Source organism: Pelobates fuscus, chromosome 11 (genome assembly GCF_036172605.1).
Source record: "Pelobates fuscus isolate aPelFus1 chromosome 11, aPelFus1.pri, whole genome shotgun sequence".
NCBI classification, from domain to species: domain Eukaryota; kingdom Metazoa; phylum Chordata; class Amphibia; order Anura; family Pelobatidae; genus Pelobates; species Pelobates fuscus.
The window spans coordinates 23,469,019-23,541,107 of NC_086327.1; the positions used below are offsets into that span (position 1 = coordinate 23,469,019).

General features: G+C 39.0%; 1 protein-coding gene across 1 annotated transcript; it reads right to left on the reverse strand.

The window, feature by feature from the left end:
- Window positions 1-2,920: 2,920 nt before the first annotated feature.
- On the reverse strand, window positions 2,921-60,113 carry ATP1A3 (ATPase Na+/K+ transporting subunit alpha 3). The gene is made up of 23 exons (XM_063436257.1): window positions 59,875-60,113; window positions 35,180-35,302; window positions 34,756-34,815; window positions 33,922-34,125; window positions 31,356-31,469; window positions 30,538-30,672; window positions 29,060-29,177; window positions 27,663-27,931; window positions 21,710-21,908; window positions 20,142-20,251; window positions 19,774-19,908; window positions 16,840-17,032; window positions 15,566-15,741; window positions 14,358-14,494; window positions 12,825-12,975; window positions 10,093-10,261; window positions 9,831-9,985; window positions 9,083-9,206; window positions 6,949-7,094; window positions 6,687-6,817; window positions 6,242-6,343; window positions 5,618-5,709; window positions 2,921-5,072 (listed from the first exon to the last, which is right to left on the reverse strand). The coding sequence occupies exons 1-23, from the start codon at window positions 59,878-59,880 to the stop codon at window positions 5,044-5,046; spliced, it is 3,078 nt and encodes a 1,025-aa protein (XP_063292327.1). The 5' UTR covers window positions 59,881-60,113; the 3' UTR covers window positions 2,921-5,043.
- Between the last annotated feature and the right edge of the window lie 11,976 nt (window positions 60,114-72,089).

Genomic DNA, 72,089 nt, shown 5'->3' on the forward strand with positions numbered 1-72,089 from the left:
ACCCAGCAGCCCATCCCCTCCATGTTGCTTGGGCTAGTGAGGAAGCATTAGTCTGAGAAGCAATGATCTGTGCTTGGTCAGCTGACTGCTTTCAGCCAATAACAGCACCCTTTGCTTGTATGAATTGGTATGGCTACAAGGAAGTGTGTAATCACTATCTTAGCCACAGCTCAAGTGGGGGCCAGGCACCTTCATTCAGTGATGAACTGCTTGAAAATGCTATAGTGCTGTAAACAATTCACTGAGATTAAATGGTTATAGTGCCTGTAGTGTGCCTTTAATCCCAAATTATGATAACATCAGAGATAAAATTGATACATCCTTTGCAGGAGGATGTTTGCATAGATATAACTATATATAAGGAGGCTGAACCAGAGATTCCAGGTAAGCAAACTATTCATAGAGTTTTGCTTCCTTTCCATGAGATGACACTAGGGGGTATCTGGTACCATAACCACTACAGCACACTATAGTGGTTATAATGCCTGGACTTACTCTTTACTTGTTTAAAATGCTTAATGAGGAAACATTAAAGGACAAATTAGATTTCACTTATGGTGGTCCAGTAAGGATATTAAAACATATTGGGGGGAAGTCCAGACTCTGATCCAGGAAGTAGTGGGCTCAAGATTAGAACTGGAACATTTCTTTTTCACAACACTGATGCAACACACCGTGACTATAAGGCTTCTATTACTTACTTTATACTAACAGCAGCCAACATGTTAACGAGCATGTGGAGGTCGACTGCTCCCCCACAGTCAAGTCACAAGTCACCAAAATTGGACACTTCTGTACATAAGAACTCAGGTGGCCCGCCCTAGGCAACTTCAGGTACCAATGCATCTGGCTCTAGTCAGAGGACACTAAACCTCTTACCGGGCAACACAAATAAAAACTCCATAAATCAGAATCATAATCTCTATACTAATATAGGATTTACACATACAGACACACTACAATTAATCTCCAGGGCATTTCATTTGTTTGACTTGTTTTATTTAATGGTTAAACAGGTTTTGTTAACTTAGAATAGAATTCCCATCTCCCTCAACTTCATCCCCAAAGTATCAGTACAATGAACACCCAGGCTCACAGCAGCCACCACATATTAGGATCATTATGGCTACTATGGTCACCACTTTTACCCTACTTGATACATTGCCTACTATATCGGGAATAGACATTGCTAACAAATACTCACTATTATATGTTGCATACATTGGAACTACCGCGGTCACAGGGGTCGCAGCTGCGACCAGGCCCATCACTCCGCTGGCCATGTGATGCGGCCCCGGAATGCGTGATAGAACTGCCGGGGCCACGCATTCAGGGGCCCATCGGGTGCTCCATTCTGTCAGGGCCACCCGATGGCAAATTATTTCCAGGAGGCCCGGTCAGCACTGCGGCACTTTAACAGCACGACCAGGACCCCTCTGCTGAGGTCAGATGCTGGGTGGAAGTGACAACCCAGGTCACTACTCCCAGCTTACACAGAGCACCGTGCGGCAGTGGGAACTCTGACTCCCATCAGCCTGAGCCACTAGACCCCATGGAAGTCACCCTCCTGCACCTAAAAAAGCTAGGAAACAGGAGGGTGACTAAACTATTTTGCATGTGTGTGTCTGTATGTCTACGTATCTGTATGTCAGTGTGTGCCCTGTGTATCTGAATGTGTGTCTGTTTGTATTTGTATGAATGTCTGTGTATTTGAATGTTAGTCCTTAAGTGTTTGTGTATCTGTCTGTATGTGTCTGTGTATCCGCATGTGTGTGTCGGTATATCTGTATATCTGTATTTGTGTCAGTGTTTGTATCTATAGGAGTGTCATTTTGTGTATCTGCTTGTGTGTTTGTGTGTATATATGTGTCTGTGTTGGTTTGTGTGTCTGCATTTGCGTGTGTGTCTGTGTATAAGCATATGTCCGTGTAGGTATCTGTATGTGTTATATGGTGTGTATCTGCATGTATGTCAGTGTGTGAATGAGTCACATTGAGGGGCGTGTATGTGACACATGGAGAGGCTGGGGGGGTGAGAAGTATGGGGGGCCCCAGGGTAATTTTTGCACTGGGGCCCCGTGATTTCTAGTAACACCTCTGGTTGCATACTTACAATGTACTGTATAATTCCTGTATCTCATTTATGACCATTACCTCTGTAACAAGATACAATTGTGAACCATTTATAAATCGTTCTGTATACTTTTTGAGTGCATACTGCAAAAAATTAAAAAATCTAAAATAAAAAATAAAGGACAAATAAGAAGTGTAAATACAATGAAAATAATTTAAAAATACCTAACGCATCCATCTGAACACCAGAGACACACACTGCAAAATTCACTGGAAATGTGCCAACTGAACACCTGTCAGTGATTCGCATCAATGCACTTGGCTCTGTGTAAACAGCAACTTGTGTTGTAGTCGAAAACCCTGCAAAGGTGCCGTAGTTTATTATTTAGTTTGTTTTGGCATTAATCTTGCAATGTCAACGTATTGAACTTGACATCACAAGATTAATACCCAACTCATGAGTTAAGCCTGGTTTTACAATGTGTTTCTGACTTCAGCGGTAGAAAAATTATTTGTGAATATTGAATTTTGACCATTTGACAACTGACGCTCGATATTTGCCCCCCAAAAATCAGAATACATTATTGATCGGTTCTGGATGCTGGATTGCAATTTACCCTGTTGTTTGAGACAGATATAAGAGAAAATGTAAGCAGCAAAATCACATTAAAGTCTCCAGTGATAAATGGACGGACAATGACTTCGGATAAGGCATTTCCCATTCATTGTGCGATGGTGTAATGCAATTATGCTGATAGGACTACCAATATAAATCTTCACTGCTCCAATAATCACGTTTAGACGAGAATGCACGCGCACGCCGAGATCAGAAAACAACCCGTTTGCAGTTTTTTGGGGTATTTTTTATTATTCATTTATTTTTGTAAATCACAGAAAATGGCAGGAAAACACAAGTTTAAAAAAACAAACAAACAAAAAAAAAATTCTGACAACCTGACAAAAACTAATGTTAAGAGGGGGGTGGAGACACAGAACAGACACTGATGGCAATCACCCCTCCACCTTTAACAGCAGTGAATCCTTTCAACCCTTGCCAACATGATAACATATAGATCTTTCACCTATTGCAAACACTTGCCCTTCTAATATAGCATTCCCTGCCATTACATCTCTCTCGCCCCCGTCCTACTAAACAGACCCTTATTTCACCCCCCTCCTAATATAAAACCAACCACCTCGCACGCTCTATTAATACACAGAGAATCACCCACCTCTCATGCTTTTTCTAGTACACAGACAGCAGGAATACGTACCTCTCACCCCTGCCTAGTACAAAGACAAGAGGGACATGTAAGCATCACCCCCTTCTAAAACAGAGACATAAGGACACCTACCTCTCACCCCCTGCTAATAAACGCACACATACCAAAGACACATAACCTCTCACTCCCATAGACTCTGAATAAAGCAGATATGGAGAAATAGGAAGTGGCAAGGTGGGTGCGGGGGGGGGGGGGCTTGGGGGGATCGGGAGGGGGAGAATATTATTACAGTAACAAGACTCCGATATGAGAGATGCTCTGTGGGTCTCTCTCTGGAAATTGAAGGGTTAACAGGAGAGATCGATCAACACTTTTGAGTTCCTGGCCGGGATGAATTATTTTATTTTAGCAATGTATTGCTTCGCAGTGGGTAACTCACCCCCTTCTGGCACTCAAAGGCTTAATGCCCATTAAAAATAAATAAAATCTACACTGTACACCAGTCAGATTGTTCATAAAGCATAATATTACTGGTGCCCTAGAATATCCCTGGATTAACCCCTTACGCTGCGGGGATACAGTGAGCAGCGTTTTCGCACTCCTTTGGCAGCAAATAGGTTATTTGGAAGAGAGTTCTCTTGCAGCCTTACATTGATCTAACCATATTTCCTTTTTTTTCCCCCTATTCTCTCATATTTTATCTCTTTTCTCTCTTTATTTTTTTTTATTTTTTTTTTATATTTTATACACTTTTTTGTTTTTACATATTTTCTGCACTAGAGGGGGCTGTTAAAGTAAAGTATCGCCACGTTGGCCTATCTAGCACTGCAAGCCTTAAATGGACTCTGTCACTTAAACAGCTTAAATATTTTACATGTAGACTAAATGGAGAAAACTATATGTTGCTCTAGCAGCATAGCATGCAAAAGCAGAGATCGAGAGAACTAACGGTTTAAACTCGCTCATCTCATAATTTGGACTCTGGTAAAATATATGCAAACGTGTGATTCCCATTTTTGGGGATGAGGCCAAAATAATATCCTGTTTGCTCTTGATTTGTACATTTGCTTGAAAGTCTGCTAGCATAGAGTTTTTTACCATATTTTATATTCTAAATTTCTACTGTGTCTGTGACAGAGTTTGACCATTTATATTTATTCTCAGAGACAGTCGACGTTTGACGCAACAGTTGCTGCAGACTGTGTCTGCCAAAAGACTGGACTAGAATCAAGACAGTGCCATTGCAAAGTTTGTCCATCCCTAATTTATCCCCCAAGTGTTATATACCTTTCCTCCTAATCCATATTCCCCTTTTAATCCCACTTCTGCCACCATCCGTTATCTCTTTTTATCTCTCTCTCTCTCCCCCTCCTTTTATATCATAACATTAAAATCAAAACAAAATGGAAAACAAAGAAAAAAAAATCCTGGTACTATTTATATTTATATATAATATATATATATATATATTTATAATTTTACAGAAAAAGGAGAGGAGAGAAATGAGTTGAAAAGAACCAAAATAAACCTGGAACAGAAAGTTTGGGAGTGGGTTTTACAGCTGACATTGCATTACTTTAAATCCAGTGGTATTTGCTGTTTTTTTTTCCAAGGGAATCTGTTGGTGGGGGTTGTTGTTTTTTTTTTTGTTTTTTTTGTTTTTTATGTTTTGATTTTATTTTCTTTCGGGTAGGGGGAAATTCAGAGGTTGGAGAGGGTCCAGGTCTGGGAGACTCTTCTCTGGGAATTTAATAATAAGATTCTTTTTCTACCCAACCTGTAAAAAAAAAAATTGAAATTAAACAGTATTCTAACAGTGTATTTTAATTGTACTTCGTTACTAACACTTATCTCACAAGTACTATGGTTCTAGAGGTAAAATCCTTTTAGGACTGCTCCATTCTAGATTATTCCTCTTGTGTTCCTCCTATTGGTGACGCCAAAAGAATCCCCCCAAAAGCACAGAACAAGCACTTCTGTAGCGCTCTGAGAATAGCAAGTGTGCAAGCTTAGCTGTCAACTTACACAAGCCACATGACCACAGTCGCTGTGGTGTGTCCATTTTACTCAAAGATTTAATGGGTTATTTTAGATTATTTTAAAACCACAGTCATTCTGTCTCTCTATCTTCATAAAGGTTGACATTGACAATGTCACACAACCTATTGTACCACCTTCTGGAATTATATATCATGTTATCCCAATTGCAGTACAAACATTAACGTGACTGATACAACCAATTAAACCTAAATATGAAGTCACCGGGTCTTTACTATCAATAGGAAAAAATATCTTATATTCTCATGACATTTCTGCTCTTACCTCCTGGGTGTCTCCTAAGGATGAGTTTTCGAATCTCATCATATACAAAGATGAGGAAGCTGTATGGGAAGGCACAGAACCACCAGCTGGGTCTATAGGAAACAAAGCAATAGATCGATTATTTGCCTCTTTGCCTGGGCACAAAAAAGATCCAAAAACAATCAATAGATATGCAAGCCTTGAAGAACATAGTCCACATTAAAGTATAGGACACAGCGTGTTGATGCACCTTCTCAGCCAAGTTACAGGACATTCACATGTTGCGCTTATAGTAACCCTACACTTTGTTGACAAATTCAAGTTTTTAATGTAAGGTAAACATCAAGTTGGAATATAGTTGAGTTAGAGAGTTTTTTTTTCTGTTTTCATTTCACTCCAAGCCACTAATACCTGGACTCTTTGTCTTTCTAACAGGTCTAATACATGTCTCATTATAATATGTAATTTTTCAAACTATTTTACCACTGCAAAATTGCCTCATTGTCGATATTTTTTGTACTATAAACTGTTGTGTGTGGATGTATGCTTTCTGCATAATGTGTTGATGTAGTTTCTAGGAGGAAAAGGACACACTATGCAACGACAATCATTGAGAACCCTCAGGGATACCACAACATCTCTTACTTTAGCGGGTACATTCTAAGTGCAATGTCCATTCCAGGGCAGTACGACAAGAAAGCAGCCAGAGCGGTTTCTTCGAACAGACCAAAGATGAGGATCTTGTTCCTGGAAGAGAGGAAGAGATATTCTGATAAGAATAGAAAAAAAGACGACATAGGAAAGAGATACAGCTCATGTAAGACTGGAGTCTGTGTGTTGTGAAGAAATGTTTTTACCCACTGGGTACGAATAAGAGATGATTTTTCCAGCCACTTCAAGCTAATGGATTGGTCAACTGAAATCTAGGCAAGGTTAGAATGTAGCCACCTTAAACAATTAGCTAGAGGGTATTTTGTGGACATCTGGTCCCGGTCAATTGGATATATGGTATGGGTGTTTGGCTGTAATATTCTGGCTGTAATATTTATGTTGTTTAGAGTTGCCTTATTTTGGGTTGTTTGTATCTTACTTCATGCCCTGCTGGAACACTGAATTCCTCCTAGTTTTGCAAATGATGACATCTGCCCACTGTACGACCACAATACTGACGAAGAAGGATGTGTGACACGTGAACTCCACAATTTTTCGCTGTTCATATGTCTAGAGGGAAGAGTAAAGAGTCAGGGATGCATATCTGCAACAGTCACCTCCACCATCGGATTTATACTAGGTAAATATATCAAATTAGATTAGGGATTACATGAACATCGACACATAGGGGTAGAACTAACCCATTGCTGCCCGTAGCTATCTTCCAGGTCATTGCACGTCCTGTCATCCCAGTTTAACCGGATTCCGACCAAATGAGATGGGAGGAAGCCATTCTCTGCCAGAATTACGAAATAGGCAAAGAATCCACCCAGGGCTTGGATCATACCTAATGTGGGAATGAGAGGAAGGAGACATGAGGGAAAAAGTAGAGAGAGACAAGACATACAGGGTTATTCACTAAAGTGTCAATTCAAAGTAATTATCAAACTTAAGGCTAAAGTAGCCAAACGGAAAGCATCGCTGACTTGGAGAATTTATTTTACTTCAGTTAGGTTGACCTTAAATTTTTAATTCTCTTTGAATGCTGTAGAATTTTACTATGTTCCTATTTATATTTACGGTAGGCATGGATGTCTAATGGGTTAAAGAGAACAGATGGTACTTTGCTATGCTGTACCATGAGAACTCTGGAATGTGGTAATTGGGGGCCTTGTCCTTATATGGCCATGGGTATATTTAAAAGGTCTGACGTCATAATGGTCATACCTATACAGAATAGGGGACAAAGGACCACGAGGTCTTGTTCTTCTTGTCCAGCTGTCCTCTAACTATGTAGACTAACTCTCACTTCAGGAGTCCAGCAATTACCATCTCCTGTTTAACATCTAATCTCCTGTAACATCCTTTGTTGTTTTTTTATGTATCAGTAACTGCAAGAATAAACCTGAAGAAACAATAATTCAGAATGTGTTTTAGTATTTTTGGTTAATATAGACTTATATCAACCTGGCGAGCCTTTTACCCAAGCAGACATATACATAAATCAACTGGAAAAAGACACAGAGGAGAAACTATTTTATTACAAATTCTCTTTGGATTCACGTTGAATTCTCACTTTAGTGAATAACCTAGACAGTGTACCTGTTTATGGTATTTCAACCGAACCCCGTGCCACGGCCATCTAGCATGCTCATGGGCACTCTTATAGTGACCTGTTTCCCATATAAGTAACACGTAATTTTCATTCAACAAGAGACACTAGCACCCAACCTACTATTAATAAACAACAAGATTATGACCAAGGCCGGATTTTCTTATAGGCTAACTAGGCTTCAGCCTAGGGCCTCAAGATCAAGAGGGGCCTACATTCAAATTGTTAGCAAAATTAAAATTACGCTATTCTAAAAACAGTGAACACTAAAACACTGAACCGAAAATAAGGAGAAATTCTACGCATATGATATGACCAGTGGCGTACTAAGGGGGGGGCGGTCCGCCCCGGGTGCCACTTACTAGGGGGGTGCCCGGGGCAGACTGCAATGCCCCTCCTGCAGCTCCGCAATGTGCAAATACAAAAAGAGAAGTCCTGCGCTTTCTCCCATTACTAATGGGCCAGCAGCAATGTGCAAAGCTGCATACCATGGATCTCACGTGCACTGCCCAATCAGAGCGTTGCCGCGGGTTACCATGGCAACGCTCTGATTGGGTCTCGCGAGATCCATGAGAGCTGCAGACCAGAAATGAGGGCCACCGGACCACCAGGGACCCCACCGGACCACCAGGGATTTAAGGTAATATTTTACTCACCCCCATCACCATCCCACCTCTCCTCATCACCCCCCCTCTCCTCACCACCACCCCATCACCCCCCTCACCCCCTCTCTCCTCATCACCCCCCCTCGCCCCCCCTCCTTCTCCTCATCACCCCCCTCTCCTCATCACCCCCCCTCCTCATCACCCCCCTCACAATCACCCCCCTCACAATCACCCCCTCTCACAATCACCCCCTCTCACAATCACCCCCCTCTCCTCATTTCAACTTTTTTTAATTTCTTATCCGTGCCACATTTTTTACAAAGGTTAGTACCAATCACAACATGTTTCATTTAACATATTGATATATATCACAGTAATGATGTATTTTATTGTCTCTCATGTAATTTACAAACTTAAAAATGGGAGGTGAAAGGGCCTCATAAGTGGAATAGCCCAGGGCCTCTTCTTATCTAAATTCGGCCCTGATTATGACTATACTGCCTCTCTGTGGTTACTTAAGTGCACTGCCTCACATGATGATAATAATAATAATAATAATAATACATGTTGGAGAAATGAAAGATTGAGATGACCCTGTCATAAACAGAGTGTACCTACCAATCTGTCCGTACGCCATGCTGATCAGTCTTTCGTTGACCAGTTTGTCTGTACGAGGGTTCCTAGGCTGTCTCTTCATGATGTCACTCTCAGCGGCCTCGTAGGCGAGGGAGATGGCAGGAACCTGGAGATGGAGTGCAACATTATATCTGTAATTCTTTAAACTGTGAACCATACTGATCTGACAACTCCATTTGCTAGATTTAGGTCAAACCAGCGGAGTCAATTATTCTTGCCTTAATTTAGCAAGATACTTTTTCATTTCACCACAACAATTCACTTCTCCTGGGTTTATTTACCAAACTTTATCCAAAAGACTTTAATGAAGTGAACGTAAAACTAAATTACAAAAATAGCTGATTTGGGAAAATTCGCCAACTTAAAGTTATTGTAAGAGCACAGCTATTTTAGCTTTAACTGTTTGCAATTTGCATTTCAATTCGCTACATTTTGGAGTTAAGTGAAAATAATAACAATCCTAACCCTATTCTCGTCACTAGTTATAGCTTAATCACACTGCTCAATATTTCAAACGGACAAAAAGGAATGCTTTAATTTCAGGGGTGTGAGTGGAAGGGTGATGGCCATGGGTAGGGCTGTCCTGAGAAATTTTAGGTGACTTACTAATAACAATTTATGCAGCTAAAATGTAAGTTAAAACAAAAAACACATTACTGTGAGGATAATTACTGTGGAGCTCTTGGGGTGTATGGATTAATTCTGTGTTGCTAGCCTGTCGTCTACTCACCATGTCAGTGCCCAGATCAATGCACAGGATAGTGATGGTACCCAAGGGCAGTGGAATGTTGGCCATGATGAAAAGCAGGAAGGGTGTGATCTCAGGAATGTTACTTGTCAGTGTGTAGGCGATGGACTTCTTCAGATTATCAAAGATAAGGCGACCTACATATTGGTGGCAGAAATATAAGCATTGAAATTCCCTACAGATTTAATCAAATCACTCAGGTACCCCTCCGATATCACACACAAATGCCCTGGTATCTTCTTACCTTCCTCAACACCAGTGACAATTGAAGCAAAATTATCGTCCAGGAGAATCATGTCAGCAGCCTGTTTTGAAACATCCGAGCCAGCAATGCCCATGGCAACCCCAATGTCAGCCTTCTTTAGAGCAGGGGAGTCATTTACACCATCGCCTGTCACGGCCACAATTGCACCCTGCAGAGGCGAGAAGTTAAGAAGGAAGCATGAAGAACGAAGGCGTGTTGTTACAGATCTGTGTTTTGGGCTTGGTGCTAGAGCAGTGATGGTCAACTTTGGCACTGCAGATGGTTATAGTACTGAGCAGCATGGGAATTATATATATATATATATATATATATATATATATATGGGTCAGTAAAACAAAAAGATAAATATGACTTTTAAATAATAGGCTGGAAGAAGTTCATAATATCAATTGCAAAACCTTTTACTTTAAAAAAACACTGATGGGAGTGGGGTGCATCAACACAGTTAAAGCTTGAGGGCTGTTTGTAAAAAAACGATTTACTCGACCCTTTAAACATTGGTGCATTAGCAAAGTAGTCCTATAGTATTATATTATCTTTACCTATACCCTGTGTTACTAATGTGGATTTGTAAGGTATAAAAAACAATAATCTTTATAATGTAGATAGGCGGCTCCATCTTAGCTTTGTTGTCAGATGTTCCACATACATGTAGTTGATTCACTAAACACTGAATTGTATTGAATTGAAAACTGAATTGCAAAACTTAAGCAACAATAGGTGATTTGGCAAAAATCCCCAATTCAAGGGACACTCCAGGCACCCAGACCACTTCTGCCCATTGGAGTGGTCTGGGTGCCAACTCCCACCACCCTTAACCCTGCAAGTGTAATTATTGCAGTGTTTTTTATAAACTGCAATAATTACCTTGCAGGTTAATGCCTCCTCTAGTGGCTGTCTATCAGACAGCCACTAGAGGGACTTCCATGTTCTTAGAACACGCTGGACGTCCTAACGCTATGCATGAGGACCTCCAGCGTCACCGTAATCCCCATAGGAAAGCATTATTCAATGTTAATGTTTTAATAGGTTTAATATGCGCGAGCAGCCATTGCCGCACACGCGCATTAGCTCTCCCCCGCCGGCTGATATCGGCGGGGGAGGAGCGTGGGCAGAGCCTGACCCAGCGCCGAGGGAAATCGGCGCTGGATTCAGGTAAGTCACTGAAAGGGGTTTTAACCCCTTCAGCAACATGGGATGGGGGGTAGGAGGGAGAGGCACACTGCAGGGTCCTGCAGTGCCAGGAAAATGGATATGTTTTTCGGCACTGGAGAGTCCCTTTAAAGTCATGTATATGGCTACTTCGACAGAAATGTTATAATTCAGTTTTCATTTCACTACAGTTTAATGTTGAGTAAATTGAAATTAACATGATGTTGTGCAGTATTATGGTGAGTCTGCATCGACACTGATCAGCCACAGCATTAAAATCACAGTTTTTCCTTCGTTGAACCGCTTTTGGTAGGTATTAACCACTGCATAGCTGGTCCACCCCGCAGGACTTGCTGTTTTGGAGATGTTCTGATCAAGGTGTCTACAAATCACTATTTGGCACTTGTCAGAGTCAGAGGGGTCTTTTCGTTTTGCCCATTTTTCCTGCTTCCAACACATGAAATTCAAGGCCTAAGTTCTGCCTAATATATCCCACCCTTTGACAGGTGCCATTGTAACGATATAATCAATGTTATTCACTTCACCTGTCAGCGGTTTTAATGTTGTGGCTGATCAGCGTAGTGATAGGGATACAGGGAATATTACCATATATGTATATTAATATTATTACTATCAATCAATCACTGTGCTGCTTCTGGCTGAAACTCACTGACCAGGAGGGAGAGCACAAAGCTATGCTGGAGGAGTGGGCCCAGCACGGCGACATTTAAACTTGTATATTTTACTCTTATTTTATTCTTGTATGTCTGTATATTTTACTCTTATTTTATTCTTGTATGTCTCTATATTTTACTTTTATTTATTCTTGTATGTCTGTATATTTTACTTTGATTTATTCTTGTATGTCTGTATATTTTACTTTGATTTATTCTTGTATGTCTCTATATTTTACTTTTATTTATTCTTGTATGCCTGTATATTTTACTTTGATTTATTCTTGTACTTTCAAGCACTATAGTGAGTGAATCTGGATTGTTTATTGCTGCCTGTATTTAGACATTTAAACTTGAAGCGCAGGGCTGGCGGCATGCTGTCTGCTCTCCTTAACCTTCTGTCCTATACACAGAGAGCTTGCTGGCCACCGGCCCTGAATAAAGTGGCCTGCATCAAAGGTACTGGAAGGGAGCTCAGCTAGTAGCTTTTTTTTAATCATATCTATGTATGTATACACATGTGCCTGACTGTGTGTGTGTCTGTCTGTGTGTCTGTCTATGCCTGTCTGTCTTTCTCTTTGTCTGTCTTTGTGTGTCTGTGCCTTTGCCTGGCTTTGCCTGTCCATGTCTGTGCCTGTCCGTGACTGCCTGTGATTGTATCTCAGTGCCTGTGTTTGTCTGTCTGTGTTTGTTCTCTGTGCCCAAATGTGTGTAACTTTGTGTGTGTGTGTTGCTGTAAGTAATTGAGGGTGTCAAGAGCCGTATCTTGTAGAGCTGGAGTTTGGAAGAGGTAAGACTTTCACCTTTTGGGCTCAAGCCCCGGATATTTCTTGACCATTGCAATGCCTCTGGCCGTAATGCTTTCTGTAATTCTAGAACTCTCACCTGTCGCTGGCAACCTTCCACGATAATGAGTTTCTGCTGAGGAGAGGTTCGGGCAAAGACAATCTCCGTGTGGTTCTGCAGGATCTCATCAATCTGCTCTGCGCTATAATCCTTCAGATCGGTCCCATGAATTACACAGGCCTTGGCGTCTCTGGGGAGAGGATAATTTAGGGTATGTCAGTCCCCTGGCACTTTTAAAACAGCTATTGTTATGAACCAAATCTACTATTCCTAAAGCAAAGTAATCATAGAATATATTTTCATCATTATGATGACAGGGATGTTTTGGGGCAGATTCTCTGTGAGTTACTAATATGGGTGACATGCTACAATATTACATAGCAGAGAGATTGAAAATTAAAAGGGACACATTAGGCACTATAACTGCTTCATCTCATGGCAGTTGTTATAGTGTTTGGAGTACCCTGGTGTTATCTTTCCATTCAGTGCTAAACCTTTTTCATGTTTTAATACTAAACGATACTCCTCAGCAGCCCAGCCCCTCTGTGCAATTGGTCTAATGAGGAAGAGTTAGTCTGAACAGCAATGGATGGCTGTGATTGGCTGAGAGTGTATCACAGTGCCCATTTCTGGTATGAACTGGTATGGCTAGAAGGAAGTATGTAATATTTACCACAGCCATACGTCCAGTTGGGACCAGGCTGTGGATGACTAGCGACCAACATTAATTTTTATTAATAAAAAGCAAAATAATTTAAAACAAAACAATTCACCACTAGACCAACATGTGGTGATGTGATCTCACTCTTTTTTCCCTTCTATGTTCTTTAAAAAACTAAAACTAATGAATAAATATATGTGTTCATTGGTTGATGGGTTGTTGGGGGAATTGTATTAAAAGACATTACCTAAATGTTCACATTATGCCCGTATGTAGTCTGCAACCATGAGATATTAAAATGGATAATTCAAAGATATATGACCTCCCATTAGAGATTGTTTCAGTATTATTCCAGTAGCACATGATATGAAGTAGGTTGTCAATTAACAATAAACTGGTAACATTGTAGCAAATGTCAGTTTCTTGTTCCTTTCTCTGAAAATAAGTACTGCCATGGGCACTTCTGTGTTCAGAGTGACCTCACTTCCCATGATGCACTGTACGGAAATGAGGTACCAGCACTCTGGCATCCCTTCAATAGTGCCATGTGTACATAACTGCAAGGCTCAGTAATTTACATGCAATGTCTGCCATGCCATGTAAAAACAATATTGTAAAAAAAGTAAAACTGCTAAGATTTTAATAAGATAAAAGTGCAATTAGTAGCAACTCTTCTGCTGTATTTTCTGCAGCTGGTAATCACTGGATAAATCCCTCACTAAATTCAGTCCGATTACTATGATTGTCATAATATCGTAAGAACATCATCCTGTCACAATTGTACCCAACACATATGTTTTCTATGGGTTCACATTCGTTGCATTTTATTTATTGTCCACGATGGTCTTCACTTCCTTTTTCCCTTGGCCTCTTTCATCAACATGTAAATATGTTCATTGTGAAAAACCCACCTGGGGTTGACTTGGCTGACGGGGATGTTTAGTCTGGCTGCAATGTCCTCTACAGTCTCATTACCCTCTGAGATGATACCGACTCCTTTAGCGATGGCTTTAGCTGTAATCGGGTGGTCTCCTGTTACCATAATAACCTGTGGAAGATCAAAGAGTGGTTAGTCTGATCCAGAATGAATAATCTCAGTAATCCCTGTTTTACTGAGTGAGTCACATGCACTATATCGAGATCCATCACTGACCCGTATTTTATCTGCTCTAGCAGATAATACCACTCAGGGACTTCAATCTAATGCCAGATGTAAAAAGATATCAGATGAGCTTAATTTATAGCTAACCCGTTGAAACTAAAGTAATGCAAATAACATATTTTAGAAGTGAATTACCGGTACTTAAATAGCATACATGCATAAATAGTTTAGTATCATTTAGAATCAAATATATTGGAAATGAGAAAAGCTAAATCTGCCAAAAATAAATGTATGCCGGATGGAGTGATTTTGAAGCCGTTTTGAAGAAATCCTTTAATTGACGAGGGATTGGCTGGCAGTATTATTAGAACTATTCTCTGTGTAGGGGTTGGACACTATTTAGGGAAAATAGCACTAGTGTGGGCGAGTTCTTAACAGTGCAATTACTTCCACCCCAACTTTTGCCGACTACACCACTTAGGGAATTGCAAGTGTCTGAGACTTATTTGGCCTTCAGAAAGTAGTGGAAAGAATTTCGTTATTCACCAATCACCATAGTTAGTCTGGCTCCTGTTGCCATTCCAAGGGGAACACTTTGTGGTATTCACTATAGTAGGTTTGGGTTTGATTTGGTGAGATCCACAGCTAAACTAGTTGAGGTCCCTATTGAGGTAGTCGAGGTAACAGTTGACCAGATATCAGCTGGAGAGCAGTGGAATTTGATCACAACCCCAATTTATTAAGAACCATCAGCTTTTTATTTCCTTGCAATTCCACATATTACTACAGAGAGAATCTGGGATAAGCCAGACATTGCGTCAATATTTTATCCAGGGTGGGTGCTGTACTGGATAAATGGACATCTTATGCAGCGCTCTATTGTGAGTGGTCGTGATGTTAAACCTAATGATCTTCAAGCTTGTTGTACCTCCTTCCATTGTCAAAACCAAAGATGTGTTCAATGCTTACAATGATTTACCATTTTCCTCAAATTACCCTCCTCATTTTCCCCCTCACCTTGATTCCGGCACTTCGGCATTTACCAACAGCATCTGGCACAGCTGCCCTGGGAGGGTCAATCATAGACATAAGTCCCACAAAGCACATGTTTTCTGTGGTAAAGTTCAGGTCTTCGGTATCAAAAGCAAAGCCCTTGGGATGCAGCTCCTCTGGGAAGTAGTAATGGCAGAACCCTGCAAGAAAGAGGTTTTGACAATGGATTACATGGATGAGAGATGATGGACACTAAAATCATCAGCTGGAACTTGTGTACCAATCTTGGGTACAATTAATTTGTAACAAACCTTTTTAAAAAAAAAGCATTCAATAGCTTATTGTTCCAAATCATGACATGGAAGCTGGAAGATCGAAGCAGCAAACAAAATGTAAAGGAAGATACTCAACCAAGTCCTAAGCACAGCTTAATTCCCCAAACTAGGGTTTGTAGAAGAGCTGATCCCATACCAGCAGCAGAAGTACAATAACCTGTTCTGAACTACAGTATTTATCTAACTGTTCTATAAGATGTAACCATCAGAAACTCTGTATATTTTTTTGTTTTTATTTTTCACAGTGTATTAGAATTTAGATATTAGAGTAACTAGTTACGGACTATAACAGTGTTACTGATTACAACACGGTAAAGCCACTGGGGACAACTTTACTAGCCTATTCAAGTAGATTGCAGATCAGAAAAAGTGTACACCCCAGACTAGCATGGTCAACATATTACGATACCAAAATGGAGGTTCTCATTAAAGAAGTATACAGATGTATACATGAATGCAAAAGGACAGTTCTTGTTGGATATATACATTTAGATTATTTTTGTTTGCATTATCGGTTAAATAAAAGCCTATTTTTTTCTTTTTCAGATAATTGGCTTCCGTGTCTCAAATTCAGTGTAAAGGGTGAATAGTTATTCTCTCGGTGTCAAAACACTTACGTATTTTTTTTTTTTTAATCTCAAACACCACAATGAACACCTACATATCTTCATTTCCTGGCACCCGAAGTATATATTTATGTGGATATTATTCCATAATTGCACTGACTAAATACTTAAGATAGTTCTCTCAGAAGTACTCAACCACCTCCTATAGTTAGACATTCCAAGCTTTCTCAATTCTACCTTTACTTTTTCCTATACAATTTTAATATACTGTGTATACTTACAATCAGTCCCTTTTCTGAAGTATGCTCAGCATTCCGTATAAGTATAAATGTAGAAAATGCACTATTTGCTTTTAGACATTATTTCAGCCTGATGGACAGGTTTTCTATGTACATACCCAATACTCTTTCTCCGAGGCCACCCAGCTCCAGGTAGGCATTCTGGAAAGCTTCCTTTAGCTCCTCATCTAATGGCTGCTCTTGGCCTTGTATTAGTATGGTGGAGCAATTTTCGAGAATTCTCTCTGGGGCTCCCTTCATTACCAGCAGATAGCGATTATCGTTGGGGTCCTCGGTTTCATGGATGGACAACTGAGAACACAGAAAGGTTCTTCACATTAGCGAAAAGAAATTCACAGATACACAATTGACATGATCTCTATTATCATTTGTACATACTAACAATGAATGTAAGGCTACACATTTGTACATACTAACAATGAATGTAAGGTTACACATTTGTACAGGTCCAAAATGCATGTCAGTTGTCAAAACCCCTTCAGCAACCTGTGGTGGGAGGGAGAGGGGACCTGCAGTGTCAGGAAAACATTTTGTTTTCCTGGCACTGGAGTGTCCCTTTAAGGTGTATGCAGCTGAGAGATCCTGTCATACACTAAAGGTAGGGATGAGTTTCTCATATTTAAGTGTTCTTGCATAGCAAGACCACTTACTGTTATCTCACATATATATTATTATTCTTATTATAGACAAATTTACCACCCTAACTCCTCCCACAGTTTTTACACTACATAGACAGTAATATACCGAAACGTGCGATTGTTCCCGATTGGTGTGCTATTACTTTGTGGAACGTTTCGCCGAATGGTTCACGGAATATCGGCGTTCTTGTGGCGAAATTGGTCCCATAGGAATGAATGGCAAAATTTTCAAAACTACAGTGGGAGCTGGCAAAAGCTGAAAAATCAGGACATGATATCTAAACTGACACCACTCCCTCATTTTCAAGCCCACCTACACAAATTTTATATCAAAACGTTCAGCTATCCCTGCTGCCACTAGAAATGTCCACGGCTAAGCCATAGTCCTGATAGTTTTCACAATATGACCATTTGTTTGCAACTCACGCCTTCCATTGACATTCATTGAAACTTCACTCAAGCCAGCTCAAACTTGAAGGGCAATTTCTAAACTGCGACTATGCCTTCATTTGTAATACTTCAGAGACATACTATGCATCAAAATGTAGGTCTGGGTCTTGTGATTCTCACAATATAAAGCTCTTCGCTGTAGAATTTATAGTTTTTAAAATACGACCGTTTGAAGATGGCAACCGCCAAAATACTCTGACCTGTGCCAGGCTGCAGCAGCAAGTGATGTCATAGACAGGGCCTTTTGCACCTGCTAATGTTTTTATAAATGTATGTTTTAATGTAACTGTGAAGCACTTTGGGCAACAACGTTGCAATTAAATGTGCTATATAAATAAATAATAACAGTTACTCCGCCCACTCCAGTTGTAGACTACTGGTGGAGGCAAGAACACTTCACACAATTTCCCCAGAAATTGTAGCTCTTCTAGTTGTACATATACTTTGTTTAAAAATAATTATATTTCCATGCAAAACTTGATGAAATTATTATTATATTAAAAAATAGTCTTTGGGTGATAGTTGTCCTTTAATTTTGCACCCATCACATTTTTTTTTGGTGTTCAAACGAACAGGGCTTTCTACTAAAGTGGGAATTCAAACCGAATGTAAAAATTTATGGGCAGAGTAGCTGGTCTGAAACCATAGCTAACTTAGAATTTTTTTTTTTTAATTTCAGCTATTTTAACCTTTAATATAAAATGTATTTTGAATTCTAACTTTAGTAAATAATCCTGTAAGGGTTAAAGTCAGCGTGACCCAGGGCAGTGTGATGAATAGATAGTTAAAAAGCTTTTATGTTATCATAAAACGGGTGTTAAGGAGGATCAAGCTGGATCCTACACTGCCTGGACCTAATCTGCACAGAGAGAGAATGAAAATGACAGGGGGACATAGAGGGCTCAGGGAGAGAGGGAAACTGGGGGGGGGGGTTGCCATGGGCGATATGGATTGCATCAGACAAACACAGCTGAACTGTATACAAAATAGATTAAAAGTGATGGTGATTTAAAGAATTAAAGATGTCACCTTGGCCATATGTTTACAGACGGCTATAAGTTCCACATGCAATTAAGTGGTAGATGACCAGAACTAGAAAAAAAATAATCTGTAAAAGAATCTTATAGGGAACGTTGAGATTAGTTAACTAATTTTATGCTGGCCGCATATTAATTCTACATACTGCCTGGAAACACTATTCATCATGTGCCTCCTAAAACATGCGGAATTTGAAGCCGTTTTTGAAAACTTGGCCTAGTCAGTAGCAATTCTGACAGTCAACAAGGCTTCAGAAGATAGACAAAGACAATAAATCATCTGCAAAGATAGATATAGCAAAGTTCTGGGTTAAAGACCAATGACTGGGCCAGTAGGAACATTCCATTGTGTCCATGATGATGGCCTCACGTTTAGAACTTTGTCCCAGAATTGTCCTTTTTTTATGACCACGTTCTATATCAATAGTTCATTGTAATTTCACTGTGTGTCTTACATAGCACTGCTTTTCCCCACAAATGATACCAAAATCGAAAATGGCAGAAGACATATTCAATTTTTTCTTCAATTGCAGTAGCAATTATATGGTACTTTCTGCTTTTTTCACATTAACTAAAGACATTGAGAAGAAAGGAGCCGTGACATAATTGCTCTACAGCTGGGAGATAATAATTATTCATTCGGCAAGGCTAAGATGCACCGTCTGGTTATTTGTCCCTAATTTATCACGCAAGGAACTAAAATTGATATCGCAATTAAACAAAAGTGTGAATACAGTTACCAAGTAACGGTTTACTAAGATCGGCAATTTTGGAATATGTTCTGAGTCACATTTTTAAACTTCTGTTTGGTGTTCACCATGTGTTCACAAACTACAACGAACGTCTTTACATTTTTGTCCTTTGGAGGAAATGGACTTCATCACCTGCAGTTCGCTGTGGAACTAACCTGGTACTTGTTGGTGGAGTTAAAGGGAATTTCTGCTACCTTCTTGTTCTTTTCTCTCATAAGCTTCACAGACCCACAGGACAATTCAATGCACTTAAGGAGAGCGGACTCGGATGCATCACCTGCCACATCTCTCTAAGGGAGATATAGACACAGAGACATCGACATGTCAGTGTAGATCTGATGTTCAATCTAAATTGTCCAGTTAGGACGATAAATTACAAAGATATAAAGCAAGATGCAAGAAACAATACATTTTCATGGATTGAATGACCATAGTCCAGAAAGCATTACATATGAAACAAAAAAACTGAACTATACGTATTAACATATATTGTAACAAAGTACCAGTATTGTAGCTAATTCACCTTCAGTACGGGAATGTTGTCATTTCCTGCTTTGAAGACAGCACGATTGCAGAGAGAGGCAACCCGAGCTAAGGCCACCCAAGTAAGAGAGCTTTTGTCAAATGATGCACCTGAGAGATGGAGACAAAGAATATCATCAGGGTGTAAATTAAAGAGAAAATATGGTTTTAAAAAAAAAAAAGCCAAAGAGGTAACACTTGGGCCCTATTAAAAGATGGACTGGTGAAGCTACAGCCAGGCCAAGGCTCTTCAATAGGCTCCGAAATCTTGATTAATATATATATTTTTTATAAATTTTTTTTATAAATCATTAACTCCTCCCCCCCAGTATTCCTGGATGGTATATAGAGACTGTCGCATGGTATATGTATGATTTAAAAAAAAAAAATGAACTGCAACTTGCAAGTTCCCCTCCTGCTCTAAATCAAATAAATGTGTTTTATTTTATTTGTGTAAGGCAATTATTATATTATTATATATTTTTAAGAATAGACTTCTGTTAATCTCAGAAAACTATTAATAAAATGGACAGAACACAATAAGAAAGTGTAAAATGTGCGGTGTTGCCTTGGATGGGAAGGATAATACTGGGTACGTAGCCATGTACATTTAGAGAGGATGTGCACTACTGCTGACTGATTGTATATGCTGTAATAACATGGTCAGCTAGCAACCAAACTCAGTTTTGCCTTCCTTGTGTTCTCTTGGAATATATACGTGCATCAAGCAAACATGTTTTATAATAGAAACTTCCTTGTATGACACTGGCCTACTCTTTTCTCGATGCAATCTGCATTAGTAACACATCCCTTATAATTGTTCCCATTTATATGGCAATTAAACCGTTTATATACCAATTGCTTGAGGACAGTATGGTATTTTCTCCGGTGTTCCCAAGAAACAGAATACTGAATACATATTTTTGGATGGCAAAACACAGGACCCAATTTGGGACTGTCCCACCAGATCCAGGACACCTGGGAGATATGGCTATTTTAGTATTTTCTATCTATATGATTCTATGATAAGGTCCATCTTTAACAGCAACACCAGACCCAATAGGCTCTTTTCCAGTGCAAAGAGAGAAAGTGTGATAACCAGTGTAAAAACACAGGATGGCATATGAAGACAAAATCAGCCGTGGTTGTGAGATAGTAAAAGACTGGAAACATTTGTTCTAGATGTGAATACAAATGAAATAGATTTTTTTTATGTACACAGAACTCTGCATGGATTGCCTTATGGCTACTGCACAGATTGTCTATGGATCTGACAGATGGAGGCTTCTGAAGTTACAAGGCATGACATATATATCTCTGTAATCTATATCAGTGTGACCTGCGTACTATGCTGGAGCATTCACAAAGATATGTGTGTACCAGGGATATACAGAAAATATTTCTTGTGACCCCCATTGCCAACATTGTTATTCATGAGTTATGAATGTCCTGAGCTCTGTTAACCCTGCAGCCATAGATAATCCCAGGGACTTCATACACACTCACCATAGTCTGGCCGCATTGCCGGACAATGATACCCTAGCCAACAAAGCTCTGTGTGTTACCCACCTGACTGATCCTCTGTGGTGTCAGCCTCATGAATCTGGTTATCAAACCACATGTGTGCCACAGTCATACGGTTCTGTGTTAGGGTCCCAGTCTTATCTGAGCAAATGGTAGAAGTTGACCCAAGAGTCTCCACAGCTTCCAGGTTTTTCACCAGGCAATTCTTTCGGGCCATTCGCTTGGCTGTTAGAGTCAAACATACCTTTGAAGAATAAACAGAATAATAGTGATCATGTGTTCCTATGGGAATGGACACAACTTAGCTAGACTTCAACACATTCTATAAAAATATGGTGGAACAGAACCAAGCTGGAATTCTTGGAGAACAATCGGTCTGGAATTGTCGGAGGACAACCCAACTAAGTTTGCAAATTGAAAAAGAAGACACACATGATGCAAGTGATCGTTATCAAATGCTTAGTTTACTGGGGCAGCAGAGCTCAGTAAGACAGTATCTAGAGAAGGATGAAGTACAATAATCGCCATCGGGAGGCAGATTTGTTGAGACGCAAACAGTAATGAATTGGCTCTCGCAAGAGTTTTTATCGAGTCTTGGGAGTGACAAAATGCAGTTGTCTGTGTCACAATAAAACTGCCTTTGAAAGGATAATTGATGTACCTCATCTTTTTCTATATACAATCCAAGATTGGTGTGAGCTGAAATTAAAAAAACAAAAAACACTATTTTCCTTTGTAAATTTAAAAACCAGGAGAGACCCAAACTGTGTGCAGTTCAACTAATTTATACTGTCAACGTTAATTTACATAGCAATATTATGACAATATGATTAAAGGGATATGTGCCTTCTTTTTTATTTAGGAACTAATGTATATTCAATTTTAACTAAACTTCTATTGATATGTCTCTGAACTTTACATGGTGGTGTGATAATCCTTGAGTCTCATGACACATTCACAGAGCAACAATAATTAGGTAGCAGTTGAGAGGCATTATTGATTCCGGAGCTTGTTGGAGGTGATGTCACGAGGCTTACATATAAGGCGCCACACTGGGAGACATGAATCTTTCATGGGGATTTCCAGGTTGTATTAGGTGGGTCCCACAGGAATTCACATCTACATACAAGATTCATTTTAGGCCTTTTGCTTTTTTTATTCTGTGTTTTTTTTTGTGATTTATGTGTGATTTGTTCCTATCCATCCCTGTCTCTGTTTAGTACTGTATCTTTAAATTATTTGAAAACCGTTTGATTAATTGGAATCATTTAGATTTTATATGGAATCCTTTTTTAATGATGACTAGGCCCACCAGTGTCATTTTACATGTTGCTCTTCCTACAGAGGAAATATTTGCACTTATCTGCCTGCCATGGATCTAATATCTTCATATGATGTATCCCTTCACTAAAATGTAACGAGAATATTCCTGCAATGAAATCTACCAAGATTTATATTTTAGTTTCATACATATCTTATTTACTCTGTCAATGTCATGAATATTTGAATTGAAGCCCGAACTCGAAGCTTAGGAAACAACGACTTCCTTTGCATACCTTAGCCTATATTTTAAATGTTTTCAGAACAGCACACTGTTATTTTTTATACAGTGACAATATTTTTCGGGTAAGGGCATTCGCTGTAGGAATCGTATATTTTAATAGGGATGTAAAGACTAAGAGAAGGCCCAGTGCATCTAGAATGTTGTTCTAGTTTAGATCTATGCCACAAGACTCACAGATTACTAATTACTACATACTACTCTGTAGCTACTTCCATTATACATATGCTATTGTTACCCTGATTTCGTAATCAGAATTGCTTAAAGTCAACATTTTATACAATTCTTAGACTTCCTTCTGTACATATCTCTTTTACCATGTTTGAAAACATTTGTATAGATTTTCACGAGCCATACCCTTTTCTTTGAGAAAGAACCACTCATAAATGATGTCTAATGATATCCATTGGACTGTTTTCTAAAAACCTTATTGATCAGTAAAATTAATATTTTTTTTTATCTATCCACTCACATTGCTGTTTAACACTTCAATGGTGTGGTTCTATACAAAGAATTATGGTGTATTGTGTATGCAGTTATATGGAGAAGTTTAATCTAAATAAAGCGCGTTGAGAATTTATTAAAGGAATTTTGGAATAGGGTCCACCAAATGGAACATTATATTCTAGATTATTTTTTTTCTATAGAAATGTAAGTAGACGTGTGACCTATTGCTTCTAGCTACTAACCTTTCTTTCAGAACAGTTTATTATCTTTTTATTACAGATTCTTTTAAGGATGGATAAAAACACGACTTTGTCTTGCAATGAGCAAGGGGAATTCAATCCCATTTTTATGGCACCACAAGATGGGGCATTTGTATTTACCAAAACATAGTATTTTTTTCAGGAGATTCTGCATTTGTAAATACGGATTAATAGCAAAATTTAAGAAGACAAAATGACAATAGAAAATGCATAATCCAGGCTTGCCTTGATGCAATGGCTGATCACGCATGATATGACCACATTCCGTCATTCCATCTGTGATTGGTGCATTTCCTGAAGCTGTTAAATTATTCAGAGCTTCTTTTGTGTGGACTGGCTCCCTTGTGTATTGTGCATAATTTGGAATCACTTCAGCAAACAAGTAATGCTTGTTTTAGGTGAGTACTTCCCTCGTAAGTCATTTATTCATAAATATTTAATTTCATGGTGATCTGATATTAAAGATAACATGCCTCCTGTGTAAGCAGTAAGTCTGCATTCTAGCATTCGCTCGTATAAATAAAAAGATCGACTAGTATAGTCCTCAAAATACTTTAATTATGGCTAAATTATAAAAGCTTTAAAAGGAATCCACCGTTCCCCTGGCAACAGTGCTACTGGAAACCAATCCCCTGTCAGATCAGCCACCATGAGATACAGCAGACGGGAGATAGAGAATTAACACAATCCTTTGAAATTACATCAGAGGCTCAATTCCGCTTGTAAGTAATTAATTCTGGGATGAGTATTATAAACTATGATAACAATGTCCGATTTGCTTTGTGTCATGCAGACCAGTTATTTTACATATACTCTAAATTAAAAGCGTATTAGTGGGGGGCGGAGCTTGCAACTCAACATGAACGGACGCTATATCTAACAGCTCCAAGAACACACAAACTAAATCCACAAAAAAAAAAAAACACTTTCCTGTAAGCATCCAGCCATATTACACACCTAGACGGCTACAGCAGAAAACACCGCACCTTTCAATGCCGTTTTTTCAACCGCAGAAGCTACAGAAGCGGAAACACAAGATCGGGGCCTACCACGCACCATCAAGCCTGGGCCTCGAGGAAATCCTATGCAGACACCTGGCGAAATGCATAGGCCAGACGTACCTGCTGGACATCCCTGACATACCGGAACACACCCCGGCCATGGGACGTCGCTCCCAAAGGCACCAAGGTACCAGAGACAGGGATATAGGGGCCATGTTCCAAAAGCCCGCCCACACCCGGCCGGTACCTACGGCAGAACCGTATCCAGGCGCCCCCCCATACCCAGCAGTGCCCAGACGAGCCGGTGAGCCCCCACATGAACCAACCAGGTATGGCACCCAGGGCAGCAGGGTAGGGGCCCAACCTCCAGGGGCACTCTCCAATGCAGCAGCATGAACAGCCACACACTCGGGCAAAACAGAGCCAAGACACACTGGGGCACCCTCATGCAACACAGCAGGACAGGGCACAATCTCTAACGCAGCCCAGACCTGCCTCACCCAGAAACCTACAAACAACACAGTCACCATTATTGGAGACGGAGGATGATTCAGCCCCAACCACTAAAAGGGACCTGAAAATCCTGTTGGCAGACATCCACAAACTCCTGGCAGCAGACTCAGCTGTCCTCAAGACAGAATTAAACAAGGTCACAGAAAGGGTGAGCACCACAGAGAAGGAGGTGGTGTTAGTCCACACTCACATGAACAAGATGGGAGAATCTATTAAACAACTACAACAACAGCAAACTTACCAATCAATCAAAATGTCCACCATGGAAGACCGACAATGCCGCTCACACATACAAATCCGGGGCATCCCCATGACAATATCAACCGAAGAACTGCCGCAATATATCAGGCGCCTGCTAAACACAGTGCTCCCACACACAGTGGTAAAGAAAATAAACATAGACGGAATATACCACCTGCCAGGATTCCCCCACCTGAAGAACAAAGCAGCCAGAGACGTCATCCTCAGATGCGTCAAAGTGCAAGACAAGCTTCACATCATGGCAAGCCTGAAAGACAAGACACCACTAAAGTTTGAAGACTCTTCACTAACGTTTTTTCAGGACCTCTTGAAAGCCAACCTCTTATGGCGCAAAACCTATGGACCACTTACCACACAACTCCGATCAGCGGGTATCGCCTACAGATGGGGCGCCAACGGGACTCTAGAAGTACCCCATGAGGGAACTACCCATTTATTAACCTCAGTGGAGGAAGCATCTCCCCTTCTAGCCACCCTGGGACTGCCTAACCCGACGACTACACATCAGAGAAGCCCACTCGAAACAACATGGGGCCCTTAAAGCACCACTCAGCACGAACCGAGACCCAGTGGATCGCAACATCGAGTGCCGTGAACATTGGGAGCCGCTATTACTAGCTTTGCCAATACAACAGTTGCACACCCGTGCCTTAGAGTTCCAAATGTTCAATAACCTATAGACAACCGTTTATGTCAATGGATGTACAATCTCCTCTTCTTCCTTTACCGATACACACGCTTTACCACCACAGGTTAACAGATGAATAACCCATCCACAGAGACCCGGGCTGTACAACACACCATAGCATAAGCCCACACACAGCAAACCCAAACACCTGGCGTCCACCATACGATCACACCCCCCTCCCGCCACCCCCTGGGTCAGGGGCACCCAAGCTAGATAAACCACTAACGACAAAAAGCACCACACCACTAAGGCATATAGGCACTCATTCAACTCTGCACACAGGGCTAATCTACAGAACATGACTACACCACATACCTGCCCCCTAATGAACAGCCCAACTACCACACACTCACGCAAAGTGTTAACATCTCCAAGACTATCGCACACGTATACTGCAAAAGCACGCCTTGTCTTAACGGACACCCAAAAACACAAAACAACTGTATACCATTGTTCTTCTTTCTACATATTGTTCAAATTGTTACTCTTATACCTGAATTGATATCGCTTGACCCAAAATGTTGCACATATCTCACAGAATGATCTCTGTCACGAATGTATGAAAATGTGATTTTGATGCACCAAAATGAAAATAAAGAATAATTTTAAAAAAAGCGTATTAGTATCTATAGGTGCATATAGGTGTTTCTATAGATAGTGGGGGAAGGGGGGGGTTGTGGGGGATAGAAGCTGCGGGGGTCGGGGAGGGTCAGAGGCTGCAGTGGGGGCTTAGACCTGTGGTAGAAGGTATAGGCACTGTACTGGGGAGAAACAGACGGTTGTGAGGGATAGGCGGTTAGGGACTGCAGTGGGGGCATAGTTGCTGTAGTGAGGGGTGAAGCAGGGGGATTGGGGCTGAAGTTGGGGTTTGGGGTTGAAAAGGGGTTTGGACTGAGTGGAATGTTTGGGCAGGGGAAAAAAATGTTAATATTACAAAAAACAAAAAAAAAATAAAGATTATTCCCCCTCTCTCAGGTTTACCTTAGACCGGTGGGAGATCCAGCATGACTGGAATGCTGGAAGGTGCAGACAATTATTTATTTTTATATTTGGGCAGTGGAGTGTTAAGATTCTCGGAAACCAATATTAACTTAAACACAATTTCGGAAAGAATACTATGTTATATTCACAGCAGTCAAGTAGGGTACCAAATATCCTCTGTCATGAGGTTAGGTAGGTTGTTATCACAATGACATATGAAATCTCACCATGTGGATACATTCCTCAGTATGTGCTCAGAGAGGGGGATATTTTAACCAATACTTACAGTCACAGTTGCCAGCAGTCCCTCTGGCACATTAGCCACAATGATGCCAATAAGGAAGATGACAGCCTCCAGCCAGCTGTAGCCCAGGATAAGGGAGAGGATAAAGAAGGAGATTCCCAGGAAAACAGCAACGCCGGTGATAAGGTGAATGAAGTGTTCAATTTCTTTGGCAATTGGTGTCTTTCCAACTTCTAGACCAGAAGCCAAGGTGGCAATACGTCCCATGACGGTCCTGTCTCCTGTAGCAACTACCACCCCACGAGCTGTACCTGTAAGTAACCAAACATTCTAGTTTTCTTACGGATGCTTCCATCCTCTTCCTAAATATCATCCTAATATATTTCACCCGTCACTGTATGGAATGCAAACTGTAGATACAATGATGAGTACTCCTATTACATAGTTACATAGCTGAAAAGAGACTTGCATCCATCAAGTTCAGCCTTCCTCACATATGTTTTTGCTGTTGATCCAAAAGAAGGCAAAAAACCCAGTCTGAAGCGCTTCCAATTTTGCAACAACATTTCCTTCTTGACCCCAAAATAGCAGTCAGAGATCAAGCAGCTATTACCCCACTAATTAGAAATTATATCCGTGTATGTTATGTTTTTGCAAGTATCTATGCAATTGCTGTTTAAGCATCTGTATGGACTCTAATAAAACCACCTCTTCAGGCAGAGAATTCCATACCCTTATTGCTCTTACTGTAAAAACAACCTTTTCTTTGAAATCTCCTTTCTTCCAGCCTAAATGCGTGACCTTGTGTCCTATGTATAGCTCTGTTTATGAATATATTTCCAGATAATAGTTTGTACTGACCCCGAATATATTTGTATAATATTATCATATCCCCTCTGAGGCGCCATTTTTCCGAACTAAAGGGATTTACATTTTTAACCTTTCTTCATAACTAAAATGCTCCATTCCTTTTATCAATTTTGTACCTTGTCTCTGCACTTTTTCTAGTGCCATGATATCCTTCTTTAGAACAGGTTCCCAAAACTGCACAGCATATTCAAGGTGTGGTCTTACCAGCGATTTATAAAGAGGTAAAATTATATTTTCATCCCGAGAATTTATGCCCCTATTTATACATGACAAAACCTTACTGGACTTAGCAACTGCAGATTGACATTGCATATTGCTGCCTAATTTGTTGTCTATAACAATTCTGAAATTCCCTGTTAATTTGTAACTCAAACTACAGAGTAATGGAAGTTGTACATTTCATGTCTTACTTTGACACTTGACTCTGATTAGACACCATCAATACATTAAAGTTCAAATATTGCTATTTTAAATTCCAGAGGAGGAAATCATGTTGCTGACCTGTCCACCAAGCAATGGCAAATATTGTACAAACATCATCCATATGAACATGAAACTATGACACCTACCTTCTACACAGTTGGTTGAGAAGAAAGTAATGTTCCTTGTCTCAAGAGGGTTATCATGAGTGCAATCAGGCGACCTGGTCTGGGGCTCAGATTCACCCGTCAAAGAAGAGTTATCTACCTGAAAGGTGAATTAGAAACGAGAGGAAGAGAGGGAAGGAAGGAAGGAAGGAAGAAAGTAAGGAAAGGGGAAGAGAAAGGGCAAGGGGAAGGGGAAAGGGATGGGGAAAGGAAGGGAAAGGAAATGAAAGGAAGGAGACATATGGTTAGTTGTATATGTAACTAATTAAATATAATTAATATTAGTAAGTTAGACATTTTATAATAACTTTGTTTTTACTAAGACGTTAAAACCAATGGAAAATTATTTCCACTGAGTTCTCTGTATGTCACAAAAACCTCTAGAACCAGCGGCTTCCTCGTAGACACAGTTTTGCTATGACTTTGTCCAGCCTTGGGGAATACTAATATTTCGCGACTTAACATGTGTAGTGAAGGAGAATGTAACAAACCCCTTGCATTTCGTATGATCCGTTCGGTCACACACTCCCGAACTGCTAGAGGGTTGAGTGATTATAGCCCGTTCACTTAGTACGCTAGTTCGTACTCTCCTGAAATCCAAGCGGGTCGTGAGAAAAATCAATAGTTTTGTTGTTCGCATACCCAAAGATCAGTCGAGACTCGATGAAGGGTACAACAGGAGTGTTTTATTATGGCCAGATGGCCCACTTTTATACACAGATCCCCAGCATGGGGTCTCCAGCAATAGCTTGGTAAAACACACCCAGGAGTCTCTGTGTCTGGGTGATAATTGTGTGTACTTTGCTTAAACTAATTATCTCCCAAGCACGAGAGGTACAGAAAATAAAACCTAAAACACCCCAAAATACACATAAGACACATAGGAACCCCCACAAGTATTATATCCCCCGATATTCCCCGAGAGCGCACAACATATCCAAATAGCACTCAGATCCCGCGAACACTGCCAAATCGCCACCGGGGTAAAGTTTTGACCCACCGCATATGTGGCGTCTGGTAGTGGTCGGTCACTTTCGGGAGTTCCAGAATGAACAAAATATCAAACGGTTCCCCTGTCTCAGAGGTAGCGATTGTTCCCCTGGTTCGTGCGAACAATCCCACCGAATAGCGCTCTCCTGGCATGTTGAGTATAGAAGCAGGCATTTGCGGAAAGCTACCATTATTCACGGGGTCGAGTGTCCGACTTAGAGTTCCAGACACTCGATGACCAAGTACCGCTGCCTGCTTTCGGGAGACAAGATGGCTGCCTTTTTCCAGCACACGTGTTGTTCGGTTATACGGACGGTAGCCACACAGAGAGAGCACTTAAGTTTGTGGTTTTCTTTGAAGTTAAATGAGCTGGGGGGTGGTCGGTGTTTAGTAGATCAATCTACCGAATGCAGGTAAAATAACTGGGACAAGGAAATACAAGGTTTTGTCACAGAGAAGTCCTAAATTACCTTGCAGCCGTGGGCTGAGATAATACGTAGATCAGCCGGCACCCTGTCTCCACCTTTAATTTCTACCAGATCTCCAACTACAACCTCTTCGGCATTCACCTGCATTTTTTCACCTTCCCGAATAATCAGAGCTTGCTGGAGTAAAAAAAAAAAAAAAAAAACATTTATAAAAAGGAAACAGAGGGGAATAATTTAATTTTGTATATAGACATTTCTGAAAAACAAAATGCTGAGACATGGAAACCACAAAAACAGAAAAGACACATAAAAAAATAGGACAAACTTCATGAAATTTGCAGAGGGAAAGTAAGAGACATGGGCTCTCAGAGAAGAAGCAAAGGAAGTGTAGAGAACCAGTAGAACCAGTCATGAAGAACGTCAATGAAGAAGGAAGTGAGAATGAGATGAGGGACATGGTAGTCCGATGGTCATTGGTCATGAATTATAAGAGCATATTTCCACATTTCTATATAATTCTAACAGGCTTATTTACTAAAGTGAGAATTTAAAGTGAATTCAAAGTGAATTTCAAATTTAAGGCCAGCTTAGCCAAAGTAGAAGCATTGCTAAGTATGAGAATTTCTCCAGTTCAGCTATTTTAGTTTTAAATCTGAATTCACCATGAATTCTCGACTTGATTTAATCTTTAATTCTCCTCATCTATCACACTCATCTGATCATTTTGTAATTTTGTTTTTCTTTCTTACTCTCAGTAACTGTTACCAACTTATAAATCCTCTAAATTGTGCTTTCTGCCCTCATTGTGTTTTGCGGTTTTTCTTTCCCCATGTCTTACCCCCACTCCTATTTCATCTCACCTGAGGCACCATGTTCTTGAACGATTCCATGATTTTAGAGCTTTTGGCCTCTTGATAATACGAGAAGCAACCAGTGATGATCACTACTGCGGCCAGGACAATACCCAAGTATAACTGGAATAAATCAAACAGTTTGCAGTTAATATGGTATACTCCCAACTGGCACGATACAATCATTCCCAATACCATACAGCAGCATGTAGATAGCCCTGCACATCCTAAAGAAACATTGCTCTTTAAATTGCCATTCTTGGTTCTCAAATTCATATACATTGTCATCTTTCCCAGGCTGATAAGAGCTGTTAGACATGCCAGAACATGCAACTATATCTGTCAGATATCTCCGCCATACAATATGCTCACCCACCTTTACAGAAATTAGTCAGATAATTGCTGCCTAGTGGATCTGAAAACTGAAAGATATGAATATGGAAGGAAAATCTATTGTGTGTATATCACGTTTTTCACGCCGTACAAAATATGATCAGTACCCTCGGCATTAATGTTACACGAGAAGAAACATCACTCAACAAAACAATATCCGGGCACTGGGAAGTACATTAGAGTGTCAGTAAAAAAATAAATAAATAAATAAACAAGCTTTATTGAAAAATCTAAAGTTATATAAATACAGCAGAGGGGTGGTCAGCCTTCCTAATGTCTTTATTTAGCACATTAATCATTGAAATCCTATGTTTTAAATATTTGATTTCTCAAACAAGTTTGTATAGATTTTATGGATGTGACAATTCCACCTGACACCAGTGAAATGTGATAATATAAAAAAAATCTAAACTTAAAGGGACACTATAGTCACCAGAACAACTACAGCTTATTGAATTTGTTCTGGCGAGTTGAATCATTACCTTCAGTTTTTTTGCTGTAAACACTGTCTTTTCAGAGAAAATGCAGTGTTTACATTACAGCCTAGTGATAACTTCACTGGCCACTCCTCAGATAGCTGTTAGAGATCCTTCCTGGGTTATGGCTGCCTAAAATGCATCCAAACATTCAGTATCTCCTCCCTCTGCATGCAGACACTGAACTTTCCTCATAGAGATTCATTGATTCAGTTCATCTCTATGAGGAGATACTGATTGGCCAGGGCTGTGTTTGAATCATGCTGGCTCTACCCCTGATCTGCCTCTTTGTCAGTCTCAGCCAATCCTATGGGGAAGCATTGTGATTGGATACGGCTACCACTTCTGCTGATGCCAGCAGACAGTGGGTAGATCTACAGGAAACAGGGACAAAGTCTGCTGCTTCAGGCTTGAATACAAGTAAGATTTTACTATATTTAGGGAGGCATTAGGGGACCAGGGTGGCTAGATGGTGGTTTTAACCCTATAGGGTCAGGAATACATGTTTGTGTTCCTGACCCTTTAGTGCTCCTTTAACTTCTAGGCCCACAGCCTCCCAGGGTAACCAACCACAGCAGAAATGTATGGTACAGAAAATTTTAGGGATCCTGCTGATGTACCTAAAAATAAAGTTATAACATAGCGCAATATTGCCTGATATAGAAAAAAACTAACTTTACAAGTACACTCACAAGTTAGAGATGATAAAGGCGCTAAATTTCAAAAGGAGGCTACATTTTTTGTTCATTGTTCATTTTTTGTTGATTTATTAATTTTTTGATCATTGACATTTTGTAATTGATTCTGATAATTATTTTCTTTAGTTCATACATCATTTTCTGAACATTAACACATAAGCATTATTTAAAAATCAGTGACAAAAACGGCTCACTGCAATATATGAGGTATATGTCAGTGGGATGGTATCAGTAGTTTATGTAAATTGTTTTTGGTTGACTCTATCGAATTTTTGGCACATTAGTTAATTAATTGTATACAGAGATATGTGACTAACACAAGTTTGTGTTTTTTTTTCCACTTTGGAGAACGCCAGGGGGAGCCTGTGTTTGCATGTTTACGATCTCCCACCCTGGAAGGCATGGTCATTTTGGCAGAAGTTCAGGACTTTTAAAAACGTCAGCGGGGAACGAAATTAACAGGAAATAGAGATGGCTGCAGGAAGAAATACACCAACCAATCCGTATGTATAAGGTGAAGACGTCCACAACGTCACCAATGACTTTTTGGGGGTTAGCCCTATATAATGACTGTAGGAGAGGGTTATTTAAACCATAAGGTTTTATTACATTGTTGTCATTGCTTTTACCTACACGGGTCTCTGAGGAAGGTCTCATTTGAGCACGAAAAGCGATGGACCAGCATGTTTAACACTATTTGTGTAATTAATTTTATTTGTTAATAAATATCCTTTTGAAGAAACCTCTGGAATATCGTTTGGTGAGCTGAAACATCACAAAAGCCCTATCCGTTGACAAGTCCGAAGGAGGAGCTTTAGCCCCCTATTGAAATCATAGGTGGCACCCATAAGGTGTTTTTATTATCTCTAACTTGTGAGTGCAATTGTAAAATGTGTGTTTTTTCTATATCAGGCATTATTGCAGTATGTTATATCTTTGTTTTTAGGTACATCAGCAGGATCCCTACAATTTTCTGTACATACAGAGACAGGTCACTATTCTTCTTACATTGTCTCCTGCTGGATCGTCCTCTGTGCCCGCCTGGATTCCATATGCCAGAAAGCAGAGAATGGCTCCTATCCACAGAAGAATGGAGAACCCTCCAAACAGTTGACGGCAAAACTTTATCCATTCAGGGGTGGTGGGTGGGGGAGTAAGTGCATTGGGTCCATCCCGTGCCAGAATCTCTGCTGCTTTACTGATTGTCAACCCCTAAAAAAACAAATATAAAGAGGGTAAGAGATAAATAAACACTAACACGATAAAACACAGAAGAAGCTGTATGTGTACGTTAGCAAACATGTGATTGTGTTCATAAATATGTGTGAAAAAGGAAATAATCATGAACACTCCAGGTATGAGAAAGTCTAAATCAGGGTTGACCAAAAGTAGATCCCGAGATATTTTATAACTTCAAATTCTATTAACAATTTGCTATTCTGGTGGTTGACAAAGCATCGTGGTCAGTGTAGTTCGATAGGATATGGGAAACCCCCAGTATAAATGTTTTAAAGCGTCACATATCCTTTAAAGAGAAATCAGTCTTCCATAGGATCAGATAAAGCACAAATTTTTAAGTCTAAACAAAATATATTAAATTAAGAATTTAAAGAACAATGTAATTGCATTAATATATTATACATATCTTGACGAAGACGTCTTTTTCCACTGTGGGGCAAAACGCTGACTGCCTCTAACACATGTAGTGCACTAATACATATAATTATTCTGATAGTGTACACATATCTTTTCTATTCTTTTGGAGAGTACTACCATAGATTAAGCAAACTATATTTTCTATTCAATGTTTGGTGTGTTGCGCCACATGAGTCCGTCTCTGACCTGCACACAATCTGTGTTGTATTTCCGGCATACTTCCTCCACTGACATTTTGTGCTCTGTCTGTGAAAAAAAACAGAAATTAGGTTAACAAAATAAAAATCACTTAACTTCATGCAACAGATATGAACTTTTTACACACACTGTATTCCACACTGTTTACAATCTCCATTAATACATGTTGGCCTCTTAGAGTGATGTCACATACACATACGTACACATGCAGATGTTCTTCACAGTCATACAGAACTGATCTTTAAACTACTTTAGCAAAATTATGTTATTGACACATTTGACCATGCTCCAATTCACCTCTGTTCTCACATGCCATTTTGCATACAAGTATGCTTCCATTCCTCTCCTAAAAATTAGTCAGTTATCTCAACATGCTGCCAACCCATTAATGTCCAGACCTTTCTTTACCTACCATTGCCACCTCTTTCTTCAGTTCATCCAGTTCTTTTTTTTGGATCCCCTTGCCCTTCTTCGGGGATTGGTCATCCTGATTGTCCTGCGTGGTAGCCACGCGGTAACTGTCTGACCTGCCGTACTGTTAAAATGGAGACAAAGAAGCCCAAGATCAGTGGAGAACACACAAAACATTAACAAATGTATAGCAGTCATAGCTAAATCTTCAATCTATGATGGAGAAGTAACAGATGAATAAGACTACTTGAAAACATAAAACACTATATATAGAGAGAGACGCAGTCCCTTGAAATGCGAGACACACATTGCTGGTAAAATTCAAATAACTACATTTGAGGACCTGATCAGATTCTGTTGGTTGAGCAACCCCACACTTCGATTCACAAGTGCCCCATTAAAACAGATTACTTCATCTTTAACCCTACAAATAAAAACATTATCCTTCTTCAGGAAAGGCGATGTCTACGTTGTAGGGTCTAAATGCCTATAGTGACTGTCACTCTGACAGAAGTTCTGTCAGAATAGCCAAATAAAACTCATAGAGACCGTCTGATTGGCAGAGTGTGCAGTCTTGCCGTACATGTGCTCTAGCCTCTCAATGCTTTCCTATGGGAAAGCATTGAATTGGCTGAGATCATCAAGATTGACGATCTCAGCAAGGAGCTGGGGTGACCACAGAGAGTAGTGTGGTGCAGGAGAACCTTTTAAACCACAGGCATGGGCTAGGACACATCTTACTTTGTATCTGCTATGCTTTCAGTTACCTACATTATTGACAGCTGAGGATGTCATGACAGTGACATTATGTAAGCAAATACAGAAGGTCAACTACCAAAACTGGACAACAGAAAAAATTCCCGCCACCCCCCCAAAAATCCCAAGGTCCCCAGACATAAATATATTTGAGGTAAAGGAACGCTTCAAGCTCAATAACTATTGCAGTGGTTGTGGTGCCAGAGTGTCCTAGCCCCCCCAATGTACTCAAACCATTTTAGAACAGTTTGGCTTCTACCCTGGGATCCACTCGTCACCTTGGTTCCTTTCAGAATGAAGCTCTCAGCTCTGCGCTAAGCACGGTGGTGCACATGGCAACTCCTGGCACCATAACTACTACGGTGTGCTCTATTGGTTATGAGGATTAGCGTTCTTTTTTTTTTTTTTTTTTTTTAATGAAGCACTACACGAAATTGGAAAACAACATCACATCACATAGGATCTGGAATTCTCTGGGAGTGTAAAAAAGTTATAGAAATAGGGCAGTGTAATCAACATGTGATGGAGTATATACAACTCAATAGAACAAAGACGAGACAAAGATAATTAAGCAAACATATGTAACTAGCTTAACATGTGTAACTGTTTAGAAAAGTATCTGTTAAATAAATGTACCTAAATAGGAACTAGATTGATGCAGAGTATTGCTTTCTTATATTATGTGACTCTGATAAAAAAGACAAAAATCATTCTCTACAACAGGGGTGCCCAGAACGTAGAACCGCACATGTTTTAAAACTACAGCTTCCATGCAAAATAAACATGGATCCCTCAAACATGGCGGTCATGTTAACCCCCTCCCCCCCTCCCCCTCTCCTCTCACCAGGACTTCTTGACACCTTAAAACAGGGCTGGGCAAATTAATATGCAGATGCAAACATAGCCCAATTAACCAAAATAAACCTCAGGCACCTATGGGGTGAGATGGGGCTGGGCACCTTTAAGATACCTGGCCAAGTTTGGCCCCATTCAACAGCCATGTGCTAAGTGTTAAGGGGGATATGGGGTGCTGGTATCCTTCCTAGGGCCCGAGTGACATTATTCCTTTCCTAGATGCAGCCCTGTCCTTTTAGCCAATACATTTCATCTGACTTGTGTTGATTGCCAATTGAAGATCATTTTGAACTAACTGTGTAATTCAACAAAAGACAACTCGGCTCAGAAAGCATTGACTTTTTGAAACGTTTAAGATACCGAGCTGGTTTATCAGCCGAGTTTAAATTCCTGAAATGTGATGTTTAGTGAGTACGCTCGTCTCTGAAGATACTGTCTAATACTCAAAAATCAAAATATCATCCTTTAATTTAAGTAAACTACAGGGGAGCAGCTTTGTTTGCTTATATTTTTCTAATAAACACAGCCAGTGGTTAGAGCTATCAAATACAAATTATCAAGATTACATTGGGCTTGTATCTCCTTTCAGCAAGAGGATTCTTCCTAGCAGAGGAATCAATTGTATAATTTCATTGTTAAAATCTCCAAGGGAAAGAGCTTAAAATAACATCAATCACATTTATCTCTGAATTACTAATCTAATCAAGTGGCTCTCCAATCAACATTAGAAAACCACCTAGGAAGTGGAACAATTCATTTTCTAATCTATGCTAAAACTGCATTAAGTAAGATTAATTAAAAGCATATCACTCCATTTTTATGGCCAATAGCAATTGAATTTAGAAACTACCCCTGCAAGTCTTTCTATAAATTAAACACACCATGGAATGCGCAGATCACCATTGTATACATAGTAAATTATGTCGCTCATTCTCAAAATCTTATTCACTGGGATTTGAGATTATTCTGCACAGTCATCTTTTTTACGTATTTCATTTATCATATGTATTATCCTTTTATTTATATTATCATATTGAGAATGGGCTTGTTTATTTTTTTATATGCCATATATGTCATAATAAATAATTGGTCAATTTAATTGCTCATAAACACGCAGTCGTCCTTATGCATGCACATATACCTTCGTATGTGAATACAGCTGCCACTTACTCTTAGGCTTTAGACAACTAAGAGCCTTTTTTAAAAATCCAATTTCAACAGGGCAAGTAAAACAGGAAAATAAATGTATATTTTACATATGATGGGGCATCCCTAGAATTCAGTGTTTGAAACTGGATGGCTCTTAGGGCACCTGCGGGTTGGCCCTGGAGAACAACTTAAGAGTGTCCCTGGGGGCCTCCTGGCACCATAGCAACTTCATTTAGATGAGGTTGTTATGGTGACTGGAGTGTCCCTTTAAAGGGCCACTAAGGAATAATTACACTTCTGATAAATTAGATTAAGATAAATTATACCCTAAACATGTGATGTTTAGCTGCTATGGCTTGCTGCCCTAAATTCAACATTCGACATTACTGCCCTAAGTTCTTCAATTCAGCCCTATTTTGTTCTCTCTGTTATTAAAACAATTTGTATTTGGGCACTACGTGACTATATCTCAAAATGGTACCAGCCTGGCATTCAAAGTGAATTTCATATTTAGGTCAGTAGAGCCGAACCTGGACACATTTGTCTACTCTAGCCTTAAATGTGAAAATCACTTTGAATTCCCTCTTTGGTAAATAACCTTTTTAGTTAGCAATACAGCATTCAGGCAGTGGTAATTGGAAAAGTAACACCCCTTTAACCAAAATACGAATTGGAATTCCGAGCACCCAGAGCAATTTTATTACCAGGTGTGCCGAACTTCTGACAACAGGTTATTTAGGAAACTTAGGAACCACATAGGTTGTGTAGTTTAGGAAAATTCGCACCAGTATATTATAATGACAATAAAATTGATCACACATTTTCAGCACCAGAGGCTGCAAAGTAGAGACAACAAACGTTTTTTATTTTGCGTATTTTTGTTTCATTTAACAATTTCAAGACATTCGGCAAGATTTATCAAAGTGTTTTGGGAAGTGTTTTTTTAAAGAGGTCCTCCAATATGTAAAATTGTGTATATATTGTGTATTAATATTGTTTTTGTATTTTATTGTACCCTATTGTATCAATGCAATGTTTTGTGGACCCAGGACATACTTGAAAACGAGAGAAATCTCAATGTATCCTTCCTGTAAAAATATTTTATAAAGAAATAAAATAAATAAATAAATGTTCATATTTATAAAATAGTTTATCTATTTCAAAAAAGACTGCCAAGCATAGAGTTGCAGAAAAATACAAAGTTACATAGTTACATAGCTACATAGCTGAAAAGAGACTTGCGTCCATCAAGTTCAGCCTTCCTCACATTTGTTTTTGCTGTTGATCCAAAAGTGAATTAGGACACTTTTGTTGGCAGGACAAGTGATTGAAAGACTGATAAATTGGAAAAAACAAAACAAACAACAACATAATACATTAAAAAATAGTGGTCAGGGAAAGAAACAGATGAAAAAACATAGCAGATTTAATTGTGTCAAAAACAGCCAAAAAAAAACTTGCAAAACTGTCTATGCGGGACGTCAGCCATTCAACCTAGGCCAACATCTATTTTTGGGCCTGCCATGCCTTCGATTTGATGTATTTTTATAGTTTTGTTTGCGGTTAAAACAGTGGCACTAGATGAGAACATTCTTTTATTGTTACTGATCAGAATTTCTCAAAGCAAGGAACTAAATCTGCACTCCCAGAGCACTAACGCTATCAGGGTGGGGGCAGCATGAATTAAAATCCTGCCATTTTCAAAATGCCACGCAGTTAAAGGGACACTACAGACACCCAGGCCACTTCATCTCCATGTCCCCCACCCCCCAAGCCCCCCATTTATTCAGTCACTAGAGAAGCTTCCACCAAAATAGTGGACTAAAACTCCACTCTTTCAATCAGATCTGATTGGTGCATTGTGGCGTTCTGCCGTGCATGCGCACTAGCCTCCCACTGCCTTCTTATGGGAGAACATTGGATTGACGGAGACTATCGAGGCAATAAACTTAGTTTAGTATGAATTATTATTATTTATTTATGTCTAAATATGTGCTATAGTCTCTTCAGTCAATTTACAGTTTGATTTGAATAGCTGCCGTATTCTTTAATTCCTTAGATCAATATAATAATTCTGACTGTGGCTGTTATTATCTCAGCTGTGAATTAAATTATCGGAGCCCGAGCAATCTATTGAATAATGAAAACGATATAATGTGCAATATGTCTACTAATGTAATGGGAATTAAAAACAGCTTTACTTTTGTCAGCACAACAAGTAACGCTTTCCTTAGCAATGATATTTGGGATTGCTAGGCATCATGGGAATTAAATTTTTATGAACTAGTATTCATATAATCATGTTTTAGGATGTAATTTTGTCTTGCTTAAATCTATATATTTTATATCTTCGTTTTTACTAAGAAACAGAATCCAAGGTTGCTATTCACTATTCTGTTAGAAAACCATTTTCACAACACAAAATGGCCGTGGGTATGTGAGAAATTGTAAACAAAATGGATGCTGAGATGTGTATAGCTCAACATGCAAAGGGCAAAAATTGGGCAACTGGAAACCAGTCTCATTTTTGTCTATTGTACATTTATATACAGGAAAATTAAATAATTTATTACAAGTGAGATTTCAGAGGTACCACGACTAATATATCTTTCTTCATTTTTTTTGCGTCACCAGTTATGGCCACAAGAGGGATTTAAATAATATCTTCATTTCTTGGCAGCATTATCTTTGGTCTGTAACCTCAGGTTTTTCTAATGGATGCCTAGACTTGTAGACGCCACTGGTTTGTTGATTATAACACAACAATGGGAAACGATTGATGTGTGATACTTGTGGCGTTCAAATAACCATGATGATTTGGTTGTGTTTCTCCGTAAGTTAAAGGAACACTGTAGCATTAGAAATAAATATCTATATTCCTAATGTTACAGCCCTGATGCCCCTCATCAATTAGTTCTTCCCACCCCCCCCCCCCCCCATGTAATAAAATGAAATAAATTAAAAATGAACACATTACTCATTTCTCCGCTGCCAAGTTTAGGGTTGAGTCATCCTGCAAGCGTTCAGGACTGCAGGCACTATAACAATTTCAAGTGTTGCTTTAAAGTTTTAAGGATGCCCACTAGTGCTTTGCCAATTAAATAAAAAGTTTCGGAAAACTGAAATAAGCAGCGTTGTTGCAAAAAAGACAGTTGTCTTCAGACTGTAAGCTTTTTATGAACAAGGATCATCTCTCAGTAATCTTGAGTGATATGTGTAGCTCTGTTTGTAATCTCCAATTATTTGTGTGCTGCATCTGTCTTTTTGTGTAACTCTATATCCAAGGTTGCTATTTTAAGAAGTGGTTGACTCAACCTCTAATGCCAGCCCTTGAGACTTTGAGACTCAGAGATAACTACGGATAGAAGGATGGTGGATTTGCTGGTCTGTTTGGTAGGCAGCTTCGAAAGCTGAAAGAACAAGGTGAATTTTGCATGACAGGAGGCATCATATTGTGCTAGTCTCTCTTTACTGTACTTTAAAAGCAGGCAGATCAGAACATGAACTATTGACCAATCAAAAAACATTAGGAGGCTATAAAAGGCTAGCATTAGATAAACACCTCCTCTTTCTTTACTGCTCCTTGATGGTTGCACAGGTCAGAGTATTGCTCATATCTGTTACATCATTCTGATTCATGACTGCTTAATTTAGATTTGGTGTACAACTTTATGCCTTTAAAGGGCCACTATAGGCATCCAGAGCACCTAGTTGAAGTGGTCTGGGTGCAATGCCTCTGTCCCCTTAAACCTGCAATGTAAAACATTGCAGTTCCAGAGAAGCTGCAATGATTACATTGCAAGGTTAAGACTGCTTCTAGTCTAGTCTACCAGAAAACCATTAGAGGTGCTTCCGGGTCTAACTCCATGAAACAACACTGCATGTGGACGTCCAGCATCTTGAAAATCCCCATAGGAAAGCAATGAGCATTGCAGCGCACGCACATTAGGTTGACCCCACCACTGGTGTTGGAGATGCCGAAGACCTCAGCACTGAAATCAGATAAGTGAAAAAAGGTTTTTTTAACCTTTTATTCACTTGGGGGATGTGCAGGGGCAGAGGGACATATAGAGTTAGGAATGCAGTTTTGATCTCAGGTACATTCGACCCCCAAGATCTTCAGATTGGTCCTTTATTAAACATCTATCCAGATATGATCAGCTATGAAAGCAGTTGGATAAGAAGATATAAAATCTCCACAGGGCCAAATGCCCAGACTACGGAGTTAGATTCTATCGTTGTGGTATTCATGTCCCAGACAAGAGGATATCCAACACAGGGATTTGAGAAGTGTTTAATCCCTTAAGGACCAAACTTCTGGAATAAAAGGGAATCATGACATGTCACACATGTCATGATTCCATTTTATTCCAGAAGTTTGGTCCTTAAGGGGTTAAAGGGTTAAAGGCCAAGCAGGATAAATGCTTCGACTTCTTGAGATCATTGGCAAAGAAATTCTATTTCCCAGACCTAGCCTTGTCACTGGATACCAAACTTGACCCTAATTGTATTAGAGTGTAGGCCCTATGCTCCATTTGCCTGATGGGAAATATAAATGCAGCCCTTAGCACTGAGAGAAGCAAAATGGCCTTCCTTCGTATTGACTCCAAACTCTCTGAATTGGGATCAAAGGAACTGGGGCTTCACCACTCAGAGGGAACTGACAGAGGCAGAGGTTCCCAAGGTAGAGTCTGTGCATGCTTATCCACACGTGAGCCTCTTGGACTTTCTTTCATTCTTCACACAAATTCACTGCAGGAAGTCTCTTTTCTTGCAAGAATGGAAGGTGATTTTCTTTGACACCTGGGTCTTGCACACAGTGCAAGGCTATGTGGTAGAGTTTAATTCCATCTGGTTCAGGCATCCTTTCCTCTACCGATTTAGACCTCAGAGGAACAGAGATCCCTCGACTGGGAAATTCAGTAACTATTCTCCAGTGGGGCTGTTCAATTCACAGTTGAGGGTGGCTTCTTCAGCAACCTGTTCCTAGTAAAAAAGAAAACTGGAGATTCAAGTCAAAAACTTGCATCACCGCAACTCGTTCAGACACATCAATATGTAAGGCATCCATTTTCTGTGGGACCTACTGCTTAGGAATGACTGGTTTGCACACCTAGATCTCAAGGACGTGTGTATCTTTTGGTTACAACAACTCTTGAATGTCTTTTTTTGTATTCAGTTCTGGTGGTAGGGTTACCCTTGCCAGTTCATCTGTCTTCCATTGAGTCTGAGTTTGGCCACCTATTGTTTTTTTTACAAATATATCAAAAGCAGACCGTCATCTGATCAGATGAATTTTCTCACTTCAGAGGTTAGCTTCGAGCATCAGTGGTTTCTCCTCCACATGCAGGCCTGGAACACCAACGCAATCTTCAGACCATCTCTGGGTTTTGTGGTCGAACTGTCTATGAAGCTGGAAAGCACACTGCACAGAATCTTCCACCAGCAGACCTTGGTCTGCCAGAGACGTTGGACTACACATTATCAGCTTCAGGTAAATACATATCCTGTTCTCTTATTCGAAAGATCACTGCACACCATGCGGGCATGCTGCCTACAGGAAGTGTTTGCAAAATATGCCAGGGCCTTGAAAGTGACATCGTGGCTAAAGACTCCAACAGGTCTCTTGAATTAAACTTTAATGGGCAATATTCATGCATTAGTAATGACGTCAGTTATCCCACATAAGCAGGGCTAGACCTGTTTTTATAAGGTGAGAATGAAGAGGTTGGTACTAACCTTGATTTGTAGTACTAATGAAATTGAATTTCATTGGTTTACTGTAGTTACGTTTGTTGCGTGCTGTAACAAAATTCTATAAAAAAATCTAACATTTTAATAGTAAATAAATCTGGCTGCTATAAGATCATGCATCACAGCAATGCTGTACGGGCGACACGTTTTTCTAATTGAGAATCCAGAGTTGCATTTTGTATCATGTCTAGATTCGGGACACATTAAGCACCACAGTCTCAATATCTCATAATGGTGGATATGAAACAATGAATCTTTGGATGCCATCCCCTTTATTTTTTTGACAAATTGGTTTTGAGTTAAAAAAAAATGCGAAAGGGAAACGTTTAAATTATGAAAGTAGTAGATCAGGGTCTGAGCCTTAGGAACCACTAGAAAAACCCAAATACTCCCTGCACTACAATCCCCTCCTACAATAATGGTTATGGTGCTCACAGTCACAGCGTCCCTTTGAGGCCTCTTGCAGAGATGTACGGTAATAGAATGAGTCCGAGATATTCACTTCTCGACAGCCTAAAATAAATTCCTGGATCAGAAAGGTAAGTGGAGCTTTGAACTACAAAATAAGAGTAGAATTGCGTATGTGTTTTTTTGGCAGTGAATGGGTTAATGTGTATTGAAGCAAAGTCCTCTCTCGTCTTAACATGTTACGATACACATTCATGAAGAGTCAATGATCAGACACATTTTCTGCAAGTGAATCAACATTCTAAAATGGCGCTGAGCGAAAAACCCTGCCACGGACGGATGGGCAGCAGAGACGCAGTGACAGATTCCCCTCCCTCTCCTCTGTGATTCCCTCTTTCTGAATCTGCTAACATTACATTTCCCTTACCTCTCCTCCACCCTAACCTGGCCAGAATAGTCCTATATAGCACCGAAATGGCATTACATTTCCCTAATACAGTATGCATGTTCCCTTTGTAGACCTGATATTTCTAGGTTTCGTGTTAATGTTAGTGTTAAGGTAACACTAACTAACAGCTAGTGGTGGGATATTGTAGGGGTTAATGTTTAACGTTTGTGTCGTGTAGAGGTTAATTTGCAGCCTATGCCTTATTACCTGTTCATTACGGGGAATAATTGCAAGGATACGCACAGTATGGGATCACTCCATTCAGATAATGCACACAATCTATATATTTATTTATCACTGTCTGCTTTTAACTCATTTGCTTCTCTGTTTGTCCTTTATTTCTTTCCTTCTCTCATTTAATTTTTCTTTATCTTTCAGTCTTTTCTCCCTTCCTCCTTTTCTTTGTCACATTAATCACTATTTATTGTATTTTTACATTTTATGCTCACTCATTCCGCTATCTCTTCCCCCCCCCCTTGCTATCTTTCTTTCCCTTGTTTTTGCTTTCGACATCTTTTTCTTTCCCTCCTTCCCTCTCTCCCTCTTTTTTCTTCCTTCATTACACTCAATCTCTCCCCTTCTTCCACTAATGTTCTCTTTCTTTCTCTGTGTTTCTCTTATTGCACAGTCTCTCTCAATATCTCTTTATAGCTGTCTTTCTCTCCACTCTTTCTTTCCCTCTTTCTTCATCTTTTGCGCTCTCACCTTTTCTCTCTCTTAATTTCTTCTCTACTACCCACACTCTTTCACTCTCTCTTTACCTCCTTCGCCCTCTCTTTCTCATTCTCCCTCTCTCTTCTGTTCTCTTTCATTCCCTCTCTTTCTGTCTCTCTCTTCCCCTTTCATCCCATTTCCCTCCTTTTCTCATTCTCTCTTCTGCTGCACTTACACCTATTTAATTTAGTCCCCATATTTTTTACAAAGAATTGCTAAATATAATGAGAAATTGATTTTAATTGTTAGAAAACCACTGCAACCAATCGTCCCCATCCCCTTTCTGTCTCTCCCTGTCACACATATAACCTTGCTCATGATGGTCCTACGGTGACCTTGTCTTTGCAGCACTGCGGGAGAAGCCATTTGTAGTGAGAGATAAAGTCCTCTGGCGCAGAGCCAGTGCTGCAGCAACTGCAGTTTACTCCCTATGTACCGTGTCCACCGGAGCAGTCAGGGATCACAGGTGGAGAATGAGGAGATTCCACAGATATACAGGGCCCGACAACTGGCGACTAGTGACCCGTCACTTTGTGAAAGGCAATATTGTGCAATTTACCGTACTGCACGCGCAAGTGATCATTTGTCTGCTACTAAATTATTTATGTCTGGACAAGGGACATTACAAGAAGAGCTGGTGCAAAGTGACAGAGCTGGCACCAGGTAATGATCTGCCAGATTAACTAATGTCTCCTTGGATTCCGAGTTCTGTAGACATGACGGCATCGGTAGTTTATTCTGCCCAAGGTGCAAAATACTTTTAATTTCATCCGTGTTGGTTCCATGTGCACCCCTACGGTAGAGGAGCACCAGAGACTCTCATAAAAAAAAGTAGGGACCTAAAAATGTGCGTTGGCTTCAACTTCTTTAAAAATCACAGATTGCTCATCAGAAACTATCCCCACCCCCAGTAGAGTTGCTTGAGATTTTAAAGCAATAATAAATACTTGCAAAAGTCAGTTCCGCGCCTACAGCAGCACAGATTACCTGCCATTTATCATGACACTTTTAAGAACCCAACATAGGGTTTGTTTATAAGTGATTTAGATAAACTAAAAACCAAGAGCCAAAGTTATAACACTATGCACGATCCTTACATTGCGCATGATTTTTTAAATACTTTGCAGATGTAGCAGGGACTATACATGCTATATAGGTATGGTAATAAGTTACATGTAATTTAGGCGGGGGTTTTTCTTGAATGACACATCTTGCGTACAATGTCCATGTCGACATAGGCTCAAACGAGACTTGCGTCCATCAAGTTGAGCCTTTCACACATGTGTTTTTGCTGTTGATCCAAAAAATGGCAAAGAACCCAGTATAGAGCTTTTTTTTCCAAGTTTGCACTTAATATTACGCTTTTGCAGGAATTTCAGTCCTGAGAAGGCATCTTGTTATTTGACTGTATGTCTTCTATTTTTTACAAGAAATACAAGGAAAGTGCAAGGAAGAAATCACAAACACATTTTTCTTTTTACAAATATGTAAAAAAAACTATAAACCTAAATAGAATTTTTTTATGCATTATGCAAAAAGCACAAATTTTAATTTGGCAGAGTCCTCTTTTATAGATCTGTTCTAAATCAGCCTCAAATTTTACAAAATGTAGTCCAAAAAAATATAACTTTAAGCATTGTCCAATTTGCTTATTTTCCAAAATGTGATATTATAGCTTTCAGTTTAATGCAATTTACTATGGATATACGTCAGAGGGTTATCTCCTCAGTTCCTAGAAAATAGGAGTATAGAATCATAAATTCTGAATCCAATATTCACTTTATTGCCCCTCGATGTTTACGTGTTTTATTAATATCTTTTAAGGACATCAAACTAACCTGATCGTAAATACATTTCCAGTGTCCTATGCTTCAACAGCTACCTCCAACATCTACCTCCAACTTAAAATTATCTTCTGAGCAACCAACACAAATATATCAAATCTTGCAAGAACACCAAGTCCAACATCCAGTGCAGAACCCGTTAACGACATGATGTTCTCAGTGTGCCCCCTATCCCCTGCTTCCTATTCAAAAGTATCTTATGCCACGAGCAGGAACTATGGTGAGAATATTATTTTCAAATACTAAAGTTAGGATTTTCAAAATCTAGCAAGAGGTCCTAGTATAGAAACTTTTCCAACATCAAGTCTATGGCTATTTTCACCAATGTTAAAAAACCGTCATCACAACTATTGACGAGGAATTGTTTCTCTCAAAATCTAGCAGCAAGCTCACACAATACTTATTGATGGAAATTCATGTCCCAACAAAGGGTTTACATTTCTGACCATCTAACAAGAACCCCAAACCGTGTTCTTAATGTGAAATCATTCCTCATCAATGTTCCCAGGCTATGCAGCATCTTACAAGAGGCATAATAATACACGTTACTACTCAATAGAAAAATCCAACAAAAAACAAACAAAACAAAAGCAAATAACACAATTTCTGGCTGAATCCCGTGGTACCAGCATGGACATAAAATCTACCTTTTCTGAAAAAGAAACGTTTTGTAAAGACAGACAAGAAACCTAACAAGGCAGAATAATTTCCCCAAATCTGAACCGATTCTTAAAACAACAGCTGACTTCACCCATGACTCCAATGGAAGACAATAGTCCGCAACATCTGTTCATTGATTTCTCTCTACAAAGCACAAGGATACTATAAAAATATAGCTCAAGCCCACTATTAAATAATAAATCTTTCACGTACATCATCTCAAAATCCTAAAAGTCTCCTAATTATAAAAAAAATTAGATATAGATAGATTATATATATATATATATATATATATATATATATATATTTATATTATTATTTTTTTCTCAAAATGAAAAAAATAAAACACACTACTCATACATTATATTTAATGTATCTGATTTGGAGTACAGTGGATTGTACATTTAAGTTTTAACTTGTTTCTAATTTATATATACACATTATCACTATACTACAAAACATCATTAAGTAAGTATATCCTCCCTACTATTCTTTCAACGTTAAATTGAATAATTGATTTCCAGGGTCTAATCATAAAACTGCAGCATGAAATGTGGGTTTCTCACCATCTCATTAACCTTTGTAGACAGGCACATCAGAAACCAAGACATAAAAATGACAAAAATATGTAATTTATAACAGATAAAACAGACACGAAGCACATAGTTTGTTAGCACAATGGAGAATTTCCTAAAATCTGATCATTCTATCAACCAGATTCCCAAATGTAATCACCTTCCTAGCACAAAACATATTGATCTTCTATAGACTACCCTCTAAATAGAAGAAAACTTACACCTAAATGTAAAAACAGATTCAATGAGAATCAAACTTCAAATACATGGAAATAACCCTATCACCCAAACCCTATTTCCTGTATCCACACTTTGACCTTCGAAGTCAAGTAATACTGAACAGAAACTCCACCACCTGAAATGCATCTAATCTCTCCAGAAATAAATACCACCTAGTTGCCAGGAAAGTCATTGTCCATTTGTGGACTACAGCCAGAGAACAAAATGGTAATCTTATAATTACATGCTGTTTTCTCTGTATTATGCCTCACACCACAAAGAATTGTCTCTTAAAATACCTAGCATTTATATTGCAATAAACAATTTCACTTTGCTTGAAATACAACCAACCTGCAATCTATGTGCCAATCAAGATAATATCTCCATAGTAATGACATTAAACCATGCGCTAAGCATAAACATTTAACAAAAAAAATCAAACCACAAAAACATTTGATTTTGTCTATACCAAACACTGACATGATTGGTTACACCCAACAAATATTATCTCTCAAATATCCAACACTTGCCTAAACCCAGAAACTCAAAACTCTAGCAATATGAAGCAAGCCCCGTGGTCCAACAATACCGGACCTCACTGACATCAAGCAAAAATCTGAACAAATACACCCCCTAATAAATGATCACCCCCATCAACAAGTACTGGCCATTATCTCATGTATGCATAATATATCATATCCACAATACCATTGTCTGACCCAAAGCCCTGTACTCACAACATATTATATTCCCAATATACCATGCCCTGACCAGAGCCAATGTGCCAAAAGCATATTTTATTACCATTATCATCAGATTCTGAATTTATGGCAAATTAGTGTGCTATCTTTATGACCAAACCACTACCCAACTTCTTTTTTTCCCTGTGGACACTAGGACATCCTGTACAAGGGATAAAATCACTCTCACCATCCCTATGTGCTTTTCTACCTCCCCCTCTCTCTTTACATAGGGGTCTGGTGTGTAATTCAGGTTATAAGCATGTGATATTTACCATACCAAACAATCAAGAGACATGATTTTGGTCACAATGAAGACTTTCGTCCTCATTTCCAGGGTGACTGAAATCTTCCCTTCTTGTTTTTGATGTAATAACTATTATGTCCATGGATTGTGTTGGTACATATTAAAATCTGACACTGAGATGGACCTGAATCATGGGATCATCATGAAATTATATTCACAACACATATGACAGACATTATTGAATACCCATGTTTATAACACAATCCTACAGTAACAACCCCACAAAGGTTTCCCAGAAACTAACTTGACTCAACGAAGTATCAACATGTTACTTAAACCATCACAGATTTCCCAAACCCTTGTACAAGCCTCCACTACACTCAACGCATATTTAAACAATAAACTACTAACATATACAATGAATGAAGCAATATGTAGGGCTTCCACCAATGCATATTCAAGCAGTATTCATTGCAAAGTCATCTGTGTAACACTAACTAATGTACTAATTATGAAAGCCATAACTCAATCCCTAACATCAATTAGTTTCCTAACCCCCAGCACGTATATTACAACCTACAACATTCATTCCAATCCCAATGCACACCACAGACTTAATCAATGCTGAACTTTCTTATTAACATTTTATTATCTTAAGGATCCACAGCTCGTAACCCAAATATTAATATAACTGATACATCGTACAAGCCTACTGGGACAAAAATAAACACCTTCAACAGATCCCAAATTTCACGGTATTCTGTAAACTGGGGATTGTTCATAAATGACTGAGGAGTTGCAATTTTTATGGGCTGTAATAGCTGAACCGGACATATTCTCTATTTTCCCAGTTTGGTTACTCTGGCCAGTTGTGTGCAATTCCCTTTACAAATACTAAAAATTTACAGATTAATGAATAACACAGCATGAACATCTGTGCAAATCTCCATTGTTGAATTATCTAGTGAATATTAAGAATAAGAATTGCAGATCTCCCAACAAACTTTCACTTATCACAAACTCTCAAAGTTCATTATATTTCTAACAACTGTAGCGTGGACAAGATTAAAAAACGTTGGCCAACATAGAGTAATTTCACTTTTAGACAATTGTTCGGAGACACAAATAAATGAAGGAGATTCACTGTATTTGTTTTATTTATTTATCTGTTTGTTTTATGGATCTTCATAAGTCCTGCATATTTAATATACATGCTGTACCGTGATCAGAGGCTTCTACTAAACAACTCTAAAACCTTACCAGTTAATGTGCTGTTAAGACACAATGTTAAGACATACTGTTTTGAGGCAATGCAATGGGCTCCTTATTGAGCTACTGAGTTGTTTAATAATATAGATTACTAAATATAGATTATGCAAGACATCACTGATACACGAATCCTAGCAGCACAGGAACAGGCACTTAGCACCAAATCAATAGGAGCATTGGTCTACCACTCCAGATTGGACCCTAGGTGCAGACTGTGGAAAGAAGCCTCAGAGACAATTCAGCACATAGTTGGTGGGTGCAAGATGGTAGTAGTGACAGCATACACTGAGAGGCACAACAAGTTGTATAGCCTCACACTGCTGCTAACACATGGACACCTACGGCATCACAACAATTTTGGACCTGGGGGATCATTTGGGCGCACTGGATTAAGGGGACTTTTTTGCAGCTTACACCCCCACATATTTCCAAGAGCATATTAAGTTTTATAGTGGCCACTGAATACTAAATTGATACATTTGTATTTACAAAATTTTGATTTTTATTATAGATATGTGTTTTAGTTAGTAAATTATAATAAATTGTGATAAGCTATAACGGGCATTTTGCATAGTTGTTGAATTGTTTTAAGTGCCCACTCAGTTGAGTATATTTAGCTTTTGGAACCGAGTACTGAAACATCTGCACAGAATATGGGCTGGACCTGCCTAAGTCTGGATGGGAGGTGCCACACAGGTTAGTTGAGAATTCCTATCCATAGAGAGAGAAGCAAATACTGGCCAACCAATCCAAAATCATGGTGGTAGACAAGGAACGGAAGTCTGCAGTGGTGGTAGATGTGTTCATAACCAGTGACCATAACATCAAGAAGAAGGAACTTGAGTTGGTAGACAAATACCAGGGACCGAAAGAACAGCTAGAAAGGATGTGACAAATGATGGCAGCAGTCCCAGTTATGATAGCAGCACTCAGGGCTGTGACTCCCAAGTTGGGGAAGTGGATTCAGCAGATTCCAGGTGGATATCTAAGATCACTGTCCAGAGTGAAGTTCTAGTAACAGCTAGTATACTGCACAGAACCCTCAAACTTCCAGGTCTTTGTAAAAGGACACGAGAAAGAGGACTAAACAAAGATACTACCTGTTGGGGTGAGAAAGTCAAATATATATATATATATATATATATACGCACACACACACACACACACACACACACACACACACACATACATAAGCCTATTCATCATCTATCAATCTATCTATTTCTCTCTTTCTTTGTGAACCTGGGGAATAGATGTCAGCGGGACGCACAAGGTGAAGAAGGTAGGCCAGCAGAGGCATTGTTATGCTCTGGGCAATGTTCTGCTGAGAAACCTTGGTTAGGTCCTGGCATTTATGTGGACATTACTTTGACACATACCACCTACCTAGAGATGGTAAAGATTGTGCCAGACTAAGTAGACCCATTCATGGCAATGATGTTTACTGGTCTCTTTCAGCAGGATAATGTGCCCTGCTACACTGTAAAAATGTTCAGGAATGGTGTGAGCAACATGACAAAGAATTCAAGGTGCAGCCTTGGCCTTCAAATTACCCTGATCTCAACCTTTTTGAGCATCTGTTGGGTGTGCTGGAACAACAAATATGATCCATTGAGATCCCACCTCGCAACTCGCGGGACTCAAAGGATCTGCTGCGAATGTCTTTGTGTCATATACCACAGGACATGTTCAGAAGTCTTGTGGATTATATACCTCAAGCGGCAGCTGTTTCGGCAGCATGAGGGTGATCTACACAATGTCAGGCAGATGGTTTTAATGTTGTGGCTGATCAGTGTGTAATCCTCCTATAACTCCATATAACCTTCCCCTGTAAGCCCTCTTTACTCCATATAATTCTCCCTATAACTCCTCCTATTACTCCAAATAACCCTCCCTATAACGCCTCCTGTAACTGCACATAACCTCTTCATAGAACTTTCTATTGATACCTTCTTTATACCTAAACCGATATATTGAGACAACGTATGATTCTTCATAAAATACACGAATCACCTGTTCTTTCCCAGAACACTTCCTGATCTCTTACTACCAAGAGAAATTCTGGACCAGCTACAAATTCCTCTGCTTACTGATTCATGTAGAAACTGATAATAGACCTTCGATACATAACAAATCAACCTCTTGATAAAAATGCACAAGACATTCTATAAAACAGAATTTCATGAGTGACAAGTTAGATCCCCTGATGTTGTAGAACTGCAGTAACCATGATGGTATTACAGCCTTTAGTAAAGCATCATGGGAGTTGGAGTTTTAAAACATCTGGAGTTCTACCTTTTTGGAACCCCTAAAGTAGATGATCAGTTATAGACAAAGTATTACATAAGCTTTTTGAAAACTAGTTTTCTTCGTAAAAACAACAATTGTGGAGAATTTACAATGGAAATGCAAATTTACGCTCAAATAGGCCCTTAATTATAGGCCATGATTTGATTATTCTTAAAACTGTGGATAATAGGGAGCCGACAAGGGAATTTCAAAGTTACACCAATATTAAGGAATTTGAAAAAAATCTTCAATCAGCCTATTATTCCAGTTTGGTTATTCTGGAAATTCTTGGTTTTGTGAAACATCATTCCTTGAGAAAAATTGCTGTCAGGGAGTAAAGATTGGCATTAGGGAATTCCAAATGATTTGAAAGTGAACTTCTAATTTGAAGTCACTATAGCTAAATTTGAAAAGATCTGCCAAACAGCTATATTCTCAGGCCTGCTACGATACAAATGAATTCACTTTGACATCACTTGAAATTTCAGACCATTCACACTTTAATGCATAACTGTCTGAGTTGGATCATTTTTTAATTTGACACATTTTGTGAGCTCTGTAAGCATATAAGTACATTCTGTAGAAGAAACATTTACATTTGCATTATTGTCCTTCAATGTCCTTATTCCATATCACTAAATGTTAAAGGGACACTATAGTCACCTGAACAACTTTAGCTTAATGAAGCAGTTTTGGTGTATAGAACATGCCCCTGCAGCCTCACTGCTCAATCCTCTGCCATTTAGGACTTAAATCCCTTTGTTTATGAACCCTAGTCACACCTCCCTGCATGTGACTTGCACAGCCTTCCATAAACACTTCCTGTAAAGAGAGCCCTATTTAGGCTTTCTTTATTGCAAGTTCTGTTTAATTAAGATTTTCTTATCCCCTGCTATGTTAATAGCTTGCTAGACCCTGCAAGAGCCTCCTGTATGTGATTAAAGTTCAATTTAGAGGTTGAGATACAATTATTTAAGGTAAATTACATCTGTTTGAAAGTGAAACCAGTTTTTTTTTTCATGCAGGCTCTGTCAATCATAGCCAGGGGAGGTGTGGCTAGGGCTGCATAAACAGAAACAAAGTGATTTAACTCCTAAATGACAGTGAATTGAGCAGTGAAATACACTAAAACTGATTATTTAACTAAAGTAATTTAGGTGACTATAGTGTTCCTTTAAGAGTACCTCCGTATGTATTATATTTTACATGCATGATACGGTTTACATGCATGTTTAACTCATTGCTTTCTGACTGTTCTTGTAGTATATATATATATATATATATATATATCTACATCTGTGATTTAGTTTGCATTATGGAATTATAGACTGCAGAGCTAAAGATATAAAGAGCTGAGCATATATGCCATTGCCACCTGCATATATATATATATATATATATCTTGATAAAGGTCGGTTTGTCGGCCGAAACGTTGATCTTTTTTATGCGATTGTGAATACATCTTTTTTTTCATTTCTTAAAACGATTGAGTGCTTTCATATGAGATATATATGAGATAAAGAGGATGCACTAAATTCACTAAAATCAACAATACTGGGAATTCAAAGTGAATTTCAAAACTTAGGCCAAAAAAAAGCTGAATTAGGAAAAGTCGGTTATGTTTTCAACTTGGGTTATTTTGGCCTTAAGTTTGAATTACGTTTTGAAGTCACAAAAATGCTCACCTTAGGAAATGAGCCTAATAATAATGAAATGTGTATTGTGTGCAAATAATGCTATGAAGGGGTTTTGGGCACATCAAGATGTTTTCGAAATACATCCAGATTCAATTCATGATTAGTGGGGGTTACACTGATACTACTGAATCAGTAGGCGCTATATAAATGGCAATAATAATAATAATAATAATAATAATCCGTTATTTCGGGTGCCAATAATAATTTGGTGCAGCAGAGGTATAAAAGGTGGCAGCTACCACTCAGAAGTGTAACTCCCACTAATCCCAAGCAGGTAAGTGCATGTATGTCATGGATCTGCCTGAGCTTAGGCCCCTACCTCTCTATAATGTATGGTGGTGAACTGTGCATTACATACAGAACACTAAACACTATAGTATTCTAAACCGTGCCCTGCTGTTACAACAACAGGCAGATCACAATATGTGTGTGTGTGTGTGTGTTTATACATTTTGATATGCTAAAACTAACTGATCTATTAATTATTATTGTCAATTTTTATAGCTCCAACTTATTCTGCAGTGCATTCAATATAATAAAAGGGGGAAATGTAACAATAAATTAGGCAATTACAAAATGTTACAGGAGCAATAGGTTGATTATGACACCGCAATTTAAATCCTTTTTGTATCCATATTGCATGTATCAATAATTAGTAAGAAGTAAAATATATAGACAGTTCTTATTTGAAAGTCACCCTTGACAGATGGTTCATGAGAATGTTAATGCAAGAGTTACCCAAATTTATTTATCCATCTCCCACAATTTACTACTCTAGACACCATGCATGAATGGACTAACGAAGAAAAGACATCTTTATTGATCACATGTATTGAGAATCCAAGATGGCTGCTGCCAGATCTCGTGATACTTTTTTTTTTTTTTAAACACAATGCATTGTGGTCCATGACTTTGGGAAGGTGAACAGTGATTTAAAGTCTGGGATAACGATACCATCCATCTTTCTTTATGTCTCTTTACAGCAGCTGCAATTCTTCAGCCATTGGCAGAGCTGTTAATTTATGTCCTGTGCCTGCTATATAATGTGTAATAATGGCTATTGTCTTGTGGTCTGTTTATCTCTCTCTATTAGAATTGCACTGTACTTCTGCTCAGTGAGGCCTGCCCAAGCCATAAGGATTTTTGACATCTGACAGTTAAACAAAAATGATATTGCCTTGCATCAAGGACTTTGTTGCATCTGTTCAATAAATGTGATGGTTTAATAAACACATGAGCAAATCAAAAGCTGTCAACGATATTAGATTTTGGATTACAACAGCTGCTTATTAGCAATTCTGGATTACAACCCCTCTCACTCTCAGCCACTAGGCTCGTTAGAGGACCTGGGACGCCCTAATTTCAGAACACCAGCCCGCAAACACACAAATCGTTAACAAACGTGAGCTTTGGCTGTTGTATATGAGATATCACATTCACAAAGCTCATTAAATCAATTGTATGAAACAAAATCAATGAGGTTTTGTATTCACTAAATACAGAACTGAAGTGAATTGATAGCCAAATGGCAACAATGGTTGATATAAAAAAAAAAAAAAAAAAGGCTCAGTTTGACAATTTTAGCCTTAATTCTGCACTCCATTATCATTTTCTGATAGTGAATAACACTCTATAAATAAGCTTGAGTGGTGGGCATGAGGCACCAGTTAGATCCTTTTTCCACATTACATCATATGAATGTTAGCTCTCGGTTCCAAACAATGGATAAAAAGGTTAACTCAGACCTGTAAATTTGCAATAAATGCATCAAGACTGTAGCTTTAAAACTACTCTCATTCAGAGAGCTGATTACATAATGTGAACAGTTGGCAACGTTCGTTGGGTGGGGTATTTGTCTTTTATATCCCTACATTGCATCAGTATCAGTTCCAGCACCAAGTGTGTTAATACCAAAGTCCCTCCTGATACAAGTCCTACAGAGACTCAGTATGAGCAGCCATCTTGGGATCCACTCAAAGACATTCATTCCCTTCATTCATCCATTTTCCTCTCTAAATCTTTCTCTTTAAAAAAAAACAAAAAAAAAATCTTTTTAAAGATTTATATAAACGTCTCTCTCCCACACTCTCCGCTATGCGATCCTTTTTACATCAAACATTAATTATCCTTCTCTTTCAGTCTCTCTAAACCTCTCCCTTTTATTCATTTCAGCCTCCATTTTGTCTCCTAATTTTCCTTCCTAATTTACTGTCTTTTCCATATCATTTTCACACACATTTCATTTGTAATTTTCCACGAGCCTCATATATGCATCCTTTCTAGCCATCTCGTCCTTATTTATCATTTAATTTAATGAGATTGCCATGCACAGCTTATCGCCTGTGTCTCCTCGTCCTTCCCTTCTCTGTCTATATTTCACTTACATCCACCTTTCTCTACATCTTACTGCCTAATCTCCATTACTAATATATTATTTTTTATTTTAAATCAGTCTTTTTCAATCATCTAGCTTTTTCATGCCAGGTTTTCAGAACTGTATTACCCATGATGCTTAGACAATCTTTAAGATTGTCAGGCATCATGGGACATGTAGTCCAGAGTCATTCAGAAAGCCAAGGTTACCTATCACTGTCTCATACCCCTTCCATCAGCAATTCCCTGTCTCTTTCCTTTCCCAATTTTTTTCCGCCCCCTCCCTTATTAACCCATCCCATCACTCCAAGGCCTTTATTAACCTACCCTATTTATCTCTCATCTCTTTTTAACTTTCTCTTTTATCAAGGTTACATCTGATATCTTTGATCTTTTGCCACATGCAAAATACAGAATTGAATCAAACCCCTCCTTTATGCTAGCATGGAGATTATCCACAGTGAGATCCCTGCCATATGTCACTCCGTCCCCCTACCCCCTCCTCTACATCCCCAGCACTCTCTCCTGGGTTAGAGGCTTTTTTAACATGCGCCTGTTAATGCCTTACATAAATGCAAAGACACCCATATACTTGATTTGTCGGTCATTAAAGATTGTGCTTGCCCTTAAATCCATGTATTATTCTAAATATGGTGGATTATGCTTAGAGGAGTACATATTTGCACATATAGTGCACACATGTGAGATAGTATTATATTTTAGTTAATGTGTCTGTAAATTAATGTGTGTGAGCAAGGGGTTGTAGCTGAGTGAATGTGTGTCTGTGAGTGAGTGAGTGAGGGGCGTGCACTACATGAGTATGAGTGGGCACACACTATGACCTTGAGAAATGACATTATGGACTCCTGAGCCTTTAATGCATTCAATGCAGTCTCTCTGAGCAACTGCCAACTACTGGTGGTTCTATACAATGTATGTTCATGCCCTTGAGAACCAAAGCACTTTATTAAACAGTTTAATAAAATAGCTGTCTTGATGCATCAATTTCTCCATTAGTGAAAAGCAGAGCCTGGTTAGCAAGCTTCTTTACCGTCCGTTGCAGACAACCAGCAAAGTAGGGGTTAACTGACCAATGCTCTGCAGATCTCTCCAACAGTTAGTGATTCCAGCAAATTGTTTAATCATTTTGCATTTTTGTATATTTCATTTCTCTATCTTCTCATTAGAATTTTTCAATTGCCCAGTTTTGAACCTTTACTCCACTGGGAGACACCGGTTTTTACTTGCGTTACAAACAGTACTTTGTAAAAAGAAGTATGATATATCAAAAGCTATATCTAATAATAAGAGAAATTGATGAATTCCTTAATTACAGTAATTTTATTCATCTGCTATAGTACAGACAGAAAAAGCAATTCTCTGCATACAGTTCTAGCAGCAATGGGACTGTTTGCTCCAATATGAAAACCCTGGAGAATTAATTATAGCATTAACCCTTGCATGCACAACAGGGATGAAGCAACAAGAAAATGGTCTATGCTTGCCGGATGCATTGCTGCTCTGCAGATTCCCACTGCAGCAAACCACTCTCTGACCTTGAGGTGCCCTTCTCACAGTGCAGCCTCATTTAAAAAAAAAAAATGTGATTTACCTCCATATATATTCCTGTCTGCCAGGTTACACTTGGTGCCTTTTGCTATGTTTAACCTATTCAATGCCAGAGAGAGCAATTAACATGCCGGGTGTGACTGGTTAGGGAACAGATTGCACTAGTTCTCTTTTAACTTATCTCTCTTGATCCATTACCGGCTTTTGAGTCATCACATGTCTCTGCCTGCCCCTCTCTCTTTCACCCTCCTAATCTCTACATCTCCACAATTGTCATCATGTCTCCTTTTCCATTCTGCTCTCTCTCTCTGGATTTTTTCTCTCTTTCTCTCTCTCTCTCTCTCTCTCTCTCTCTCTCTCTCTCTCGTTCTCCTCCTTTCTCTGTGTGTGACTCTCTCAAGAATACATGATCTCATCCCATTTCTGTATTTCCTTTCCAGCCCTCCCTTTGCCTTGTATGGTGACAGACAGACGGAAAGACACCGCAATGCGCAGCGCACAACTATTATCCACAAGCAAAGTCACCCTGGGAGTTTTAACCCCTTCTCTCCCAAGCAAGACTGCGGAACAATGGGTTTCTGGTGCATCCCTTAGAGGCAGAGAGATCTACACATATAAATGTATCATGCCAGGGAAGGACACTGAACACATGATCAATAGAACACTGAGAGACAGACATTCTAATCTAGAACAAACATTCTACATTCCACTCCAGGAACATCCCTTCCTACAGTCAATGGAGTCAATGCAGTACCATGAACATGCACACAGCAATCAGTGTGTACAGAAAGTCAATTCACTACCATGGACAGGTGCACAGCATCAATCAATGAATTGAGTCAATTCAGCACCATGGACAGGTACACAGCATTAATCAGCGAGTATATGGTGTGTGCAGCTTTTCAGCACCAGGGATAGCCATGGGGTATTAAACACACAGAGCATGGGGGGAGGGGGGAATTCAGCATTGAGGGGATGTACAGAGCAGTGAACAGGCTGGGATTAGCCCCTGTCCTGGTCTATGGACATCGCCCATGCTGCAGATAAGACTGATTGGGAATGATGGCCTCCCACACATTTAAACAGGGATTTTTAAAAATGAAAATGTGACCCTCAGGATCTATACTCACCCCCATGTCTTGTTCTCAGGCAGGGAACAGATGTGACCTGAATCCTCCGCAGGGAAAGGGGTGACAGAGACCTGAGCCCAAGAGACGTGGTAAGGAGAAAGAAAGAGAGGCAGAAAAAAATAAAGAGGGGAAAAGAGAGAGAAAAGAGAGGAGGAGAGGTAGAGGCAGCTGATGATGAACAGGACTCAGCTCTGTGCTCAGGGAGGCTGCTGCTCTCTCACATCCCTCCCGCTCCCTCTCTCTCTCCCCCCTCTCACACAGTTGGTTCCTCACATGCTGCAGTCACATAGACCACACCTTTAGGTGCCTCCAAGCCAATCAGCGCTGGGTATCCGTCCCCCCCTCCCCTCACTTCCCACTCAGATGCTCCCTCCCCTTTTATTGCAGCTGTTACCTTCTTGAAGGTGAGTGTAAGTGCAGGGAGTGTGGGGGTAAGTGTGAGAGTCTGTGGGCAAATGAGTGTCTGCATCTACAAGTGTCAGAAGGTGTTTGCAGGAGTAAGACTGTGTGGCAGTAATAATTAAATCCAATGAGTCTGAGCAGATACCTGCTCACTGTGACAGAGGCTGAGAGAGTGGGGGCTCCTGTGTGTCTTGTATGTGAGTACAGGTGTGACTGTGTGTGTGGGGGAGAGAGAGAGCAATGAATGGGTTGGTGTGGGTGTAATTGTGCTGATGTGAAAGGACATCTAATATGTAGCTATCATTCTGTATTACTCCTATTTATGTATTAATCTGTTAATGTGTGTGTGTGTGTGTGTGTGTGTGTGTGTGTCTTTAACACTTTCCCCTTATTCTTGCACAGAATAGTATAAAGTCTGATAATTGCTGTGTCACCCTTGTACATAGCTGTGCGTATATGTGTGCAATTTTTATGAGCAAAACAGACAAGGTAAGAGAAAAAAAAACAAAAAACAGCAAAACGTTTCAGTAAAACAGCACAGGGGTCCATATATTTTGTACATTTCATTTTAACTGGTTTTCTATACATCTTTCACTCGCAGGTCTAAAAACAGCATATACATAATTATACATTGAAAGCCATGTTTCAGTGTTTGCAGATGACACAAAACTCAGTAAAGTAATACAATGTGAGCAGGTTATTACTTTGCTGCAGAGGGATTTAGATTGATTGGGTGACTGGGCACTAAAATGGCAGATGAAATTTAATGTAGAGAATTGCAAAGTTATGCACTTCGGGGTCAAGAATGCAACTTACACCCTAAATGGTAGTGAATTAGGGATAACCACACACGAGAAGGATTTGGGAATTGTTATAGACAACAAATTAGGCAGCAATATGCAATGTCAGTCTACAGTTGCTAAGGCCAGTAAGGTTTTGTCATGTATAAATAGGGGCATAAATTATCAGGATGAAAATATAATTTTGCCTCTTTATAAGTCGCTGGTAAGACCACATATTGAATATGCTGTGCAATTTTAGGCTCCTGTTCTAAAGAAAGATATCATGGCACTAGAAAAAGTGCAGAGACGAGCTGCAAAATTGATAAAAAGGAATGGAGCATTTTAGTTACGAAGAAAGGTTAAAAAATGTAAATCTCATTAGTTTGGAAAAACGGCGCCTGAGAGGGGATATGATAACATTATACAAATATATTCGGGGCCAGTACAAACCATTATCTGGAAATCTATTCATAAACAGGGCTATACATAGGAGACAAGGTCATGCATTTAGGCTGGAAGAAAGGAGATTTCATCTAAGGCAAAGAAAAGGTTTTTTTTACAGTAAGAGCAATAAGGATATGGAATTCTCTGCCTGAAGAGGTGGTTTTATCAGAGTCCATACAGATGTTTAAACAGCAATTGGATAAATACTTGTAAAAACATACCATACCGGGATATAATTTCTAATTAGTGGGGTAATAGCTGCTTGATCCAAGGAGACATCCTACTGCTATTTTTGGGTCAAGAAGGAATTTTTTCCTAGTTTGTTGCAAAATTGGAAGCGCTTCAGACTAGGTTTTTTGCCTTCTTTTGGATCAACAGCAAAAGCATATGTGAGGAAGGCTGAACTTGATGGACGCAAGTCTCTTTTCAGCTATGTAACTATGTAACTATGTAACCTATGAATTCTACAACTATACAACCAGTGTATGTGTACACGTAACAGAGAACCTTATATTGTGGGAGAATAATGCCTTCCAGGGCTTCTAGAGGCATCTTGGTAAACCACAAGATCAAAGGGTTTAAAGGGTTAAATTTCAAAGAACCCTTATATAGCATTAACCCTGATACGCTCTTTCCTGTTTTATATCTTTTATATTACATGATAAAAGTTAAGGTTAGTTTAAGGCAGTGTAGGAGTTAATTATTAGTTTTAGGGTCTCGTATGGGGTTAATATATGGCGTTTTGTAGAGGATAATGTGTATTGTAGGGGTTAATGTGTAGGGTTAGTACAGTGCTATCTGGTTATGTAAGGGTTAATGTGTTTAGTGTGTTCGGGTATTGTAGGGGTTCATTTTTTTTATTTAGTGTGTTCAGGTGTAGTGTAGTGTGTTGGGGAAATGTAAGGGCTAATGTGTTTAGTGTGTTCGGGTAATGTAGGGGTTAATGTGTTGTTTGTGTTCAGGTAATGTTAGGGTTAATGTGTTTAGTGTTCAGGTAATGTAAGGGTTAATGTGTTTGTGTTCGGGTAATGTAAGGGTTAATGTGTTGTTTAGTGTGTTCGGGTATTGTAAGGGTTAATGTGTTTAGTGTGTTCGGGTAATGTAAGGGTTAATGTGTTGTTTAGTGTGTTCGGGTAATGTAAGGGTTAATGTGTTTAGTGTGTTCGGGTAATGTAAGGGTTAATGTGTTTAGTGTGTTTGGGTAATGTAAGGGTTAATGTGTTGTTTAGTGTGTTCGGGTAATGTAAGGGTTAATGTGTTGTTTAGTGTGTTCGGGTAATGTAAGGGTTAATGTGTTTAGTGTGTTTGGGTAATGTAAGGGTTAATGTGTTTAGTGTGTTCGGGTAATGTAAGGGTTAATGTGTTTAGTGTGTTCGGCTAATGTAAGGGTTAATGTGTTTAGTGTGTTCGGCTAATGTAAGGGTTAATGGGTAGTGTAGTGTGTTAGGTTAGAGTATTTGGTAAATGTGAATATTACCGTAATTGCATACATGTCTCAGTACTGCCTGAGAAGAATGGGAGTTACAGTCCTGGGAGGCATCCTTTTCAGCTGCCCTTATTAAAATAGCATCAATACAGCCTTATTTCCACTAACACTGCGCAGATTAGGACATGTATCTCTCAGTCCACCCGAGATAAGGGTCCCACAGACTGCATGGTAATGACAAATTTGGGGGAGTTATGGGTGACGTCATCATCCATGCAGTAAGGGATTCTAAAACGCACATAATAATAATAATAATAATAATAATAATAATAATAATAATAATAATAATATTATATTATTATTTCATTGTAATAAAAACACATTGTGTATGTATAATATATATACAGTATATATATATATATATTACAAACACATAAATATTTATAAAGCACCTGCAAATGCTTACAGTATCAACGAACACAAATCCCCAAAATCAGTAAGCCAATCTGATTTTTTAAGAGCCTTCAAGAAAATGTGTTACACATTAAACGTATATATTGTAGTATGCTCAGAGTGTTAGGAGTAAGATGGGATATGCAATCCAGCAATAAGCACAGCACATACTGTTTTTTCTGTTCCTGCAGTTATTACATTATACATACATACCTACACTTTGGAAGAATCACATTAATAGAAAGTATAATATAGTCACTAAACAGCGAATGGTAGTGATTTGAAAACCAAAAAGCTAAAAAATAAATAACCTTAAACTAATTATAGCCAAGTTATGAATAAAGCCAAGGTGGAGATTTATTTCAAATTAACTACTTTAGTCTAAATTTTATCATTCACATTTTTATTGTCTACAAATTGCTGTTTAGTGAACCCCTATACACCCTGGGGAGAAGGGCTGGTTGGGTGTAACCACCTGCTTATTTTATTATTAGCCCCCACCCACTGCTTGAGGGTTGGATGCTGGGGGGGGGAGGGGGGACATAAGGTTCCCCTGGTATTATAAAATGAATAGCCCCACCTACCTCCTAAGGGTGGGGGCTGGGGAAAACATTTGGTCCACCTAGGTATTATTATATTATAACATGAATAGCCCTCAACTGCAACCAATTGGGTGGAGGCTGATCAGACACTAGGTTCCAACTGTTTAAAGAGTAGACCCACCCATAAAAATAATTGAGGGCAAGGGGGGAATTAGAAGACCCCCCCCCCCCCCATTTAGTTTTACTTAATAGCCCCAACATGCTGACCTGTCCACTCCATTGTTTCTTCAAAAGCCTCCACCCAATGCTAATCCCTTTGGACACAGTTAACTAGATCCCACCTCATTATTTTTCAGGCCCATCCACATGAAATGTGGCCTTTCTAGTGACTAGGCACAAAACACTGCCCAGTCTCCAGGTTTCAGTTACAATGAGCAGAAACTGGCCCCTCAATGTTTAGTAGATATGCTTCCACTCCTTGGATCTAGAAGTTATTATCCCACAAATTAAAAATTATATCCCTGAATATTATGTTTTTGCAGGTATTCATCCAGTTGCTGTTTAAACATACAGACTCTAATAAAACCACCTCTTCAGGCAGAGAATTCCACATCCATATTGTTCTTACTGTAAAAATCATTTCCTTTGTCTTTGACTAAATCTCCTTTCTTCCAGTCTAAATGTGTGACCTTGTGTCCTATGTATAGTCCTGTTTATGAATAAATTTCCAGACAATGACTTGTATCGGCCCTGCATGTATTTGTATAATGCTATCATATCCCCTCTGAGGTCCTGTTTTTCTAAATGAGAGATTTAAATTTGTTAACCTTTCATCACAACTAATATGTTCCTTTTACTAATTTTGCCACTGAACTTTTTCTCGTGCCATAATAACCTTTTTTAGAAAAAGTACTCAAAATTGCATTTCATATTCAAAGTGTGGTCTTACCGGTGATTTATAAAGAGGCAAAATTATATTTTCATCCATAGAATTAGCCCTTTTCATACATGACAATACCTTACTGGCCTTTGGAACTGCTGATTGACATTACACATTGTTGACCAGTTTGTTGTATGTAGCAATTCCCAAAACCTTCTCGAGTGTTATCCATAATTCACTAACATTTAGGGTGTAAGTTGTTTGTGCATTCTTTACCCCTAAGTGCATAACTTTCCATTCTTCTACATTAATTAGTGCATTGTACATATTCCAAATCTGATACCTTTTATGGGCTTTGGATGCGAAAGGACTGATTTTATACCCCCCTGAATGCCTCTGGCGAAATAATACAGATGCAGCTAAATAGATCAGAAATGGGTTAGGTAAATATGCGAATTGCTATTCCGGTCAGAATTTGGGCATTTTCATTGAATTGTGTCCATACTGACAACATCAGGACTATAGTGAATTACCCTCTTAATGTTTCTCTTCAAAGGATAATTATCAGGAAGTGAGAATACGAATCTAGTATGAAAATTATTATTTTTTCTGCAGGCAATGGTTACATCACCTGGAAGACATCTTAAAATAGTACTGTCATCCAGAAGTATAGGTGGAACCGCTTGAGTCATTGATAATCTGTAAAACAAGGGTATATGCAAAATAGCGTAGTATGTCTATACAATAACATAGAATGGGAGAAGTAAATAGTAGTTGCACTCACAATGTTGGAGTCATACCCTCATATGACTCTCTTTGTATGCTCCTTTGGACCATTCAAAGGTTGTCCAAACCTATATGCTGCCAGGATCCTGGTTGTCCTTCTTCACCTGTGCCTGGTGTCTTGAAATGAAGTAGCAGGAAACTCAGATATCTGCTCAAAGGTAGGTTTATTTCTTTAAAAAATGCTTAAAATAAATATGCTTTACCAGAATACAACTGGTTAAAGTGCAAAAGTAATATAAAATAAATCCAAAATTAAAGTCTTTAAAAAGTGTCCTTCAATAAGGTGTCCAAGTGTCCAAAACGCGTTTCGCCTCTCAATCAGGCTTCCTCAGTTGGATAAAGTTCACTTCAAATGTTTCCCTTTTTATGGGGTTCCCGCCGGACCCTCTCCGCCAATCAGACGTTTCCTTCCTGTAAATTGTTAACTTGGAACGCATCGTGCGTTCCAACCATTGTCAAAAATAACTTCCGGGACATATTGGGGTCGGGCGCACGTGCGTCTCACACGTCGGCGGCCATTTCCGCAATTCATCGAGATGGAACGCACGTGCATTCCAATCGAGGCTTGCTATACAGCATCTGCGTCCCACCTCGTTTAGACGCATGCGTGTTCCCGACCGGCCGACCAGCCAATAGGCTTACTACCCCCATGGAACGCACATGCGTTCCAAAATTTCTGCGGTCCGAAACCTCATAAATATAAAAAGGGGGGAGATGTATAAAATCAATAAATATAGAATCAAATGCAGATGAAATTACCCAGTGCTGCGATGCTGAGTTGCAATACCATAGATAAGATATATGTAGCAGGACTGTGCAACACAACAAGAAAATAACAAAGATGGAAATGTTAAACAATCTATAATAAGAACATATACAACATAAGACTTCTTAAATATATGGTGAAATGGGTACAGAATAAGTGGTATAAATAGTAAAATAGTACCTCCTAATTCTTGTTATCAAACTAAAAGGTGTGTATGTGAGGTGGATTAACTCATAAAGTGACATAGCTCGAAATCGTTATTTAAACCTTCCGGTATCATAGTGTTAAAGTTAAAGATAAATTTCATTTCTTTTTTCCCTATTTTATTGGAATAATCCCCTCCTCTCCAATCTTTTTTCACAGTGTTTCAAATCATTTTAAAAAAACACATGGACAGAATCCGGAAGGATTGTTCTTTTGTGCATTAAAACATGTGAAAAAAGATTGGAGAGGAGGGGATTATTCCAATAAAATAGGGAAAGAAGAAATTAAATTTATCTTTAACTTTAACACTATGATACCGGAAGGTTTAAATAACGATTTCGAGCTATGTCACTTTATGAGTTAATCCACCTCACATACACACCTTTTAGTTTGATAACAAGAATTAGGAGGTACTATTTTACTATTTATACCACTTATTCTGTACCCATTTCACCATATATTTAAGAAGTCTTATGTTGTATATGTTCTTATTATAGATTGTTTAACATTTCCATCTTTGTTATTTTCTTGTTGTGTTGCACAGTCCTGCTACATATATCTTATCTATGGTATTGCAACTCAGCATCGCAGCACTGGGTAATTTTATCTGCATTTGATTCTATATTTATTGATTTTATACATCTCCCCCCTTTTGATATTTATGAGGTTTCGGACCGCAGAAATTTTGGAACGCATGTGCGTTCCATGGGGGTAGTAAGCCTATTGGCTAGTCGGCCGGTCGGGAACACGCATGCGTCTAAACGAGGTGGGACACAGACGCTGTATAGCAAGCCTCGATTGGAACGCACGTGCGTTCCATCTCGATGAATTGCGGAAATGGCCGCCGACGTGTGAGACGCACGTGCGCCCGACCCCAATATGTCCCGGAAGTTATTTTTGACAATGGTTGGAACGCACGATGCGTTCCAAGTTAACAATTTACAGGAAGGAAACGTCTGATTGGCGGAGAGGGTCCGGCGGGAACCCCATAAAAATGGAAACATTTGAAGTGAACTTTATCCAACTGAGGAAGCCTGATTGAGAGGCGAAACGCGTTTTGGACACTTGGACACCTTATTGAAGGACACTTTTTAAAGACTTTAATTTTGGATTTATTTTATATTACTTTTGCACTTTAACCAGTTGTATTCTGGTAAAGCATATTTATTTTAAGCATTTTTTAAAGAAATAAACCTACCTTTGAGCAGATATCTGAGTTTCCTGCTACTTCATTTCAAGACACCAGGCACAGGTGAAGAAGGACAACCAGGATTCTGGCAGCATATAGGTTTGGACAACCTTTGAATGGTCCAAAGGAGCATACAAAGAGAGTCATATGAGGGTATGACTCCAACATTGTGAGTGCAACTACTATTTACTTCTCCCATTCTATGTTATTGTATAGACATACTACGCTATTTTGCATATACCCTTGTTTTACAGATTATCAAAGACTCAAGCGGTTCCACCTATTGTTTTGTATGTATACTATTGTTTTTATGGTGGTGTAGGGGATACCACATATTAGGTGTTTAGAGCTGCTTACTTGTTATCTTTCCCACGGAGTGTATCATTTTTCTTTTTAACTGTCATCCAGAAACTCCCACAAACAGACTACTATATTGAGGATTCCTGACTGTTGATGTCACTGGGTCACCCCTTGCATGAATGAAAAACAAGTGATAATTGTGATTGGCTAGCTATTACCATTTCCAGACTAGTGACATGCCAGGCTTGTCAAAATAACAAAGGCTACACCGAATCGTAGGCCTGAACAAGTTAAACACCTAGGACCAGTGAACTGGTCATACATTAGGCATGTAGTCAGGTAGTGGCGGTTGGTGTATTAGGAATAGGGGGTTCAAAGAATCCCCTGACCTAAGGATATTGGGGTCTGCACATTCCCTAGTTCTGTCAGTTGTGGCCCAGTGCGTTGGAGACCTCCCCATCCAAACATAAACTTGTTCTTTTTCTTCCAACACACAGAGAGTAAGGAAAGGAGTAGCAACATTTAGCTGGTGGAATACCCTTTGCTTCCCCACACATAAGTATATAGGACATGGGGGCTACTAAATGAAAGCCCTATATCAATCAGGGATTATGGGGGTCCATTTGTTGCGTCAATATGCAGTAGGAAACTGCATTATATTGTCTTCAAGAGTTCCTATAGAGTAACAGACAAACTCTTGTTATTTTAATTACGGTAGTCCAATCTAGGTCCCCTCTAGTTAAAGAATACCTGAGGACCCCAACAATAATTTCAATATTTTGTATTTGTTTTGTTTTTGTGCTGTTTCAGAGAACAGATCTTTCACACACTGTGCTGCAGTATAAAAAGGGTAATGTTAACTATTGCTAATTATTCTATGTTTGTATAATAAAGGTTTTAGGTTGTTTGTGTACCATGAAGTTCTGTTCATTACTTTACATTTTTTTCACTGAACTTTGGACCTCCTTGTGAGGCAATTAATCTCCCCCCAATGTTTCCTTTCTGGGTTTTTGTTTCCGGATGATATTTTTCTTTATCTGAATATAAACTGTCTCATAGTTGGAATAGAATCAGCAATAACTTAATTGTCTAATGTTTTGGGAGTTTCGCTAACTGTATTTATATTCACCAGAATATATCATGTAATTGCATGACATTGACAAACATTTATGCAGTTGTTATAGATGGCAATAATCAATTACTCCATATCACTCCATATCACCTGGATATCCACAATTTATTTATTTAATAAGCTTGAAAAGCATACCTGATAATATCTAATTATTAGAATTTACCAGAGATAGATAATTGCTGTGTAGTGTTTTAAGCAATGTTATACATTATTATTTGGATATAACATCGTCTATTGGTGCCCCAGTTTGCATGGTCCCAATTGATAGGGAGTAGTAGGTGAGTACCTAACTTAATCTTAATACATACAATTCTTTTTCCCATAACCTTCATGTCACTCACCACTCTCAGCAAAACATAGTACGTTATACAAATCATCTCACTATCATTAGAAATGTTGACGTTAATGAGATAATGTTGAATGGGTCACCTGTACTATTTACTGCCTATGTAATAACCCGGGCTTTATCACTGATTGTGGTTCCTCCTTGGTGATGGACTGTATCTATCCCATTCCCAAGCTTTCTTGAATTGTGTTGATTGTAAACTAGTCAGTAGACCTCTCCCACGTCTGCTGGAAAAATATTCCATGCATCTACAAATATTTCCTGATGTTACCTTTAAATTTCTCTGCCTCCATTTTAGGTTGCATTCCATCAATGTTATGTTTAACCCCTTAAGGACCAAACTTCTGGAATAAAAGGGAATCATGACATGCCACACATGTCATGTGTCCTTAAGGGGTTAAAGGGAAACCCTTTACTTGACTAATGAATAAATTATGTGCATAATGTATTAAAAAACAATATACGCAGGACCAGATCACCAATGTACGATTTTTACAGTCCAATATTAGTAACTACAATTAAATAGTGAGGGTTGCAGGAGTTCTGTGTATTCAAGTCTGGATTTCCTGTTTTCAGTATGAATCCCATCTATGCTCCCTTGCAATGCTCAGTGCATGGAAATGTGCCTTCTAGGATGGCACATGGGGATTAGACTTTATAATGCACTATATATCTATGATTTCTTGCTTCACATACCAAATAAATACTATACCAGGGCTGGGATTATACCTCCAGACTCTGTCTTTCCGGAGCAATGTGTGGCTCTATAATATGTGAATACAACATATTGGCTATATTTTCAGAATACTTATTTTGGTTGCCTGGGCATATTCCATCATATTATTTTTGTGTTTATTTTATTTTTGGGGCTCTGGGTTAGGGGTGGGGCTTTGGGTTAGGTGGATAATAAGAGTTATAAGGATTACAAAAAAAACAAACAAAAAAACAGCACCTTGAAAGCACGTACCCGTGTAAACCTAGGTCCCCCTTAATCCACATGTCTAACATCAATTCTCACTTACCCTAAATATAATTTAAACCTCTTGATATGTTTCCCTAAATGTAACCCTGAATCCTCTCGAGCCTACTGCATGGCTAGACCATTACACACCATGTCATTACTGCACGAGGTATTGTAATCCCTTGTAATGATGCTCATTAATATAAACACTTCTATAATTATCCCTTATATTTTCAATATGGTCAAAACTGGGAACGAGACTTTAAAAAAGGTTGCTATCAGTACCTGTGGCTGCTAACTGAACCACTTGTCCCATAAACCTCTGTTTTGCAAAAGAAAACCTCACAGACCAGAAAGGAAAATGTATGAATGGGGATCCTCTTCCTATTTGGAGAGGGGTCTACCTGCAGCTTCAAAAACATTACAAATAGCAATAGGGCAAAGAACAGTGACACATTGAAACTTGTATAATGGAAATGCTCATTTGTTACTTGTTAGATGTCCCCATGTATTTGAAAGTCTGATCTGAAGAGCACTTGCTCTTGAACTACAACTCCCACTATAAATGGCCAGCATTTATAAGAGTTAAAACGACCCCTAGAAATATCAATGTTTTTGAATATGTTCCTTGGAGTAGGGGCACCTGCTTTTCATGGCTAGTACATTTGAATTTCTGATTCACGTCTGATTCTACTGATAAAGTGTTAATAATTTGTAATTTCCAGGTAAATTTTCCACAATTTAAAATCCATAATTGTGGATAATGCCCTTTAGTCTTGAAATTGTGTTGCACCTTTTAAACACCATGTCACTGTTTGACATTATATTCTATGTATCATTACGTAGTTAAATTATATCATAGGAATGTACAAATGTAAAATTATAATTATGAAATATTCTGAAATATGAAATATTATGACTATTAGTTTTTTACTAAACTAAATATTGTAGAGAGCTCACCATGGCACTCCAAATTCTAGGCCAAACTAGCTTTTTATAATTTGGCAATCTATCTATATCTGATCTCTTTCTCTACACTGCCCCTGTTTTCTTTGCTCTTGCATGTATGTTCAAACACATAAAAACGATTCTCCTCCCACACAAGCGAGATTGATGTGACAGGCTGACAGACCTTGTAAGTGTGTCACAATGCGGAGGGAGGTGGTTGATTTCCTGGTGGGGGAGAACACTCGGGGAGGGGGGGTGGAGAGATAGGGATTCCCTCTTCTGCATGCCTTAAGCTGATTATATGCATCTTGTTTATAACAAATGGAATCTAAAACCTAGCCAACTGTATATGCTAAACTAGTGCTGAATGGACAGCTCCCAATAAAAAAAAAAATAAAAAAAATAAAAAAAATTTTAAAAGCACATCAAGCTTTCTCCAGACAGCTGCCTGTGTATTTATATGCTTATAATGGATCATGAGAGTGCTTTACTGGAGAATTCTTGAGTGCTATCTCATACAGAGGGAATGCAGAGTTACCCTACTGTAAGCTATCCAAATCCGCACTTCAGGCAGGGCGGTGAAGAATTAGCTCATTGATTGGAATTTGGAACTCTGTTGTTAGTTGTTTTTATGAGACATTCTGCGAGTGACCT

Excerpts from the sequence above, each read along its gene's own strand:
- ATP1A3 (XM_063436257.1), bottom strand. Across the intron at positions 27,932-29,059 it reads CTCAACCAACTGTGTAGAAG|GTACAGCTCGTGGGGTGGTA; the intron begins GTAGGTGTCATA and ends GGTTACTTACAG. Across the intron at positions 21,909-27,662 it reads GACTGCTGGCAACTGTGACT|GTATGTTTGACTCTAACAGC; the intron begins GTAAGTATTGGT and ends TATTCTTCAAAG.